Source organism: Ixodes scapularis, unplaced genomic scaffold (genome assembly GCF_016920785.2).
Source record: "Ixodes scapularis isolate PalLabHiFi unplaced genomic scaffold, ASM1692078v2 PGA_scaffold13__105_contigs__length_92229423, whole genome shotgun sequence".
Classification (NCBI taxonomy): domain Eukaryota; kingdom Metazoa; phylum Arthropoda; class Arachnida; order Ixodida; family Ixodidae; genus Ixodes; species Ixodes scapularis.
The window spans coordinates 68,473,105-68,545,193 of record NW_024609839.1 but is presented as its reverse complement, the minus strand read 5'-3'; the positions used below and the strand labels follow the sequence as shown (position 1 = coordinate 68,545,193).

Genomic DNA, 72,089 nt, shown 5'->3' with positions numbered 1-72,089 from the left:
CGCTATTCAATGCCGTGAAGTCAGTGGCAGGCAGGCTTGCCAGTCGAGCGGGCAGTAAGAAAAATTTACTACCCGAGCACTTGTTTCGTGCTGCTGCGGGGGTGCTGGAACGAGCTTCTAAAGCAGTCGTTTGACATTTTAAAACTGCTTTATTCAGTTGGGAAGAAAATCTACAGTACAAAGGGTGGACAAATGTCTGCCGCCAGCATCACTTTTTTATTGCTGCCAATAAAGACTTTTACTTTGAAAAACACAATGAGGACGAAGATTTTATATTCAATAGCTTCGGAAAAAAAAAACATAATATGTTGGCCTAATATTTGGGATATTATTTCAGCGTTGTTTGTTGGTGTGCTTAGCACATTTTCAGGCACATCGGTGATAATAAAGCAAACGCCGGAGTACCCCTGAAAGCACGACAGGTAGAAGACAAGGACAATGTTAAAGCACCCATGCCAATCTTGGTGTTGACCCTCGTCCAACTTGTATCAAAGTCGAAAAGCAAAAACACACATTGAGTTGGTACGAAAAGCAGCGTAATCCGATCGGCAGTGAGGCTAGCTTTGTTGTTCAGATATGGTTTGCATTCGTATTGAATGTCTACCACGTTATGATGTCACAAGCAGAAAGTCATACTTTTGCTGCATCAGATGCACGTGTAAATCAACTTAAAAAAAAAAAAAAAAAACTACAGCGAGGTACGCTGCGGTGATGCACGAGGTACAGGTCCGCGGGTGCGGTCGGCAGCGGTATGATGGAGGAAATCGAAACTCAGCTCAACCTCGACAGCCGTTTCCCAGAATACCACCCTGCCGCTATAGGGTCGCTCCAGTTTTTCACTTTGTCGATTAGCAATGCGGGGTGATCAGAGTGACTACTTTCCGGGATATGGTACTTATTCACCCACCAGTCGACGATCCCGTAATATTATTAAAAACACGCAAAGCCGTACCTCCTACAGTGTCACGCTACGGGCGACGTACCCCGCGGGAAATATGAGCCGAGGTCCCTAGGAATGTAATTCGGCATGAAACGTCCGCTCAAGAGTCGCTAGGAAAAATTCTGACTTAAGCACAGCCTGCGGAATGCGGAAATTAGTGCCTTTGTCGCAATTTTCAATCAATCAGTCAATCAATCAGACAGTCAATTTATATATCTTTCCCCAGGAAAGATAGTCGATAGGGCAAAAAGCAGCAACACGTGCAGCTTGGCAAGCTCCCAGCTCCAAGACAGCAGCGCGCGTACATGGCATAGTTTACAAAATCAAATCTAAAATGAAAACATCCTTCAAGGTCAGAAGAGAGAGAAAGAAAAAAAGTCACAAGACTCCAATGTAACATATGACATCAGTCGACAGAGTACACATAATACAGGAAGCCTGAAGTTCCCAATGTCGACAGTATTATCATTAAAGCTTCAAATGGTTAGCTATGGCTGAAATCTGTATTGACATTCAGATTGTTCAAAAAAAATCTCAGTATGTATGTAATCGATGTCAGTTCATAATATTTCCAGGAGGTGGGTACACTCCACTCTTCACTTCGCTGTGTGTTATAAACGCTACTATTTTTATTTGCATTTCCTATTTGTGAAAACAAGTATGTGTATTTTTTGTGCTCTTTTATAAGTTACTAGAAGCCGGTAGTAATGCAGGTGTGTTAATCTGGCAACATTAAATCAGGCAAAAATAGCATCTGCATGAGAAAAATAGGACACATTTGCTGCCACTCTTTGAGTTTTTTGTTGTAGACGTAGAACTTCGTTTATATTTCGAATGGTAGTCGTACCCCGTACGAGGTGGCAATATTAATAATATGACAGCACGAGGCATTGATTAATGTTTAACTTAGCAAATGGGGTGAAAACTGCACGGTATCGGGATAAAATATGAACAGCTTTTCTGGCTTTCTTATCCTCTGTATTGTATGTGCTCATTTCGTGATCAATTATCAAAAAAGACTACACCTAATATTTTCAATGAATATCCCGATTGCTTCCCCGGCTATGGTGATATTTGGGTTAGAATAAACAGTAGCGATTTAAATCAAAACAGCATGCACGCAGATGCTTTTTTTTGTTTTTTTGTTATGTTGATACGTAATCTATTTATTTCTGTCCAACTATGTCTCGCCCTTTTGCGAGATCGTCACGCGTAGTGCCTTTCAAAAATAATGTGGTGTCATCGGCGTAAGCTATGATTGTGCAATCTTGAACACTGTGTTTAATGTCATTGGAAAATAAGAGAAAGAACTGGGGGGCCTAAAACACTCCCTCGAAGTACCCCTTAACTTACTATTTTTATAGTGGAAACTGCATTGTTGATTTGAACAAATTATCTCTATTCTGCCAGATATGGCTAAAATAAATCGAGTACATTTCTCAGAGCACCATTGCACTGCAACTTTCGTAGAAGTATGCTGGCTTAACTAAGTCACAAGCCTTAGAAAAGTCGATATATATAGCTAATCTTAGAAGTTTATCCTCAATATTATTTATGATTACTTCTTTTTGTGGCAATAGAGCGGATTCAGTAGACCTTCCTTTTCTGAAGACATTCTGACCGTTCGTTAACAAGGAAAAATTATCCAAATATGCCGACAGTTCACTATACACCACTTTTTCGAATCCCCTAGGAAAATTAGAAAGTATTGGCATTGCCCTATAATTCCCCCAACAAGTTAATATCACCCCCTTAAATAACAAAACAACCTTAGCAATTTGCATACGTTTAAGGAATACACCCAAAGGCATTGAAAAATTGGATATAAACGTGAGTGGTGTAGCTAATAAGTGAATAACATATTTAATTGGTTCAATCATTAGGTCATTTACATCGCCTCCTCTGCAATTTTTTATGCTTCGAAATGCTAACATTATTTCATTTTCATCAGTTGGGCTTAAGAAAACAGAACGCGCGTGTTCCTTAATATAACAGCATGGGTCTTTTTTATTTGTTATATTTAATAAAAGTATTTGCTAGTGACGTGCCAGATAGCTTTTGCCCACAGTGTTCAATTTCTGCTTACGCGTCTTTGTGATCATGAAGGCGCGGTTAAGACTTTCTCAAAGTTTATATGGCTATTTTTTTGTTTAATGTTACCAAATAGATTGTTTTAATCGTCTTGTATAGCTTTTTCATTAACGTGCTTGGTTTGTTTCTGTAAGTCTTAAGTTTTACAAGATCAGGGTTGTCTTTAGATATTAGAAATTTATGATAAAAAATATTTTTATATGAATTGTTTAAATAATTCATGGGAAACCCATGCTTTCTTTGTTCTCTTGCTAGGCTTTATAAACTTATGAGAAAAGTATTTGTTATAAATATCTTGAAAAGTTTCCAAACATGTTCGTATACTGAATCAGATAAACCAATGGCATAGACAGGGCATCAATTAGCGGTACCAATAAAGTACCTAAATGACTGCATTATTTGCGACGTAATGTTACGTTTTCTATATCCTTCTGATTTCTGTTTGCAAGCTGAGAAGTGCGTGTTAATAAGAAGAAAGTTGAGTAAATGATCACTACTTGTGCTACAGCTAATTAAACCTCATGCATAAATATATTCCTGGTTGCCGTTTGTAATGTAATAGCTAAGTAATGTATATCAATTTTTTCGTTATTCTCGTTGCATTCCTAGTAACACATTCAAAATTATTTGATTCGACTAGAAAAAATAGTTAATCATGCATAGATGATGTTTTTAAGAGATCAGCATTAAAATCACCTCCAAAGAAAAGGGAAGAATTACTGTCATTAACATAAATTAATAGTTTACTAAGTGCAAAAATCAGGATGTTAACATTTTCAGAGTGAGGTCGATATAGCACACTGAAAACGTAGTCATCAAAGAGTACTGACAATAATTGAAGAGAGTCATTCAGCTTTGTAAAATCGGGAATAATACAACAATTCAAAGATGATTCCACAAGCATTGAAAAACCTCCCCTTTTTTTTAAATTTCGTCGTATAGAAAAATGTTTGTAATTCGGCAACACAAAGTTATTTGATTCGGAAGTATACCACGTTTCGGAGAACATCATTACGCTAAAAGAAAACACATAGTATCAAAACAAAATTTAATGTCATCAACTTTAGATAACATGGATCGTACATTCGCGTGAAAAAAAGGTTAACACAGATTGTTTTCGGTTACTTATAGTATTGATAAACTCTTTAATTTCAGGCTGAGCACATCGATTAGCTAACGGGGAACTTTCTATTCAAAAGAAAATAAGTGTGATGCTGAACGTTTCTTCCCACTTTTTGTCGAATCAGTTCAATGTCGTCTCCGCTTTCGATCTAAATGGTACGATCGCTCTCAAGTTTTCGCACGAATATTTTGTCCTCCTTGTGCCACACAAACCTGCATTCCTTTTCAACTTCTTTGTTTTTTATCTTCCAGAACAGTCTCCTGTTTTGCGCTGTCAGGTTCTCGTAGATACGCACAGTCGAGTTAAGTTCTTTCAGATTGGCATTCTTCTGCAACCATATGTTCCTTGTTACACGTGAAGAAAACCGGACCAGAACACTTGGCAGTTTTTCAGATTTGGGCGGCATTTATGCACCGATTCGATGCCTTGTTCGGTCAACTTGGACAGTTCCAGCAGATCGGAGAGCGTGTTTAGTTGGTTCATTAGGTTTTCGTTGGCGATTTGCGCTAATCCGAGCACTACAATATTTTGACGCCTGCTGTACTGTTCCAAGTCGTTTATTTACCGTTTGGGCTACTTCACTTCAACATCTTAACTAGAGTCCACTTATGTGGCACGTTTCTTCAGCTCTAGTGTTTCTTTTCTTTGTTCTTGAATTTGAGAAAGCAGCTAATCGTAGTTATCGGACATGAGCTGAACTGAGCGCTCCATAGGACCAGCGCATCAACAACATATGTGCCAAAGCTTTCAGAAAGCAATGCTTTCTTCGAAGAAAACTCAAAGAATGTCACTCGGCTGCGAAACTTAAAAGCTTATCGTTCTCTACTTCACCAAGTCCTAGAGTACGCCTCCATTGCGTGGGGCCCGCATTTTGTGAAAGACGTTGCCGGGGTGGAGCGGATCTAACGTCTTGCTGCACGATTCATCGTATCAGACTACCGCACTTCATCATCTGTAACTAACTTGTTAAAGCAGCTTGAGCTTGAACCGATACAGATTCGCCGACAAATCTCTAGGCTGAAGTTTCTTCTCTTACTTTATAACAAATTATTTGCTCTATCAAGTGACGCTTTTCTTCCCCCGTGCCACAAATATCAGCTAGCTCGACTCAATCACTCCAAAGTCAAATGCCCATACTTTGCCAGAACTACTCTAAATAACTGTTTCCTAATTCAATTGAACAATGGAAGTGATTGCCGTCATTGCTTGTGGAATGTACTGATGTCAACCAATTCGAACATCTTTTGACTAAACTCCTTTTGTAACCCTCCCCTGCCTGGGCAGCGCTGCTGCCTGCAGTATATGTAAATAAATAAATAAAATAGCATCAAAAGTGGCTTTCATTTCCATTAGTGTAACAACTTTGGCATGAGGAGTCAAAATAGCGCAGATTTTTTTTTGTTCAATTATGTTAGCGTACAGCCATAGTCTTGTACGTTCCTCGGCCCCTGCTCTTGTCTAGCTGGGTTAGTTCTCGTTTTTCCCTTTTTAGACGTTGGGCATTTCCACATTTTTTATATTCAGCATATTTGTTTTCTTGAGTTTTCACTGACACTTGAACAAGTTCAGAGATAACTCAAGTCGCATACGTTGCAACACAGAACTGTGTTGTTTTGGGGAAGGGTTTCATTGCACCAGACACATGCTATTTCTATCGTCAGACATATCACAAAAATATCTTATCAATCTACGAGAGCAGTTTTAGCAGCGAGAGCAGCGGCACAGAACTGCTATATGTATTCATTTTTAAGAAACATATTTAGCACCAACCTATAATTGTAAAAATGCTGAGTTGGCGTGAGACAGTGTCGTCGCTGCCATCGCTAAATGCCACTGGTGAACTCGACCCAAAGACGGCTTTAAAAGCATGATGATGGTGGCGACCCCTGGTGGACCAGTGGTATCGATTACGTTGCTTGCCGGACCAATGGCTGAGGACTTTCGCACTCGCACTTGTCAGAAGTGACCACCGACGATGCAGCCGCTGAGATCCTGACTGCAATCGTAAAAAAGCTAAGTTAGCATCGGACGATGCTGCCGCTACCGCCGCTAACTGCAGCGCCTCGCTCGAGAAAATGCTATGGCCTCCGGATGCTGCAGCTCTCGTTGCCTAATGTTATTAATAGTACATGTAAAGAGTTGGCACGGATGTGATGAGTTTGAGCAGAAAGAATATTCGTTGTCTGTTTCTCTACTTTTATTTGTGCTATTGTTGTTGGGACCTTCGACCTGTAAGAAATGTTCGTAATGTATCTCAGATCTGTTTTGGTTTAATTTTGTGTGCTATGCTTCTATGTAAACTTTGTTGTACGGATCTCTAGTACGTTAAAATAGTTCATATTGTTGCTGGTGGGGAGGAAAACCTCTGTCAAGCGACAACAGCCTGACTTTTTTCCCCTTCCCCCTCCTCTGGAAAGAAACAATGACGTTGAAGTTGAAGCTAAAATGAAAAGTATCCCATAACAATTTATTATTTTTTACAAATTAGCACACGCTTCGCAACAACGTGTGATGAGACATATAAGTGTGGAACCACCTTAGCATGATAAGCACTGTTACCTGAAGTTTTGCATTGCCCTTTACGTGAGCGCACATAAAAAGAACGAGAAGGATAGCCTGGATGTTTATCACTGTGGAGTTGTCACTTTGGTGAGATAACCACGGTGCATAGGCAGTGCATGGCGGCAGCGGCAACATCTCTCTACGCTAACTCAGCGTTTTTCGATTGTAGCCACTATCTCAGCTGCTGCATCGCTGCTGGCCACTTCCGACAAGTACGAGTGCGAAAGTCTTCAGCCATTGGTCCGAAAGCAACGTCTTTGTTACCACTGGTGCACTAGGAGTCGCAGCCATCATCGCACTTATAAAAGCCGCCTTCGGGTCGAGGTCACCAAAGGTATATGTCGAAATTGATAAATAATGACCAGAACTTTTCAAAGTCTGCCAACTATACATTGTACTTCGGTGTCCCAGCTCATGTATTCATTAAATATCAAACCGAGAACCTTCACACTTTGTACCAAGTCAATATTGCGTCCTCGGAGAGAGACAGCCCTTGAGTAGATGAAATCACTGTATTTTGGATCGAAAAATTATTGCTTTTGTCTTATCTGTATTAATTACTAAAAAGTTGAGGTTGTCCAATCATTAATCTTCTGCAGAACGCTACTTTCCGCACATGATACCTGGTGGACAATTTCACCCGAAAAGAATAAACTGGTGTCGTCTGCGCAAATTATAAAAAATCTGCACTGTCGTCTATATTTACTATATCATTTATGTACAAGTTAAAGGAAACATAAAACGATTTTAAAACTGAATTTCATCCACGGCACGTCATAAAAGGTGTGAAAGGAAAGTAAAAAAAAACAAAAATAAAAAGGAAAAAAATAACATTTTCGCTCTAGAACTGAAAAAAAAAAAACGGCCTCTTTTAGAACTTTTTTTTCTCGAAGGATCTCTGCCTTTTCACTGCGATGCATCCACGGTGCCAAAGCACGTCACCCAACTCCACGTGGCCTATTGGATAAGGGCCTACCTTACCAGCACCGCAATCATAAACAATAAACAGCGGGCGAATGTTTCTTAAAAGTTTTGTTAAAGAATATTCTGATCCACATTTCGTTGAATAATTAGCGATGTGACGGAAATTGCCGAATTGTATAATTCTCGGAGCTATGCGCCATCTACCGTGTGGTAAGCGAAGCAAGAGAAATACGACACAGCGACAACGTTACTTGCCCCAACCAGTTAGGAAACTGCCATAGAGCCTGCTCTAAATAAAGTGGCACCGATCCGTACTCGAGAACCGAGGTAATGGCGATCGCAACGCCACCATGTTTTCCGCAGCGCCACTCGGGGAACTGTACGGCTGCTCGTATTGGTTCAGGAAAATCGCATTTGATAGCGTCCACTCGGACTGTTCTGTTTTGGATTTAATCGGCAATTTAGACACCGAAATATATACGGTGGAAGGGATTTCAGGGATGCCAACCCCCGTCTCCCAAGAGGACGCGCCGCGAATTACTTCCGAAATTAGGACTCGCATAGATCGGAACGCGCAACCTGAAATCACCGGTGAGACATGGTTCTATAAAAACAATATTAATTGTGTAGCAAAACCTTGTAAACTAAATATTATAGAAAACATCACGCCCCTGTTATTTTTTTTTTTACTAATCTGCAACAAACGTTCCTACAAAAAAATTTTTTTTTACCGTTTGTTTTTACGCAAGAACATGCCTTTTAAAAGCTCAAGGTGATCACAGTAAAGAAAAAAAGATCAAGAGTGGCGCTGTTATCATTTTAGCTCGGTCTTGGTGGTCGCCAGCGGCCCAGGTTTCAACGGCGAGTTTCCCAACTGAGTGTTCTAGTAACGTTGGACTGCGCCTTCGCCGGTCGCGGTTTCTGCTCTGCTAGAAAATACGGCGTCGGTGGTGATCGTCGAAGTGGTCGGCGTGGTGAAAGCTCATCGTTTCGCGTAGAGCGCTATCCTTGACCGAAATTATGGTGTGTTTCGCGATGATAACCCAGCACGCCCTAGAAGGGAAGATTCACCTACTTGTGCGGTTGGGGCGGCACCCTCAAGACATCTACTTGTACGGTGATGTTGGGGCGGCACCCTCAAGACAGCAGAAATGCTCGTGCCGTCGTCTTCGTTTGCTTCGACTACAGTGGTGCTTTCTTTGCATTTTGTCTCCTCGAACGTCACCCGGACTTCTTATTTTGCGCATTCCATGCGTGTGCTCAAGTTCAAGAAATTTCTAGTGCGCACTGTATTTAAAGGCGTGTATAAAGGATGCAAATTTTGACGCGTTTTCATCACCAAGAAAAGTTATTTGTGGTAGCATTCCTGAACTCTCGCAGCGTCTATGTGATCACGAAATCAATTTCTGCGTTGCTATATAGGCCTCCTGCGTTGCCCAGGAGGCGCTGCGAAAAATGACTTTTTAGGACTTGTTTTGGGTAGTACAAATTTGAGCGACTCACACTACCACACATATAGAAGCGTGCCTGCTCTGGCGCGGAAGACGATAACGAGGAAAATAGAAAAAAAACGAAAAACGCTAACGCCGTCGAAGAACAGGCCAAAGCTAGGACGATAAGAGCGTGAACCAAGAAATGCCGTATCACGCGTGCCAAAGAAACATAAAGGAGAGAAGAAACAAAAAACGTCGGGACGCCAGATGTTCAAACTTCACCACTGTGAGATTCGAGACGGGTACCCTAGCGGTGGTGGCATGAATCCGGAACTTTTGATTGTCTTGCGGCGTTGAATGTAGCCGATTTCGGACGTCCAAAGGTATTTTTTCGTTCTTCTGTACTACACAGAAGGAAAAAAATCACGACGAAGGCGCCATAATAGTGGGAGTCCCAAACAGGTGAGCTTGTACTACTCAAAACGAGGGCGCCACAGTTTGTTCAAAGCTTCAGCGCTGGAGGCCCATCGCTGCTAAGATTACATCGTTTTTTGCAATCATAGAAAAGGCGTCTGTGCTAGATCAGTAAACTCATGTTTTAAAGCCGTGACCGTCCAAGACGGCGTGCTGCATCTTTCTCTTTCCTTTTTTCCTCCACTCCTCCCTGCGAGCCTATCCTGACAAAATAAAAGTTAATAAAGCTTGAACCTATAAAAAAACTCTGTGCATTTTCTGCTACGTCAGTGAGTGACAGCGCGTTCCCTTCTTTTGAGAGATACCACGGAAACGGCTGACGGCGGCGGAGAAGCGGCTGTCGTGCGGAATACCTGCTGCGCTTCGTACCGGCGTATGGGACCAGTCCTATGGTGTCGCTGTAGCGCAACAGATCCAATTGAATTTCGCTCAGCTGGATTTGTCCATGGCTATTGCGATGATGAGAAGCAACTATTCATAAAATATGTTGGTGGCATCGGCGCCATCAGCGCAGTAATACCCTGTGGTAAAGCCTACCGGTGCACCGCCAGCCCGTCACTAACTCTACCATTATCCTACTGCCCGGTGCCATAGTATGTCACGAACGTCAAAATTACGCCACACCTTGCTTTGCGGTGAGTCAGAGAAGACGAAAAACTCGGTATTTAATTTTTTTTTTTTTTTTTGTGCAGAAGTTAGAAAACCGAAACGAAAACGGATGCCTGTTCGGCATTCTGTGACGGCGAAGGTTTAATGTAAACGTGATTTCGAAAAAGTAAAAAGGTCATTTCATGGTCCCTTTAAACAGAAGGGGTTCAAGAATGCCCCCCAGCGCGCATCCCTGACGTTTTTTTTTTTGTTTTTTTTTTTTTAAACTAGATTGCTAATTGACTACCACAAAACGTAAATGCCAATTGAAAAAAAAAAAACTCGTAATCATTTTTGAGGTTACTCCTCGCACCCCGTGTGCACTTAAGTTTAAAAGTGAAATTTTATTGTTTAGGCGGTGAAAATCCTTTGAAAAATCAATGAAGACCCCCAAGGTAAACAATTTTCTTCTATATTAATTTAAAAAAAAAAAATTGTTTTTTTTTTTAATAGCGCGAGTTCCGTCGAATGCCCCTTTCTGAAACTAAACAGTCAAGATGATAGGAGAGAGTGTTTTTCGAGAAGGTGTATAATCTGGCGTGCGTTATTATCTCCTGCTCCTTCGAAAAGACTGTAAGAACTAACTCACTGCGATGTGAACATTCCTAAAATGTATTTGATTTTTGCTACCTCAATCATTTGTTTGATTAAAGCAGAGTTTGAATTACCGGGAGTTTGCTCCCATAAAGACGCATAGGATGAGACCTGCATGTTAGTTTGAATTATCCGCAACTTTGAATTAAGAGATCGAATTAATGAGAGTCGACTGTATACGCATAAGTATGCGCCGGGAGTTCGCAGACATCAAGGGTGTAGCTCACCATTAAGACGCAAGCCACACTTTGCGAAATTTACGAAGGCTGGAGCGGCAGGCGAAACGCTGCAAAACCCAAAGACATCACTCGTACAGCCATATCTCTAACGGACGGCCGTATTTTCGGAAAAGAAGTGCGCGATTAAACGCGGCCGACGAGGCGGACGGTATACGTGACGTCGCGATTCTCATTCTCTCTCGTCTTCACGTCGTACCCCGAGGTGGTGAACCGAAGCGAGGAGGAGAGAAGCGAGGCCGTTTCCCCTCATTCTCAACCGTTCGAGGAGTATCGTGACGGCGTAGACCTCGCTTGATCGCGCCCTTCTTTTCCAAAAATACGGCATCCGTTTGAGATATCGATGTACGAGTGATGTGTCGGAGTTACTATAGCATCCCGTTCACTGCTTCTGTGACCTTAATTTACGAAAATCCCAATTTCGGTTCGGCATCCCTTTAATATCAGAAACTCAAAAGGTCTGCAATCGGCTGGCAGTCACCGTTTACTCTCCGGGACACGCCACCGACCCCCTGCGCCAAATATGATCAGAGTGAAATTTTGAAAACATAATTGCTGTGAACGCAGTTCATTGAAATTTAGAAGGGCTCAGTGTCAGCAGTGTACAACAAATTCGCCGGCGAACGCGGCAGATCTCATATCACATCCGTACCCGCTTTACAGTGGCAACACCTCCAGCTGCACAAATACGCCAAAGCAGCGGCAGTTGCGGGTGAAGTACATTCTATGTACTTTTATAAAATAGAGGTACGCAGTCAGACGTGAGCAAGTACCTCAGATAGCAACCCCGTTTGAAAGAGACGTTAGTTGCAGGTGGTGAAAAATTCTTTCCTGTTAATAGCACGACACGTTGTGTAGATATCAAAGCATCAGGTTGTTCCGAGAGCAGGTGCAGAAAATAAAGGCCCTTACACACACTTGCGACTTCATAAGGCCGAGTGCCTAAGAACGTCTTAAAATCTTTCTTTTTTTGACGAGAGTAGAGTTCCTGTATAGGCCCCCTACAGGAGACTACACGGAAACTCTAGACGAGAGGAAACACTGGTGCCATCGCGGAAACTTGGCGGTCCGGCATGTTTTATATTTCTCCAGCACATCATCCTTTTTTTTTCTTGGCTTGAAAAGCTTTTGTCAAGGTATAAACGACGATTTCTCGTAGGTATTACGCACATTTGACCTCGGATATCCCGCAAAACCTTCGCTCTTGTGAAATGCAGTTCCAGGGTCACCGCATAGATGGCGCCAGCGTGCCAGAGTGTTCTCTCGTCCTAAGAAAGGTTAAGAGGTTTCAAGGCACTCGGTTCTAAGGAGTCGCTAGTGTGTAGGGATGCCGCGAACTTTTTTCGAATCGAAGTTTCGATGATCGAATCCAGCGGTTCGAAAGGTTCGAAAGATTTCGATTTTTCGAATTTTCTTTATCGTAAAATTCGACGGAGGTCGAATTTTCGAACTTGTTAAGCTAAGAAGTTCGACGCTTTTCGAACCGTCGAACTTATTACGCTAAAAAATTCGATCTTTTTCGAACTGTCGAACTTATTGCGCTGCAAGGTTCGATGCTTGTCGAACTTTCGAACTTGACTGACCAAAAAATTCGATGAATTTCGAACTTTCGAACTTATTTATCAAGAGAATTCGAAAAGTTTCGAACTTTCGAATTCTGAAAAGTCAGAGGTTCGACGAACTTCGAACTTTTAGGGTAAAAGTTCGACGCTCGTCGAACTTCGAAAGACCGGCGGACGGTTTCATTTGATTTCAGGTAGTGGTGTACATTCGTAATTTTTTTTTCTCGAACTTTTACACGCGGTGCTGCGTTCCTTACGAAAGACAATGTCGTTTATTTCAATGTTCTGGCATGCTTAGGTTTAAAGAAATAAATCCCCGAAGGGGCGAGGAAGGACGACGGGTTTTTGACGATTATCGTTTGTGCCAGATTTGAAGCACGCTGCAGCCGGAGCTATTTATGGTAGATATGTTATACTTTTTTAAGAATGATCTGTTTATAGCCTAGGTACCTTAAGATGTGATTACTGTTATTCAACGTGAGTTTCGAAGAAATGTCCAAACATGTATCTGCATGCAATTATGACCTAAACTTGATATTTATTTTCGTCTAAGTTGTTTGAGGTACCGCATTTAAATTAACACCACAGACAGTACATATCATTGCCATCTGCAGAATACAAAATAATATATTCATTGTTTTTTCACGTTAAGGAATAAATTAACTCATGGCAGAAGATTTCTAATAGTGTTCAAGTTCAGCACGTCATTAAAAGAAAACTTTTTTTTTTCGCTTCACGTTCCTGGGACGTGTTTCTTTTAGCCTGTACACATTTTGGTAAAAGAAACTTGTTTCGAAGTTCTGAACCTCTGAATATGCAAGAATAGAACACTTCCGACGAATTCTTGATAGTTTTTTTTTTCCTGCTTTTTATTCCCGCATTTATTCTTTTTTTTTTTTTTTTGTTACTATCGGCACAGGTGTTTAGGTCGAAAAGACAGCTTTGAACTTCCGAACCACTAAGCATGTGACGAGCAGTGCCTTCTGACAACGAGTTTCTAACAATGAACATCTACGCAACCTTTTATGCAGTGAAGAGCGACAGTAGCTATACATATGCATAAATAATTTCAGATTAAAATAAGCTCGACCACGCCCTCTTTCCCCGTATTGTTTTCTTTAACAGTCCGAAATACCTGCAAGGGGAAGAAGGAGGCCGAAGCACCCCCCCCCCCCTCCCCCTTCGCTACCCTCTTTCCCCCGTTTTTCCTCTTTCGACGCCACTTGTATGGTAGAACGCTCCTCGACCTCGAGTTGTGTCGGCTTTCGTGCTTTTTGCGAGGCGATTCCTCCGTCCCAGAAAATAAACCTCCAGGACAATTATAAACTTCACCGGATCGGATTACTACCAGCGTGCAAGGGGTGGCGAGCTAGTTTGCCAGGTCGCATCAAGGTTTTTCTGAGCCTCAACCTCCTGCTCGCCCCTGGCCGTTTCGAACTGGATGAGTCTCGTAAAACAGTGTGTTCGTGCAATCACTACTGCGTGATGCAGGTTGAAGACCCCCCCCCCCCCCCCCCCCCCCCCCCCGGGCTGGCGGTCACAATTCTGTACTGGCAAATATTCTAGCACGTCCGGCCGGGACACTCGTTGTCTCATTTAATTGCCTGACCAACTTCGCAGAATCTAGATATCACACCCTAACTTTTCTAAACTTGATTTTGTGAAAACCAGTGAGTCGTGAAAACGTTATCTGAAACTGAAACTGTGGAAAAACTTGAAAATCGGACTTCGAACTTTGAAAACTTGGATTAGAGAGAAATTCAAAATCTTCGAAGTTTTTTTTGTTTTTTTTTTTTATTTAACGTTAAAAAAGAATCGAAACCTTCGAACTTTTCGAACTTTATGCAAAAGAAATTCGAAATCTTCGAATTGTTCGAACTTCATGTCTATAAAAATTCGAAGCGTTCGAAGTTTTCGAATTTTTCTTACAAAGAATTTCGAAATCTTCGATTTATCGAACCTGAAGTAAAAAAATATTCGAAATATTCGAATTCGAAATTTTAGAAACCGTGAAAGCTTCGAAATTTTCGAATTCGAAACACCGCTGTGGTCAAAAGTTGCGAATTTTTCGAAATCGAACCTCGGTCGGTACGAAAATATCGAAATTTTTCGAAATCGAACCTCAGTTCGCTTCGCAAATATCGAAACCTTTCGAAATCGAACCTAGGGTGGTTCGCGACATCCCTACTAGTGTGTGAACCAACATTCTAGAAAAAAAGAAAAGGTGCAGTATTTCCTCCCTTAAAACAGGAATGAACTCGCGTGTCCTTAATGTTCCATTAGGAAGGGAGGAAAGTTGCTTCTACAAAGCGGGGAGGAAATGTGATCCCTTAAGAAGGGAGGAATGTTGCCACCTTTTTCCTCTGAATGGACGAAACTTTCTCCCCTTGTGTAAGAAATACAGCTTCCACCAAGTAATGCTCAAAATCGCCAAAAAGAAAAAGGATGTCGGAGAGGCGTCAATTTACTTTTCAATTTCCCCCGACTTTCAAACGTTATATGGTAGATACACATACAGCACTGAAAGCGCAGAACAGAAAGAACACTATCTGAGCAACACCCACAAAACAGGAACAACGCAGCGACATCGAACTTAGGAAGCCGAAACCAACCGAATAAGTTTGCTCATTGTTTGCAGGAAGTCAAGCTATTTTGTTTTGTGTCTTGCCAATGAACTAATTAATTAAGATTCATCAAATAAATGTTTGAAAGATTAAATTTAGAACACATGTTCCAGTGACACATTTGCAGAGCGTCCTCGAAACATCAAATCCAGTGGTCTTACAAAAACCTTAGCACATTTTCTTTTTTTGTGGTTGGGGGGGGGGGGGGGGGGGGGGGGGGGGGATTTAAAAAGGGGATTAAAAAATTTGCGATTTATGACAGAAAAAGAAAAAACGTGTGAACTTGCGCTTGTGCACCTTGTATTGCAGCGCTCTCAGCCGTGGCTTGAATAAACTATAGTCGGTGACAGGTCAAGAACGAAGTGGGAGTTCCGCCCACCTCTTTCCATATTGGCAGAGCGGACGCTGGAGAGGAGGTCGTCTCCTCCACAGTGTTCGTGCTGCTAAAGTGGAGAGAGGTGGGGGAGCTTCCACTTCGTTCTTGACCTGTCACCGACTGTAGGCCTGCATGCTGAATAGAGCACTGCTGGCTGGGCACTGTTGACTAATTCGTATTTTTTTTTGTGTTTTTGTTTTAGTAATATGGGCACATTTTTGAAGCCCGAAAAAAACAAACCATGTCAGAGGTTTCTTGATGAAAACTACTGAATTGGATGTTTCCGACAACGATCTACAAGTCTGCCTTTGAAACATTTGCTCTAAATTAAATATTTCAAAGTTAATTAATTGACCCTAATTAGTTAGTGAATTGGGAAAAATGAAAAATACCCTGACTTGCTCCAAATATTGAACAACCTTATTCGTTTGGTTTTGTCTTCCTAAAATGCACTAAAATATTTTTAAACCTTGGCTCAAGTTACGTGGAATACCTCGTATATATTTAAATAGTGGCTTGTGCACCCGCACTACAGCATTAGGAAAGCGTCCGCGTCTCGTTTCAACGCTGGCGCATGCAGCACGGGAGAATTCAGCATTCGGCTTCTCTCAAACATCATAGCTAGGCTCCGAGGAGCAGTTGCTCCCGTGGTGTTTGACTCTCCATCACGCGTGGGCACTTTAAATGCGCTCGGCGTAGACGCGTCGGAAATTAAACCTTCGCGCTGGTAAGGACGCGCAAGTACGGCTCACAAAGTTTACATCTGTCGATCTGCTGCGCATCGTCTTCTGATTATTTTACGACGCGCGCGAACAAGTTACAGCAGTAGTGCTACGAACAACACGGGACCGAGAATGAAGCCGGTGAGATACGTGACCACCCGCCCACTTCATTCTCCGCTACCTGCTCGTAGCGCTGGTAACCAATAAAACTGTAGCAATTACCCTAAGTTTCAGCGTTATTGCAGTTACACAGCGGCCAAAAAACAGTCGGAAAGCAGATGAAAAAAGTGGCACCTTCGCTTGGAGCTGTTTGTCATCAGCGTCGATGGAACCACGTATGACTCGACGCTGAAGGTCTAGCTTCGGTAGAAGCGGTTCTGTTGCGGAAAGGCTCGAATACAACTCCGCGATGCTCTCTTTACGTGACGAAGGAACGCTAGCAAGGTTATTTTCTCAGCCGGTGATGGGGAACAGAACCGGGTTAGTTGCATTGGCCATGCCACTTCATCACGCAGCGCCAGCAGGCCGAAGAAAAAACATTCCTTCACCATGGAGGACGCGCACACAGTTGTCAGTGGCGCACAGGGTTGTCGCGATTTTGAAAGCGGTTAATACCACTTATAGAGCAGCGATCTTGACAGCTACGTGATCACGCTAAAAAGTCCTAAGATCACGAAGATTCATTTTTCATGCACCCTACTTGTCATGTCGCAAGTAACGCGACGAAAGTGGCCGTACTTGGCATGCCACTGATAAATCGCCAGCTGCACTTCTCGCAGCAAGAAGGTTTCACCCAGCATGAACAAGCGCAATCTCGAAGTGGAATCATTCGGCGCGGTTCTCGCGAGACGCACGTCTCGCCATTTTGTTAAACTAGCGCACCTCCACTGGCCTCCGCATCTCCACTATTTCTCCGCCGGCAGAGCGCATGGGCAGTAGTGGGACCGCTCTAGCGTATAGCCTAGCGGGGGAACCAGAATTATCTCATTAAACTCTCTATTGTTGCTATGCACACGATAGCCTAGTTCATAGTTCAACAGCAAGGAAGACAATTATTATTAATGCGATCTAAATTCAACGCTAAGTATGTAAAAAGCAGCCAAGCTTTCCAGTTGCCGTCACCGTCATTGAACATGTTCATGGCGGCAGCGGCTGTTCGACCGCCGCTGCCGCCAAAAACGTAAAAAAAAAAAAAAAAAGAAAGTGTTTGCCTTTTTTTAAGTGCCACTATACGGTCCTTCATGGGAATCGTTGAAAATAGAGGAACGGGAGCAATTTACTCTCCTTCCATTGGCAACAGAAAGGAAGACTGTTTTTCGTTAGCTTTATTCCTCATTTATATGTATATATCTCTCTATATATATATATTTTTAGAGAAGCATACAGGTTGGTCTCCGCTTGTTGCTTCTAAGCTTATGGGACGACGGGAGCAACACGCAGCTCGGCGTGCCAATGGACCGTCTCTTTTTCATCACCTGACCTCGATCTCTCCACGTGGGTATGCTGCGTGGTCACGTGGCGAGATTGACGCACGACTGACCCAACGCTCTCGTAGACCCGCTTTTCTGGTCATCTATGAGGTCACGAAAAAGAACAGCAAAACAAAAATACTTAACACAAGGACAAAGTGCTCGAGAAAGCGATCCGAAGTCCCGAATCCAAACGCGGCAAAATTGCACCGTCAGTTAGCTCGTTGTTTTTTGTGGGTTCGATATTATCAACCAAACCAACCAAGCACCGAAAAAGAAACGCAGGAGCGAGCCGCATTTGTGCGCGTGACTTATTTAGATAGAGCCAGCAAGCGCGCAAAGTCGTTGAGTGCCGTGATGATGCGCCCTTGGCGAACTGCTTGACTGAATCAATCGCACCGTAGCGTCGGTTGAGTTCCGACGTAGAGCGGAACAAGGCATGGCCAGTCTCTTATCTCCAACGTATCCCGTCCTTCTCTGCTTGCTCCTCACTATATAATAAGTTTCGCCCTGCGAAGTACCGCAGAAGAGCCCACGAGCCATCGTAGCCATCCTCATGAATGCCATGTGAGCAGCAAATAACCGCAGCACAGTGTAGGAAAGTACTTTAAGTACATTGTACTTCAAGTACTACTTCGAGCAGGTTTAGAGAACTTGCACTCTACTTGAAATACTACACTCTCCGAGTATGTACTACTTGTACTTCACTCGAAGTATTTTTTATGATACTTTGCGAGGACAGTACAACTAACGACCTCAAAGTGTACATTCGCCAAATTTCACCTGGTTAAATTTGCATCGCAAAAAGAAGCTTTGTTAACTCGGAAGAAAATACAGGGAGTGACATGCTACTTTCACCAAGAGTGCGTGCAGGCGAAGTATCCCTCCATTCGTTCAGGTTGCGGCTTTCCCGTGGATTTTCAAGCTCGCGCATCTTGTCGCTCGTTCAGCGTAAGCGAGGAGGTTAAAAAATAACAGGAGAGGACGACTAACCATATTGTAACACCTGAGATAGGGGTGCCGAAAACTTTAAAAAGTTTCGAGTCATAGAAAAATAAAACAAAGGAAAACGTCTCAAAGTATTGAGAACTTTCCCTCTGTTGTCTTTACCTTCGACTTGGAAGTTCCTTATTCGTTCTGCACCACAGTCTCAGGTGTCACATTATGATCAATTATCACCAGCTCGCCTGCACACACTGTTGTTGTTGTTGTTGTTTTGTTTTTTTTTGTGGTTAAGGAGAGGACACTCCTCTACGAGAGGATTGCTTGCCAAGGATACAGGGTTGACGTCATGCTCTGTCCTAGTACGTTTAACAACCTTGGGTGCGAGCCATCAGTGGAAGCTGCGCCAAATTCAGAAGTCGGAGAGACTGATGAATGTGGTGCCATTTAAGAAAATAACTATTCTGTGGCCACTTAACTTAATCAAATATTCACCGATGTTTCCGAAAATAGGTCATGAACTCCCAATTATGTGGGGCATTGCGTACCAGTTAAAAATAATTGTGCAGGGGACTAAAAGGGCATTGTGAAATATTGAGTGAGAAAGTACTTTTACTTTACTTTGAAGGTACGTTCTATTTATAATACTTTACTTGAAGTACATTGCACCCGGTGTACTTACTACTTTACTTGAAGTACATCACCTCTCATTTACTGTGTAATTTACTTAAAGTACTTTTTAGATATTCTTCACCCAACACTGGCGAAAGAAGGTGCTAACGACGCACGGGGTGCGGGATCACGTGATATATTCACAGCGCCAGATTGGCTAGGTTGGCTCCTAAAATCAGCTGCGATTCATCGCAAGGATCAACGGAGCGTATACTGTTGGTGAAGATACGATGCCTGATGATGGGATCAATACACGGTGTTATTTACCAAGGCTTAGCCACGCGTATCCTGCGAAGTGTACTCAGCCTCCAAATGATGTAGCCAGAGCTTCGGGCTTAGGGAGCAGTGAAACCCGCAGAAGTGGAGAGCCAGTCGTGGAGGTCACGGGGTTTTTATGCCCGGTGGCGAAGCCAGGCTGCACTCTCGCTCCTCGGCTATAGATAGTACCAAACTGTTCATCGGGTTCCCTCACCTCGTCGCTGCCAGCGGCGATCTTGTCTTGCAGCCGACAATTCTTCAACGACTGCTTTGCACGGAGATCGGGCACAAACACTAAAATCAGAAATAGCAAAACCAGATGGGATCGCGACGCGGCCTCGCAGCTGCGTCTGCTGAACGCTGCCTTTAAATATGATAGACGTTATAAAGTGCCGGTACTTGGGTTTTATTTTCGTAAAAACAAAAAAACCGGGGTTGATTTTCCAACCCGTACAGTATAACTGCGTAGCATGAACATTCTAGGAGGGAGGGCATAATGCTCCTTTTGTAACGAAAGATTCATAAAAAAAAAAAAAAAAAAAAAAAACATTGAATGCCGCCGGAAGCACATTAGACAACAGAAAAATGTACTACATAGTTGGTGAGCGTTTAAGAACCTAGTAAATGCTTGTCTCAAGCGCGCACTCATTAGACAGTTTTAGTGGACCTTACGGTATAGCTTTGCGTACGCAAGGAAATTGCGGGCCGTGAGTGCGCACGCGCAGAACGCAATAAAAGGGCTAGCGCATTGCGTACGCACGTAACGCTGAGGATTTTGCGTTGCTGGCTAGGCGGCCTTGCGGGACGCTCTCGGGAGATCTCGGACCCAACGAGAGCGCCAGTTTCAAGATGGTGGTTGCCTCGACTGGCGCAACAAGGGCGACGTGGTGTTTTCGAAGTTCTGTGTTACGTGAAATTGCGTGGTGTTCAGCTCGGCGATTCTTTCTGAGACCTACAACGGTCGAATCAGATCGCCGTGCAGCTGAAGGAGTGCACAGTGAAAATGTTCGCCGCTCGGAATGTGCGTCGACGCTGCGATCTGCTCAACGCAAAGCCTATTCCCACAGTTCATCGCCGACGGACGAACGACTCTAAAACAAATCGCCGAAGTTCTCGCTATGCACTGGACATCAGGGTCATGAATTTCATTCCGCGATAGCATTGATAAATGGTGCCGTTTCCACGGGACGAGTGACGAAGGCTCCGTGATCGAATTTGGCTACGCTCTCGTACTCGTAGCCTCTGTACCCCGCAGAAAAGCGCGCTTGACGAGGCAGCTGTGGCTTGGTTTAATTTGAAATAAAATGATCGGACACGTTTTCATTTTCAATATTTCTTTCCAGGAGCATGGTTGCGCTATAAGCACGCAGAAGTCTACGGCTCGCGCAAATTTAACCAAGATCACGCGAGGTGTTCACTCGAGAACGTAACGCACAACTAAAATTTGTTCGAGCAGGTCGTTTTTAGCGTACGCTATACTGTTGCGTATTGCGTACGTAAGAGCCAGCAACGCTATACTAAAACTGTCTATTGTCTTTTACCGCGCTTTGGGTGCAAGTTCAACGAGGGGTTATGAAAGGCAGAAAGCTCTCGCTGGAAGTAGAACATCTAAAGGGCCCTCAACCTGTTATCGATTACAGAAGATATGCTAAGTGTCTCGGGAACGAAGCATGAAAAGGAGGCTCGGGGAAAAAAAAGAGGGCAAATCACAGATTAAAGGAGACGACGTACCGCGCTGCGGTAGCGACGCCGTTGCTCAGTCCCAAGCACGGTGGAAGAAATAAATTTAGGTTGTGACTCTGGCCGCTCATCCCGCGGGGAGCGAGCGATCGGATTGTGTTCGGAGCGAGCTTCGAACAAGGAGTATATTCTGTTTCACCTTATGATGTACCGCAGGAAAGGCTACAAGCCGAGCTCCTTGCTCTAGGGCACATCTCGGCGGCACAAGCTCTCGTGACTTTAGAGCAGCTGCCAACGCTATGAGCTCAAGCTTCTAGCCTTCGCTGCGGTAGAAACGAAGTGTAGTTGCTCCGCGCCGGCCGCGGAGGGCGCTGAGGTGTGAGCACCGTGGGCATGAGGTCTCTCCTCGGCGGCCACGGTGTCGGGGGCGTAGCTTGCTTGCCTTTTTCGCGGTGTGGTGGTGGTGTGCGGTCAGTGGCTGGCCTCATGTTTCGCTTTGGTGCTGTGCCAATCACCGGTGCCACCATCGTGCACGAAGATGAGCATTAAGCCGAAGAAGAAATTATCCTAGAAGGATGGGAAAGACGTGCTTCGTTCAAAAATTCGGGGTACCGGAACTGCGCAGAGCGAGTGTCCTTGTTTAAAGCTCCATCGAATGACGCTCGCCTGGAGCAGTGGCGTCGTGCAATCCCGAGGGCCGATCGCAAGTTACTACTTAGTCTCCTCATCTCGTTGACCAAGTGAAGAACAAGCTTGACAGTCTAATTTCTGTCGAAGGCTGGGAATGCGAAGATGTCTGGACAGAAAATACTCAAGAAACCAAGGCTGTGGACTGCATGCTTTATTATGTAACTGGGTTTTTGAGCATGAAAATAAAAAAAAAGCTACACGCTGCCCTGCATGCCGATCCGCTTTCAGCATCGACAAGAACACTTCTACTGAAGCAGCACTGACAAACGTGAAGAACAGAGGAGGCCTTATACACTCCAACAATAACCTTTTCCAGCTACTGAAGAAAGCGGAACAGTTCTTCGTGGAAAATAAAAGCCACCAAACTGTTTACTGGGACACAATCGACAGTGTTCTTGACACATGCACAATAACGTTTCCATGCGCTGAACACAAAGAAGAAACCATTGCCCAGTTGCTCTACTACTACTTCAGCATGCGAATGAGACAACACTAAGCATATTACGATGAGTAGGAACAAACAAGCTCAAGAAATAAAGAAATACGCAAAGCAGCGGCCGTCTTAGTTTAAGGGCATTTTTTTTTTTACCTGTAAGACGGGGTGACACCATATTGTGAGAGTTTAGATGAAAAGTGATTTGTGTATTATAACCGCTACTATTGTTTGACTTTCAGTCACTGTGTCATCATGTCAGTCAGTATGTCATCATACTGTGTCATCGTTTCAATCACTATGTCATCATAAATAGGAACTTTTTCTGCTCACAAGGTTTGTATGTTCCACAGTACAAGTTGACATTGTATGTATAAACCATTTGTAATGCTAAAACCTTTATGCGCATGTAAAGAATTATTTAGGCCCCACTATGTAACATCAGAATTTTTTTTTTCCATAAGGCAGGAGCAGGATGAAAAAAATCACCCGACCTCATATAAAGCCATGCAGTGTGTGTAAACAATTTACGGAACTGCTATCAAACATGTTTGACAAAACATGCGAGCACGACCCAGGTGTTTACTCTAAATTGCTCTAAATTATTGAAGGCCCAGTAGATTATTCCTTTAAGTTTTATATTTATACGAGTATTTTTGTCACGTTGAGTCATCATCGGAATGTTCTGGTTAAAAAAAAAAAAAAAAAAAAACAAGAACCGCATGAAGGAAAAGGCAATCAGTGCCAGTGCGCCAACATAAATTCATCATTTCACTACACAGTACACAGGGACCGAGTGAGGAATGCATAATTTCCTCCACAAGCCCTGTATACAAGCCTTCACCAGCCCCTCTATACGTGGGCGCCATCTATCCCCGTGCGAGTGAAGCGCGCTCGGTGCGCCGAACATAATGTGGTCGCCGCGCGAGACAGAGGGTCATCACCTAAATGTATTTCTTCCATCGTGGTCCCAAGCTATGAGGAGAGCAAGTCCGCTTGTTGCGTTGGGGTTGCGGTGACGTCAGAACAACACCGAGTTCTGGTTGGTCTTTATTTCAAAGATAGTGAGTAGACCTCAATGCTGGAGGCCTCGAGTACTACCCACAATTTATTTTAATCAGCCTATAAGAGCTCGGCGTTCTGACATCATCGCAACTCATGTGCAAGAAGCAGACGAACTTGCACTCCGTATAGCCCCCAGTCAGCGATTGGGCCCGAGCCTGACGCCGAGCGTCCTTCGAGGCGTTGATTGGATACGAGGTCCAGCCGAGCGCTGACGCAGCACTCGTGTCCAATCAACGGGCCTTCACTCGACCTCGCCGTGATGACGCCGAAATTCTAGTGAGCAGGCCTTGACTATTCCATACGCTCAGCGACAGCCTTCTGTGGCTTTTCCGACGCAGAGAGAACAGCTTTTAGCGACGCTCAAGGGCACTCGCTCCCGTACCTGCAACTAGTAGGTTATGAATCAACCTAGATATGTAGTTTGAAAAAAGTTCGAAAACACTCGCACTCGAAGAAGATTCTTGCTTTAGCTGCGTGAGGCAAAGGGGTTCGTTGATATTCTCCGGCAAGAGTGACCTCCTTCGAATGTTCACAATAGTTTCTGCAGCACTAAAAGAACACTCGCACGGCGTTGACGTGGCCGGTACGCGTGGAACCTTCTACACATCTATGGAGTCTGAAATCTCGCCCCAGCAGTCTACTTAATGATAAAATGTAAACTAATATGTGCCCTTCATAAAGGGTCTTTGTCTTCGTGATGAAAGCGTTTAGTTTTTAATTTAGTTTGGTTCGTTAAAAGTTTACCGATTAACCGGTTAAGAAAATCATCGCGATGAAAGAATTCACCGATTAATTGGTCGGTTAATCGATCAGTGGTCCGGTATTAATAGGCAGATCAAGTTGTCCTGGAGTTTACGGGGTGTTACCGGGCAGCGCGTGCTCTGCAGGCAGGATTAAGGCGCCGAGCTTTGTCAGCCTTTGCTACGCTCGCACCTGAAGCGATGCTAATTTTAATCAGTACTCGTGGTGCAAAGTCCTTACGAAAGTTTTGTTTCACACGCATATATTTGTAAATAAAAAAAAAAAACAGAAAAATATTTGCAAGATCGTCGCATGGCGGATCACAATGCTAATTGCAACCGGACACGTTACCTGGTTCTTCGCCATAACAATCATCTTCTCCAACTTAAGGCTTAAAGGGACACTGACACCCCCGAAAAATCTGTATTATTTTTTGCCGGGCAATTTATTACGGTATCAGAAGACTACCCAATCAATATTTTGCAACAGCGTGACGCACGAGGGGTGATCAGAAAGTTTTGCAACTCGCATATAACAAAAACTACCAGGACTTTAAAAAAAATATTTTAACATAATCCCTCCTAACACTAATGCACTTCTCCCATTTGCCTTTAAAACTATTAATACCTCGCAAAAAGAAAAAAAATTCTTGCTTGTCAAGTTACTATACTCCATGGCGGTTCTCAGTGCACTCAAGTCATCGAACTTGTTCCTTTTAGGAGCTTTGTACAGATTCGGGAATTAAAAAAGTCATTAGGGGGCCAGATCAGGACAGTAGGGTGAGTGGTCAAGCTCTTCGAAAGCACACTCTCGATTGACAGCCTGGGCAACGCGAGACTTGTGAACGGGGGCGTTGTCATGCAGGAGGAGAGCGCCTCTTGTCACCAAACCTTGTCCTTTTTCTACGATGGCCTCACGCAGTTTGCGGAGAGCGTTGGTATAGTAATCGCCTCTTATTTTCCTGCTGTTTTCCAGATAATCAATCAGCAGAACCCCTTTTGCGTCCCAAAGAACTGTCTCCATCACTTTTTTCCTTGAGCGTTGCGTCTTGAATTTCTCCCGAGAGAGAGAGAGAGAGAGAGAGAGGGGGGGGGGGGGTGGGACCTTTGACCCCGAATGCTGCCGCGGCATAGGCTTGTTTTGTTTCTTGGGTCCCACTGGTAGAGCCACGTCTCATCCCCAGTCACAAGGCGGGCGAAAAAATCTGGGTCGCTTTCATAGATGCTCAAATTCTGCATTGACAAATGCAAGCGGTGCTGTCGATCCTGTGTAGAGAGGTTCCGTGGCACCGATCGTGCCGAGACCGACACACCCAAAACGTCATGGATGATTGTGAAAGCACTTCCATACGGAATGTTCGATTCTGTAGCAAGTTCGGCCACCTTAATTCGGCGATTCTTCATGATGAAGCTCACAGCTTGGGCTGAAAGATCCAAATTGATCGAAGTGCTGGGCCGTCCTGACCTTGAGTTGTCTTGCACGTCCACGCTAACCGCGTTTAAACTCGTTGAACCAACTATTTACTGCAGCATCTGAGGGGCATGCATCGCCATACACACTAACCATTCTGGTGTAAATTTCCTTAGTGGAACTCCCTTCTTTGCACAAAAAGCGTTATCACGCTCCGATACTCAAGCTTGAAATCGGACAGGACGCCGTGTTGAACTGACTGGTGGAGACCAAAAGCAGAACCAAATTTTATATTACGAAAATGTATGGCTAGACAGAAGACCTAACCAACGGTTTTGGAGACATCACTTTGGGTTATAGCAGTGCTGCAATGTTTTCCTTCATATGTTTATATGATACTCCCCAATATATGGAGGGAACGAAATCAAAAATGTTTTCTAAAAAAAAAAAACACAATGTCTCCAAAGAAAAAAAACACATAACTCCACAATGATGGCAGCGCCGTTTTAGGGCTTTTGTCGGTTCTGCAAGTTATACTGCATGTAATGAGCAAACTAAAAATACCAGAAAACTGAATATTTTTGAAGAAGCGGTGAATTATAGTTACTACATTCTTGAAAGCTTACAGAATTTTAAAAATTATATATCGTGCGTAAAAAATTCACAAGCGTGGCTGCTTTAACATTTTGACCCCATTTATGTGACTCGTTATATCGTTATGTGTTAAAGATATTAAACTGAAACATTTGTCGTATGTCCTTTATAAGCGTGTCTCTTATCGCAAATCGCTACTCTAGTTTATAATTCAAATTATTTACAGCGCTTCAAACGTATCCGAAATCGAAAAGTTCCACGTGCATGAAAGCGGCTCGCTGCGGGCGCGGCGTAACCGGTGTGCGAAGAGAGCACGCAGCCGGTGGTAATTTTTAACGGTAATATTACTATTCAAAAGGCTTAACCCAAGTGTTTCGTATATTTGGTAGGGTTTCACTATTGATATCAAAAACGCTGGACAGGTGGCCACCCGATTTAATGGGTTAAACCATATACTATCGGGGAAAAATTAAATGCGAACAGAGGAGCGCGTGGCTCGCGGTACAGGCTGCGCCACCTGGAAGTGAGCCCAGGAGCGAGGGTGCGTGGCCTACTCCAACGTGTTCACGCCCCTCCCTCTGCGCTCCCCGAGCTTCAGCAGTGCGCCTCTTGGTGTGCTGAAAGCTATCACCGCTATCTTTGCTGGCTCAGCGCGTGCGGCGCAAAGAAGCTCGCCGCATTTGCCGAGCAGGCAAAGATAGCGGTGACAGCTTTCAGCGCACTGAGAGGCGCACTGCTGAAGCTTGGGGAGCGCCAATCGAGGGGCGTGAACACATCGAAGTAGGCCACGAACCCTCGCCCCTAGGCTCACTTCCAGGCGGCGCAGCCTGTACCACGAGCCACGCGCTCCTCTGTTCGCATTTCATTTTTCCCCGATGGTACATGCATCAACCCATCGTGAACCCCCGACAGATTGCACCACCTTTCAGGAAGAGCGACATTTCGCAGGAGTTAGAAAACGTTTTAGTGATACCTTAAGGTAGCCAAGCGTCAGCCGACATCTCGAGTGGTACGATGATTCATTTTTCCGCACCATCTACCATTACCTCGGTGCTTGGTTTTGTTAGAGTCATATTAAGGACGGAGAAAACATTAGGTTCAGAAAACATGGTGTCTCTTTGGAATCTTACTTGTCTTGCGCAAGAGCAGTCAGATCGCTCTGCAGACTCCAGCTTTTGTGCGTGTGCATTTGACGGAGATGCAGAATACAATTGTAAGAAACTGTAGCAAAAAAAAAATCGTTTAGGGCGTTGTTTGCGCGTTTCCGAGAGAAAGCAAAAAGTACAGGTGTAGGTTGTCTTGGGTTTCCACGAAGTACAAGAACTCACCTGTTTGACGCAGACGAACGAGACCTGTGCCCCGGCTACGAGTGTCAAGAAGCCAGCCCACAACGAATGCATTTCAACCACGTTTGAAGACATCCGCATAATCAGCGATATTGAGGCTTCAAGTCGTCCTCGGCGCCTATTCACCGGTGGAGCCGTTTTCTCCGGAGATATGAGGGTAAACGAGTGACAGCTCTCAATGGACGCTTGTCTGCTTGCACGGGCACAAAAATATATATAAAATCGATATAAGTAAGAAAGCAAAATGGTGGCGATGTCCGAGATCAATAGCGCCGCTTCAATTGGCAACTCATTGGCCAGGTGCTTGCTACGACGTCTTCAGTCGGGTACGTGTCTCGCACCGACGTATCCACATGAGCGGCCATTGCGGTGTACTCGCTGGTGAGCACATAGTACCTTTTCCGGCAAAAATACTTCGCACGACCGACTTTGTTTTTCACTAGCATGACGCGGTGAAGTCACGAGCGAGCTATTTAATAATCACGCTTTCATCGACGAAAAAAAGGCTAATAATGTCAAAGTGTCAACAGTGATGGCGTTGGCTTCGGAATCCCATGCGCGCAAGCTTTGACCGTGCTTTTTGCGCACGCTAAGTAACGGACTCCGAGATGTCATAAAGAACAGTTTTTTTAATATTATAAGTGGCCGCCTACGTCATTTGACTGCTTCGCACGTATGTGCGACGCAACTGAAGCATTTAGAACGTCGTTGATGATACCTACAGAAGGAGGCGATTGTTCGGTCGTGCGAAGTGCTCGGCCCAGCTCTTCCTCGGCCGACAGTGCAAAGCAGCCGAAGGCTACGGTCACGCGGAGCCAATCCCGCAGCACCAAAAGTGCACCGTCACGGCGCTCGTCGTTTTCGTATACCGTCGGCTGGGGTTGGAATTAATTCGAAAACGGAGTACGGGCAAGCGTAAACCTTCAGTCAGTCGTGGGCCACTTGAACCAGGCGAGAACGACGTAGATCGCGATCTGCATGAACCATGCATTCGTCCTTTTCGCCAAATAGGGTGGTCTTTTTTTTTTTTTTCCTTAGGATGCCCGAAGCAGTTGCGCTTACCTCAACCGGCCAGTTCCACGGTTTGAGCTCACTAAGAGTGTACCATTTTTCCTGCAAACGTATCGTGGATATCTCGCATACCACGCACTCCGAGCGGATCACACACTCCACGGCTGGAGGATTACTAGGGCAATACAAACAATCTTGGTTTGGCGGCGAATCAAACCGTCTTTTACAATTGATTTTTTTTTTTTAATTCTGATATTTGGTGTGAGAAGTAGAAACAGATCGATTCGTCCGCTGTGGTGTCAGGTTGGGAAACGTTAATTTCAGACTGCTAACTGCGACACCCACCCCACCGTCACCTTACCCGTGCGAACGACGAAGGTAAGCAAGAAGTTATGCGTACGCCACGCGCGTCCCTCTGCATGCGTATTTTTTTGTCTTCCGTAAATTCCGCTTACAAAACAAGAGGGACTGCATTTGATGCAGAATGCTGGGCTAGCTGGTATTGGGATGTCAAGGGAATGGTATATAGCTCATTTTGGGACGAGGGCGAAGAAGAGACTAGACACACAAGATGGCTGGCTGCAACTGTTGAATCAAACGTGGAAATAGAATATATATGCAAGCTACGGTACTATGACAATCAGCCAACCCCAGGACTTAACTCCTTATCACACAGTTCAATGGACGCAACGCTAAACACAACATACACCATGGGCCCTAAACTCGTGAAACACAAAGTTGGAGCCAAAAGTTCATTGAGCGCCGGTTGGACGTCGGCGAAAAAAAGCGCGAAGTCATCGTCGTGATAAGCCAATCGGTGCGCTCCGTCAACTTCGGACCTAACTTTGGATTTGACGAGTTTAAGGTCCCAGATCTCTTTATCTCGTCCTCTTCGATTATCTCCCCAACAGTTTTGTTTTTATGTTTGGCCTGTATTGAGCGCGTGTCGAACAACGGAGTGCATCCGCAGTCCTGACAATGCGCTGATAGGTGGCCAGCCCGATACTTGTTGACGTTAAGATTAAATTCCTGGAGTCTATCGTTCAGGCATCAGCCCGTTTGTCCTGCGTATTTCTTTCCGCATGTTAACGGAATATGATAAACAACACCCTCCGCACAAGCGACAAACGGACTTCTGTGCTTTTTCACAGAGTCCAGCGGGGCTTTGCGGACAGGGTACGTAAAATCACTCAACCTGGTGAGCTTCTACAACGCAGAAAAAGACAACCTTAATATTTATGCGGCTTGCCATTTTCTCTAGTTTTATCCGCTGTCTTGTGCACATAAGGCACAGCTGCAATCTTTTGTTTTCTTCTGGCCTCATCTGGACAGGAGTTAACCTCTTCTCGAAGCCTTTGAAAGGATCACCTCCGCTACCGAAACGCTAGCGGAGGTAATCCTCTGGCGGGCGTTCATCAAATATAAAGCTCGGCGCTATAGAGAGATGACGTCCGCCGTCGCTGGAGACGTTCAAAACGCGCAGGGACACAGAACCTGCTCGAATGACTCGTGATTCGTTGACGATCAAAGCCACTGCCGCCGGTCGCTGCTCTACACGGAGACAAATTTCTGTAAGAGTGAAGCCAATTTTATGGGCGCCCGTGGACTCGCGCCTGTTGAGCGCTTACCTAAGCTAGCAAGTGCAGTCTTCGTTTCTTCCGATATGAAAGTTGTCACGCGTTCTTGTCCTACCTCATTAAGGTGTGTGTTTTACTTTTCTCGTAATGTTTTACGCCATCCGAGGTGGATCTCAACGAAGATATACGAGCACCGCCCGTAAGGGTGTCGACTAAGGATCCGGGAACTTCGTAACCGGGCTTGCCTTCTCAGATTACAAGAAACATTACAATATTCTTTTTCGTCGATCGCCGCTGATGTATAAAGTTGTAAAACTCCTCGCAAACTGCCGTATTTGCTTGTGCGGCCGTCAGTCAAGTCACGGAGTATTTTTTTTTTTAATAACAGCCTAGATTGGACATATACTTGAGGCCAATTGAAGGGCAGCAAACCGGCACGTTCAGAATTTATGCCTTGGTTCCAAAAGATTTGATAAAACCCGCCTAATTTCACTTGTCGCTAAAATTTGAAACAATAGTCTGAAACATTTAATCTCTAATTTGTTTTCGGAAGCTTTCCATTTCCAGTTCGATGACCATCATAATGATACGCGATCGTGTAAGTAATGCTGCGAGATGCACGACAAAGCCCCCTGGTTAGGAAAGGTTCAAATAGAAGACAATGCATGTCGTGCATGAGAAAACAAAAATAAAAGAACGTGCACACTTTTAAAACAAAATTAACGTTGCGGCGCGCGAAAAACGTTCTCAGTGAGGACATAAACCACAAAAAAACGCTCTTTCCAAAAACGGAAACAGAGAAGCTTTACCCTTGGCAAAAAGAAGAAAAAAAAAAGTCTCAAGGCGAGCCGGAACCGGAAGAAAACCTTCACTTTCGGTACAACAAACGTTGGGAGATGCAGAAAACGTGCCCTCTTTAAGACAGCTCTTTAGCAGCGTCATGGCACCGGTAGTAGGGTTCGTTGGACCTGCAGTTTGTGGTCGTTTCTAAAGCAATCTGTAGTGTAGACACAAGGTACCGTTTCAAGGCAGACAATCTTTCTGCTGTTCAAACCGATGAGAGAAAATTTCACATTAGAAAGATTTACATTTTTTACCTTCCAGTGCCTGATGAGAAGTTTTGTAAAATTTTACAGAGAACTTTCGGGTCTTAAATAAAACATAATTTTAACTGTACAAAAACCCTTATCGCAAATAGACTGGTCCTGTAATGGTTTCAAAATCAACTACTATATTCAATTTTAGCATTTCTTCATTAGTGTGATATTCTCTTGTTAAAGATGTTGCTTATTAACTGTTCAATGGCTTCTAGGTTGATTACTTTTAAGTTGTTTTCCTTTGTATCGCAAAGTCTGTAGATATAGCAGCTTTTTGCTGTGTTGTTAATAAATTGAAGTGTGCACCTTCCTATCTTCTTTTTTTTGTTTTGTTATTTATACACGTACCGTCACGTACCGTCCTGTTTGGTCCACATTTTGTTCCCTGTCTTACGGTACTGGAATGCAATAAAGAGTCCGCCTTTGGCCATACAGATAAAAAAAAGAAAGGAAATGGTAGCTTTGTATCTCAGGAAATAAATATTATCAGATACTTGTCATCGGTGCCTCTTAACTGGCCCCCTAAGTTTTATTTTTCTCGCATTGTCCTCAGACGGCACGTTAATCCCAAGTGCAACCCCCCTCGCCCTTTTCCAGAATACGACAATATGTGAGTAATTAACTGTTCTCATGTTTTACGACCGTCGCCTTTTCCCAATTTTAAGCCTTACATCACCGCGCAGAAAACAAACTTATTATTATAAACTGTACTACAGTAGGAGTTAAATTTGCAGCTCCTGCTGTTCAACCAGAAAACGCTTTCTTTTTGGCTGCTTTCCTCTTTTGTTGAAGTTAAATTTTATCTCCTCTGCCTGTTGTTGTCTCCCTTCAGCCTGCACCCGCACTTTCTCGACTAGCGCCTTTCCGCGCTTCTGCACTGGACTGTGCAGCTTCCCGATACCAAATTTTTTTAACGGCGCCTGCTAACTCGTCCACCGCCCGGCGTTGTAAAAACTCAATCTAAGCCGACTGATGTCTTCTTATGACTGCACTCAAAAGTAGTGAATAATGAACATGGTACATTGCTGCATTTTACTTTTGTATAACTCGCTGTTTTATACAGCGACTTAAAGGGGTACGGAAACGAAATGACGTGAGCGCGAGCTCTCTACACCTCGCTTCGAAATCGGCCATCGAGAAGCGCAATGCGTATCGCGCTCGTAACGTCAATTGTTCTTGCATGGTCAAGGGTACTGCAGTTGCGAGCTTTGCTGTTTGGCGGCGTCAACGCGTGACAGTCGCGCCTAGTAGTAGTCATATCCAAAGGTGAGAGCTCGAAGTCCCTGCTTTGAAGCGTTCTTCTGCAAAACGAGCGCTGGCGCTAGAAATGCCTGTCTCAAAGTCAGAAGCGCGGGCTAGTGCGCGCTTGCAGCTTTGACTGAGGTCTCAGCTTATGGGTGAGCGCAGTGTAAACCCGTGAGCGTTCTCCGACAAGTCACGTTCAGGACTAAGTAACTCCGCCAGCGAGCCATACTGCCGCAAACTGACGCTGCTTCTGACGAACTCATGACGTCGCCGCATTGCAACGGAGCTTTAGAGGCCGCCACCACACGCAATTTTGAAATCTCTTTATCCGTTTTAACATTAGCTTTCTTCCTTTTTCTGCCTCCCGCCAAGGAACATAATTATAGGCTAGTGTTTCTTGGCTACCGGCCCAACACCGACCACATTCATAAACAAAGAAATTAGTGCAAAACATTTCGTTTCCGTACCCCTTTAAGGCTTCTTGATGTGCTTGCGTTTGTCTTGCAAGCAACGTCAAATTAATGCGCCAGTGCACGAAGTCGTGCCCAGTGCAGCTCTTGGAGGCAAATTGTGGAGAAGCACTGAAATGAGCGGGTTTTGAAAGCGAATGCTGGCGGAGGACTCGCTCGCGGCACGTGTTTTTCGCAATTGCGCAACAATGGTTGGCGGTACTTGTGAGGAACACGATGCGGGAATTTTATCGAGGCGGCTTTCCAGTGGTCGTGGAAGATGAGTGCGAGCTGATAGCGGGCTTCGACGGCGCCTTCGTAACGTGCATCCTATACCTTCAAACTTCCCGCTCAGAGCAGATGATAAATGTGTCCTCGTCATGAGCACGCACTTTGAACCTTTTCACGGCGTACTCAAATATGGCGTCCCGGGAATACCCTCGCATCATGGGAAACACGAGCTGTAACTCCGGCTAATCGACGTCAGTTGCTAACGACAATGTAGATGGTGCTTGTAAAAAGTAAAGTTGAAGCTTGGGGGGAAGGAATCGCGTTCTTAAACCAACCCTGTCAATAGCGACAGACTAACATTACCCTTATTTCTGTACATGAAAGAAAAAAATTATCCACCTGAAGACGTCATAGACTACATCTGTCCAGTAGACCGATTTCACCAGCCAGTTCAACTACGCCAACGCTGCCGTGATGCACCGAGGGAACTTTAGTTTTTCTGCACGTGCAATAACCTTGCTGGAGCTCTGCGCTTGCGGAGCACGAGACGGCACGAGCCCTCGCATGCACGGCCGTCTGCCTTCCTTGAACTAAAGTTATGGCGGTATCACGCACGCGCCGAACGCTTAGTGAGATTGGTCTATTGTGGAAAGCCAACCACGACGACGCTTTCTGGTCGCGCAAATCGCCACTATTTCTTCTTTTTTTTTCACATTTAAGTCAGTATTTTATTTTGCTCCGGGTTCACTAGTACTATACCCGTTTTCACCTGAAGAAAAAAGGAAGTTTTGCTCAATGTTCATACACCGCGCAAAATAATTCTTACAACATTTGGTTCTAGGAGGCAGGAGCGATGCTTTTGGCGTTTGAAGCATGTACGTCTTGATAAGGTAACATGTATCAAATTTAAATTGCATCAACATATGTCTTAATTCTAAGCATAAAGAGAAAAATTAGTAGTGCTCCGCGACAAGCCGTACTTTTTTTTTTTTTTTTTTTTACTGCGGTCCTTGATGAGAAAACGAGTGTAGAATCCATTGAGTGTTGGCGCTAGTCTATCCTCCTATCTCCAGAGATACGGACGCCCCGGGGGAATATGAGCTGAGGACGACTCGATAGCTCAATATCGCTGATTGTACAGAGCTCTTCAAACATGGCTGGAGGGCTTTCGTCGTGGGCTGGCTTGTTTATACTTGTAGCGGCGACTCATGTCTTGCTCACCTACGGTCAACAGGTGAGTGCTTGGAGTTTGCTGAAATGACATACCCTGTACCTTTTTCTGAACGTGTACAATGAGCCCCTAAACGCTTCTTCTGTTTGCTAGAGTTCGTCGGACCACTTTTTCTAGCACCATCAACGATACGGAACCGAGAGCTCGAGTTCGCGAGGCGATTCGATTGCGCGTGCGCTTGAGAAGGAAAGGAACATTCTAAAGAGGCACCGTGTTCTCGGAAACGCGTGTTCTTTCCGTAAAATGTACACGACTTTCACGTGACCTCATTGCACCGTACCAATAGTAATTCCTAATCATTATTGTCGAGAAAAAGAAACTTGGTGGTGCGAAATATATGCGACTCCTGTCAGACGACGCCCCAAAGCTCATTCTCATTAACTATCCTTTCCACTAGAGGATCGATATTCTGCTAAAGGAGCTGCTGTTACATGGCCGGCAAAATACTATTTACCACCGATATTGATCCATCTGGGATTCTTCACATAAAGCTAAAACCGAAACTAAGGATATCATTCTAAAATTTAATAGTTGTCTGAAACATTACAAACTGATGCTTCTTTTACGGGCTAGTTCTTGGAACGGACCTAATTCAAATAATAATGAAAGAAAACCTTCGCAAGAAGCTTTGGTGTCACAGCGGGACACCGACAACCACGATAGTCTAATAAATAAGCAGCGCACTAAATTATTTCCTGCTAACTGAAGCCTATAAACCATTGAAAACAACCATCTTCCTGTAGGTAAAATCTGAAGATTGTTTATATCAGGGTTTAATGCTTTATTGCAGCAATACATAGCTTGCAAGCGTCGCCATTGCTGGGTAACGACGGTTGTTTCCACTTACTGGTTTCTTCGAAATACAACTTGTGCGGTGGGAAACTAACACGGTGAACCGAACACTCGCGGTGCATAAAATACTGGCAGGGCCACAAATGACGTCACGTAAAAGCAACGTATAACCGAAAGAGGAGTGAGCGCGCGGGCGAGCTGTGGAAAAGTCGGAGGCGCGTGAGGAAAAAGAAAAAGCAGATCTCCTCTGAAACCGTTAAGATTCTCATTTTCAACCAAATCCTTTTTAAGGGTACCGTACCGTCAGACAAAGCCTAAAAACACAATAGGGAGTTTTAGAATAGCGCACGCTAAAGCTTTGCGCACGCAAAGAATAGCGTCGTCGCCACTGCGCATGCTCCGAACGCAAACCAGGTTTTGCGCTTTGCGTGCGCAATTTTAGCGCGCGCTATTTCTCGGAAATAGCGTGCGTACGCAAAGATTCTTTTCGCTTCTCCAAGGAGGATTCGTGATGAGAAGTTGGCTAAAGCCAAGACGAGCACAGTTAAAAAAATGGCGGCTTCCAGGATTATGTCGGCGGCTGTTTTGGCGGCGTCGTGAGTTCGACGTCGGCGGCATCCTCGCGACTGAAATTTTCAATACGGGATGACATTGTACTCGATTGGGCAGCGATCACCGGCAACTTGATGCTTGCGACGCGCGAACATTTCACGGCGAACGAACGATGTGCGAAGGTCAGTACACGAGACCTCTCTTGCCGAGGCGACGCAAGCGGACACGACCGGTCAACCGCTCGCGTCGCGTTCTCATGTTTAAACAAATTAAAATGTTACTCTGGACCAAAAAACTCGTTTTTTTTATAGTTACACCATTTCGTGTGTGAAATAAAATTTTTTACTGTATCTTGGTGGCGTCGCAAGCGCGAGATGCTTGGGCTTTTGCGTCGCGGCGGAGAAACGCTATTCTAAAACTCTCCTGCGTCGCGTGCGCTAATACAAGCGCTAAATATAGCGCTAGCGTGCGCTAAAATTGCGTACGTTATTCTAAAACTCCCTAATATTACTGTCAGTCTTTCAAAGTTCGAACCCCAGGGAGACGAAATGATGCGCCAGACTACCTCCAATGCCGATAGCGCCTACTGTCGAAAGTGCTTGCTTTGTACTAAAGGACCTCCTTTCCCGAAGGGGATGCTCTAGGGGAAGCAGCATTTGCGGTGCAGCGTGGCACGACCTCCTTCTCCTTTTAGGAGGTTGTCCTTTCTACTAAAGTAGCTAAAGCGGTCTGTCTGACAGGAGTATTATATAGTCTGTTCACCATTAAGCTTATATTGGAGCCAAAGCTACAAGCGCAAGCTAGCCGGCGCTCCTGGCTTTGAGACGAGCGTTTTTGACGCGAGTGCTCGTTCTGCGGAAGAACGCTTCAAAGCAGCAACCTCGAGCTCTCGTGCTTGTGGCATTAAGTGCAGTCTAAGCTTAAGGGTGAACGGAGTATTGGCGACGAGATGTTTCGGTGGCGCCCTCTTAAGGTTCCTATCGCTGACGTCACGACCGAGATAATTAGTAGCGAGCGACAAGTTTGATGGCGAGCAGAACTCATTCTACCGAAGACGTCATAGTAAGCGTTTGACCAATTGTAGAAGGCCGATCACAGCGACGCGTTTGGTCGCGCACGTCGCCAATAGTCGGTGTCATTTTCAGCGTTCGTGCGTGTATGGCGCGTGATACGCTCGCTTTGCGAGGCGACGAACACGCGTGTGCTGAGCTGCGGAAATCGCACGCTGGGCTGTGCATTCGTAAACATTGGAATGATATGTAGATAGAAGGTATTCGCGGCGAGAAGTTTGGGTATTGCCGTCTGGTTTAATTTTTCCACAACCCAGGGCGAGGATACTTCAAATTCCTCTGCTGGTGCAAGCACGTCGTTCCAATGCACCATGAAAATAAAAACATAAACGCGTGGGTCGCACGTGCACTACCCATAGTGAGAAAAACAGAAGCGCCCATAGCGGGCTTCCCACCTCAAATATAAATTTAAAAAAGTACAAACAAGGTGCCGTGTAACCGAGCTTTAGGTTGCACGTCAAAAAATCCCCAGGTGGTCAAAATTAACCCTCAGTCCTCCGCCGGGGCGTGACAGATGCCCGTCGTTTGCCTGGCACGTTAAACCCGAAATTTGACTTTTTTGATGGATAAAGAAGGATACAAGTGTCCGCAGTGCTAACAAAGACACAAGCGCGTGATGCTAGCTTAAAGGGATACTGAACTTAAATTTCGAGCTCACTAAAGAAGGCCGGGCGGATAGGCGGGAAGCTGCAAAACCGAAAACTATCACTTATACGGCGATATATTTAACGGATCGCCGTATTTTTTGGAAAAGTGCGCGATTGAACCCGACCGACGAGGCCGACGAGACAAGGCACGTCACGATTCCCATTCTCTCTTGTCCTCGCTACGTCCCGTCAAGCTGGTGAACCGAAACGAGAAGGAGAGAAGCGAGGCCGCTTCTCCTCATCCTCAAATTCTCCCGGAGGACAGTTACGTCAAAGAACTCGCTTGATCGCGCCCTTCTTTTCCAAAAGTACGGCCATCCGTTTGAGATATCGCTGTACGAGTGATGTTTTGAAGTTCGTAGCGTCCCGTTCAACACTTCTGCAGCCTTACTTTGCGAAATCCAAATTTCGGTTCTGTATCCCTTTAAAGGAATTGTCCAATCACTCCAGTGAAATGTTATCTTCCAGAAAACAATTGAATCATATCGTGATTTCATTTAGGAACATCAGCCGCACAATACCCAAATGTTTAATCCTCCGTCGCACAAGTAATTAAATTTTAAACATAACCCCACTGCTCAGATGGCGCCCGCAAAACAAACAACATTTTCGTCGGCAAGAGCGGAAGCTCTGATGTAACATCAGGGAAAGAAAGCCGCCTTAGCTTTTGAATGCTCTCTCAGTAAAACAGCTTTGTTCTAAGAAAGACAAGATTTACGGCATTGAAGGAAGCTCAGTTCTTCGACGATGATCTTCATACGCACCATCGACCATGTTGATCAAAACCGAGAATAAGTCAAAGCGCGCGGTTCTGACCTTACCATTCCTGATGTGACGTCACGACACGGCCAGCCATGCATACTTGCGAAATTTGGCGTGCAGTTTCGTATTGATATTCATAATTGGTTTAATAAATATAGTGGCGTCCTTTAATAAAATAAATATCACATGACTATATTTAGGCCTCCTTTACGCGACCAGCGCAAAAACGCAGTAACTTCCGGATATCACTGAACAATCCCTTTAACAAAATGCTTTGTTTGCACGGAAACTCGCACATGGGGGGGGGGGGGTCAGTTTTTAAAACCACGAGTTTGAGCCCGTGCCTCCATCCGCACGACAGATGCGTAATAAATGGAGTGCAGAACATATTAACCATAAGGTTGAACCGTCGTCTTGTTAGATGTAAGCGCGATGAAACTTCTATAACATTCTTTGGACTACGCATTTGAGGCTATCATGTGATTCCTTGAAATGCTCGCTTTTGGCACGTGCCAGCCAGCGCATTCCCGCAAACCTTTCGATAAACTTACGTCAATAAATTGATCCCTGAACTGTCACTATTGCTATTACACTCTGTACTATAGCGCTTTTTTATCGTGGGAAGCACGTGTTTTGGCCTTTCCACAACGACTTTTTTGGTGCGCACCCTTTTCCCCCTCGCACTGTCTTCCTTATGTTGTACCAGACTAATGACCTGCATAAAGACAAAGGCATAATTATTCCGTAATTATGTTTCTTTTCTCGTGTGCAGCACCGGCGGTCCTTCGTCATCGATTACGAAAACAACCGCTTCCTGAAGGATGGCGAGCCGTTTCAGATTATTTCCGGTTCTATGCACTACTACAGAACACTTCCGGAGCAATGGGAGGAAAGACTTGCCACAATGAAGACCGCGGGCCTCAACACCGTTCAAACGTAAATATCATTATTGCACGGCGGTCCTTAATTACCGAATCCGCAGGAACGTTGAAGTTTATCATCGCCTGGGCTAGTTTTGATTTCTTGTGTCTCCATTGCTTGATGAAAAACAGCCCCAGATAAACAGGGATGAAGAACGGGTCAAGAACACTAGAGGACAACGGCTGTTGTCCTGACGTGTTTTTTACCCGTCCTTCGTCCCTGTTTATCTCAGGCTGTTTTTCATCATGTTTAACTGTTACCAACTGGCCCAAATCACCACCCTACATCAATTTCTTCATGTTCTCCGACCTGCGAAACGTTTTTTTCTTTGAATTGTCACGAAATTCGGCATCATATCTTGTCCCTCTTAGAAAGCATTGGAATTCACAAATATCGTGTCAGTTTCCTTTTATTTTCCGGGGACAGAACTTGGAAATCTTAGAACACCGAGCTTTCTTTTTTTTTTTAGGTAACGGATGGTCTTGAGCAAACTAAATAAGCTACGCTTCAGAGTAACGACCTTTCAGCGATCTTGGGACATGGTTCACAGTTATATCCTAACCCTCAGCTGAAATCGCAGGAAGCGCTATTCCGTTCTCCAGAAATGTCAAAACATTCCGCGACAGATAGAAACGCCAAAACGAAACGCTTCTCCGTACTCCTAGAACAGAGGTCGGCAACCTTTTGCAGCGGCGGGCAGAGTCGTCACGAAGCCGACACAGAGGGGGCCGGACGGCAAGTCGCGAAGGTGGGAGGGAGGGGGGCACGCGAAGAAAAGGCGAGAGGGTGGTGAAGTCACTCTCTGCTCAAATTAAAGATGTCGGACAATGCCAATTTGAAGTGCTCCTTGTACTTGTCTAACCCCATTTTAGGTCAAAACTGCCGTGCGGTACTTGAGTCTGTGGGAGGAAGCGGCGCCGGGTGGGATGCTTTTCCGATGTATTGCAGGGGGCCGCATGAAACTGCCTCGCGGGCCGCAGGTTGCCGACCCCTGTTTTAAAAGTTCGTGTTTACTCCTACCCCGAGTGTAATAGGTAAGGAAGACAACATAAGCTTGCCGAGTCCGACTCCCGAGTGTTCGATGCTCGGACATTCTCGACCGAATGTTCGAATGACTGATTGTAATAGATAGGCAGACCGTGTGGACTTCCCGACTGACTATCGCACTCTCCGGCGAGCCAGCTGTTACGCCGATGCCTCGACGCTCGCTGCTGCTTTCTCGATGCTCGTTCTCTCTTTTGTTTGTGCCGCAAGTTCGCCGATAAACCTTTATTTTCACTTTATGCTCGTCGATCCGTTTCCACTCGCAACGATATCGTCCCAGTTTTCTAGCATGCTATCTAAAATATCAGAGAGTTGCATTCCTGAAACGCAACTATCGGCAATGGCGCCCCCTCCATATCAGTCACCAAAATGGCAGCGCCCACAAAATAATCGAGCTTATTTAGTCTTTGTAGGGCGGTCGATCAAAGCGCTATTAAATTTTGGCATTTCTGTGATCTTCATAAAAAAAAACGATGAGCTGGTTTTTTTTTTCTGTTTAAGCTGCTTTTGAAAATACGTTTAAACGGCCAAATCCTTGCTGAGGCTCGCCATAATATAGACAGGCAAAACCAGCGTCTGCGTATAACGAGTATTTTAATCGAAACTGCATTTCAGTGGAAGGTTTCACACCACAGGAGTTTCTAAAGCGTAATTACACCCATAACTAAAAAAAAATAAAAAAACATACTTCGGAATTTTAGCAACGACGCAGGCTGAGCATAGCCGACGGTAACATTTGGTCTTCCTTTGGAGAGATGGCAAATAAGGTGCCATTTTTTAAAAAAATTAAGTGAATCTAGAAAGACACGGCCATTATGGCGAGTGTCGTAACAACCGTGAGTGCCTACAAGTGTGAGTAGAGTAACTTGAGAAATCCTCATCTGGCAACTTTTGTTTTTCAAACTCCAAATAGAACATATTCATTCAACGACAAAATCCACAGCAGCATGCAATGTAGCAAGGAGGTTCATGTCCCCTATGCCTCTAATGGCGAATTCCACTCGTCGTTTCGGATCACTACCCTGAATCCGCTACGGAGCACGCAATTCATGCGCAGCCAGCGCCTCCTACTCCACCGGCGGAAGACGACCAGCTTTTACGGGAGTGGCCGACTGTCCTCTCGGCATTCCCCATAGCGCTGGTCCCTCGTCATTTGCGGGAACCGCCTGGGTGCTCCTTAGCCGTCGTCGGTCGCCCGCCGTTCCCGTCATGCTCGGCGAGGCAGGAAGACACGTGCGCCCAGAGACCGGCTTCCGCTCGGTACGGGAAAATCTGCAGACCACAATCTCGGCGCTCCGAACCGAGATCCGGAGTCGGCGCTGCGTCAAAACGACGAGTAAAGGACATCGAGGTTGACCCCAAACGACCAGCGGCGGAAAGCGCGCCAGTCACTCCCGGATCGCGCCGAAAAGACGAGTGGAGTTCGCATTAATTTTGTAGGCAATGTGAAAATGAAAACACTTGTACTCAACATGCACCCACCAAACTCGAAGTGAGGATTAAGTGTCCCCGGTCTGTTCCCCCGCTGCCGAGGTTTTCTACATGTCGCATTGTCATTGACAAGATGAGGACGGCACGGCGACTGTTTTGACTACCCGCGCCTCCAGCACGCGCCCGTTGCATTCCGCTGCGCTTGTGCTCCGCGTGTACGCTGGAAGCTCAGGAAACGACCGAGTGTTACCGAAGGTAAGATGCTTGTGATGGAAGTCGGACAACCGAAGGACCACCTTGCCGTGGTCATCTTGTTCGCATAGCGTCAATATAGTATTCTAGAGAGAAAGTTCCCATGCATTCGGGCCGCTTCGTAAGGGCGGGGCATAGACGCAGATTTTGCCGGTCCCAGTTGGTGGACCCGATGGGCCCATGTCGCTAGCGACGTCTCAATATGAATAAAAAGTACAAAATCACCTTTAGAGTTTGCACCTTGTTAAACTCTAACTTACTTTGCAAGGAAACACCGGAATCGCGCGCTGATTAAAAATAAATAAAGATGGCAAGCGCTCGAGCAACTTCAACTCGTCGCGTCAAAACAAACACGCCTAGTCTTTAGTCTGCTTCCTTTCTCCGCTCTTCTATCGCTCTCTTTTTCGTTCTTTTTCTCGAAATCGCCAATGTAAGCGCCTAGAATTTTCCACGTTCTGATCCCGTTTTTACCCTCCCTGCATGTCAGCGTCCACAGTGTAATTGGTCTCAATCACTTAGAGCCCAACCGGAGCAAAATATTCTAGACTAAATCAAAGATGCTTACAAAAGAGAATGTCAGTCCACCAAGATGACCACGCTTGAGTCTTCTGAAACTAAAGTCGCTGACAGGATGAGAACAGTATGGCGAATATTTCGAACGCATGACCTGCGGCCCGCGCGCGCTGCCTCCCACCATGCATAGCCTGCACTTGCACACTCGAAGCTCACGAGACGCAGAAGTGCTATGGAAGGTATAAAAACCAGCGCTGGGCGCGGTGCAATAGAACAAACTCCCTGCCGTTTTCATCCCGTGAGTTACTATTATTCCAACACCTATCGCAGCAAGTGTCAGTACACGCGTTGTGCAAGCGCTCGTGTGTTTAAGCACAGAGGCCGACTAGGAGCTGTCTGCTTCAATTAGTTCCAGTAGTAGCGTCCCTACGCTTATACTGTTCTGTCCTTGTCTACACTTCATTCCAGCTACATCGAATGGAGCAGCCACGAGCCCGAGAATGACCATTTGGACTTCGAGGGCCGACAAGACCTTATCAGATTCATTAAAATTGCCGAACGTCTCGGGTTCTTCGTAATCCTAAGGCCGGGTCCTTTCATCGACTCCGAGCGAGACATGGTGAGTTGGAGAAATGAGACGCCGTCGTCTACGTTTTTACCCGCCTCGTTTTTGTCAAGTCACGTTTGATATATTAAGTTTTCAACAGCGGAACATTATGCCACACTAACGCTGCGCAGATGCATCCTGCAAAAGGCACGGTGTTTGCTGCATGCATAACGACCGAATCATGTGTGAACACGCCTCAAGCAAGTTCGAGGCATCTTTGTGAAGGATCTATACTCCGTTTCACCTTATATCGTACCGCAGACAAGGCTAGAAGCGCGAGCTAATAGCGTTGGGAGCTACTCTTAACGCACGAGAGCTTGTGCCGCCTTGATGTGCCCTAGAGCAAAGAGCTCGCGCTTGTAGCCTTTTCTGCGGTACATCATAAGGTGGAGCAGAGTGTAGAGATCCGTCACAAAGACAGCATGGTACTAATAACATGGGAAGGAAAGAGAACATAGCCACTAGAGATAAAACGAGGTCTTAGAGTGGGACGCCCTTTGTCGCCATTGTTCTTCCTGTTGTATCTCCGAGGATTGGAGGAAAAATTGGAAAAAAGCAATCTTAGGTTTCGAACCTTTGATACGACAGGCAAGATCAAAAGATCAAAGAGTCATTACAAGGTCTCATTTATGCGGATGGCATAGAGCTAATGGCCGATATCAACATAGAGCTTAAGTCCTTAATGAATATATGTGGCGCAGAGGGCCACACGTGAGGCTCTGTAGTGACAAAGCAACGATCACTGTGTTCAATGATGACGGGATGGCAGAGCTAAAGGTTCAAGGATTAGAGGTTGAGCGAGTCAATAAATTTAAGTATCTAGGAGTACGGATAAACTGGGGTATAGAATACGCAATGAACATGCAAAGCTTGTAACTGGTAAGGGTAACAGAAATGCAGCTGTAATTAAAAATAGAGTTTTGAGGAACTACAACAGGTATGAGGTGGTGAGGGAAATCCGGGATGAACTATGGTTTTGAGCCTGACCCTTACAAATGCAGTTTTGTACATTAAACTGGACGTCCAGACAAGGCTAGAAATAAAGCAACGTGGAATAGGTAGATTGGCTCTGGGAGCACATGGCAAAACACCGAACCAAGGTGTACAGCGCAATTCGAGATGGTCCTCATTCGAGGGCAGGGAGGATAGGCTAAGAGAAATAGATGCAGAACGATGGTCACGAATAGTTCTTAGCTATTTACATATGAGAGGCGTCGATAGAAAAGGGAGGAAGCGGACGAGAAAACATAGATCTAAATATACGGGAAAAAGCAGGGAGTCGGATGAGAAAATAAAAGTTAGGAAGAGAGTTAAAAAAACTCAGATGGTGCCAGGTGACATCTTGAGTTAGCAGACCGTTTAGTCAAGGAAGTACACCTAAAGCCCCTTGAATTGCTTGCGTTAAGTACACCTGCAAGCCAGGCCTTCTTTTATCGCACATCACATGGCAGTTATAAAATAATACATAATAGTGGTAGAAGCTAGTAAGAAAAAGATGAAAAAAAGTGTATGGGGTGCCTCGATCAAAGTAGCAGCCTTGATTCGCTGCGGCCTCCCGCGAGATTTTTTTGCAAGCAATATTGGTCACACGACTGCACGCCAATGCGATGCTGATTCATATCTAAGTGGGCCGGTGTGGCTGTGTCGCTAAGGTAATTTAATAACCTGCTGGAAGGAAGGACGACCCAAAGGGTGATGCCGTATTTCTTTTTGTGGAGCTCTTATCTTCGTGCAGCCCAGTTACGATCGGACGCAAGAAGCTCGAGCATGCATCCTTTGCGGACAGTCCATGTTAGGTAAGACAAAGGTTAGGGCCATCACATAAAGCCTTTGTCTTCTTGCAGGGAGGCCTGCCCTATTGGCTGCTGAGCGAGACCAACACGGTCAGACTTCGATCCAGTGATGAAAGTAATCAAACTGTTCTCACCTTGGCGAAATTGGGTCTCAACACTTTAAGGGGATACTGAACGAAACATTTTAATGCCCATAATAAGTGGCGCACAATTTTTCCACGAGCCAGCAGCCCCCTTTGTGCGTCAGCACAAGTAACGAAAGTGTCGCCATAGTACTTTATTGAGCCTTAACATATCAGTAAAAGGTGATTCGGGCAAAAGAAGAATAAAGACAAGATTTTCATCTGCACAAGTGAAAGCTACGTACTTTGTTGGACAAATTAATCGCCCACCTTTTACACTAGGCCCCACTGTGGAGATGAAAAGTCTGTCCTTATTCTTGTTTTCCCCAGAGACCATACATTTCTCCGTCTAAGCGTGAAGGGAAGCCTTATGACGTCAATTTTGTTGCCTGTGCGGGCACACTGGCGGCTGCTGGCTCGTGGAAAGATCGTGCACCACCTGATTATGGACATTGAAATGTTTGGTTGGGCATCCCTTTAATCGTTGAACTAAAAGAATTTCACAGTAGTCCGGATAGACTAAAGATCGGGAAGCACGCGTCCTTGTTAAATTAAACATTCGACTATTTTTTTTTTTTCGATAGTTGACTTTAAAAGGCTTTTAAAACAAAACTGCATGCCGGTTCTGGAGATGATCACGTCATTGACGAGGGCAGTCACCCAATTAATCACGTTTTTTTACGCTTGGATCTATATTTTTGTACACTCGTTAACTTAAGCCGACTCCTATTTGAAAAGTCAAACGTTAACGAGAAACTATCTGTTGGGGTCTGTCGAAAGATAGCACCAACCTTTGATACTAGTTTTTCAGTTCGAATAATTGCAACAGAAGCGACCTAAAACAGGGCTTGAATCGAACACAATAATTTTGGTCCAATAAAACTCGAAGTGGTACGCACCTTAATATTACAACCATATTCTTTAGTACGAATGGCCGGTATCTCGCATGAAATTACGAAGGGAAAAAATGTCCGCTTGTTTTTCATTTTCCTTTGAACCCGGAAGAGAACCACGAAGCTGTAGCAGTTGTTGAGGTCGAACGTTGGAACTAATTATTCGCCACAGATTACTGCAGGCATTTCAGTTAACTCTAAAGTGCACGTGTAAAACAAATGGACTATATTTGTTTTTTTCCTGTCTTTATATCTTTAGGGTACCTGAAGTATGTGGACCGCTACTTCTTTAAGCTGCTGCCGCCTCTGAAGCCGCTTCTCTATTCCAACGGAGGACCTATTTTGATGCTCCAGGTGATCTATTAGGTTCAACACTAGTTTGCATGATAGGTAAAAAGCGTATTTGGCCGTGTGATACTTAAAAAGCCCTGAAGAGAAAAAAAAAAGTTTTTTAAAGGAGCTGTGCAACAATATTTAATTGGAATGTTTTTCTCTCTAAACGAGCTTACTGGCACACCTGGGACTCAAGGATACTCACACGCAACGCCATTGGCCAAGAAACTTCTTTGTTGCGGTGTAATTTCAGGGACAAAAGCGATCATTTTCAGTCAATCTCTCCTTTGCAAAATTTGATGACGTAACTCGGGGATCGCAGTACACCCAAGTGACGATATTTGAATGCGGTTCATAGATTGGACCCGAGCATTGCGTGGGCACTCGACTTGGGCTCGTGACAATTGCTAGCTCGAGAAGCATTCGGGTTGTGACCCGTGTCCAATCGCTGCAACCACGACAACAGCCGAGCCATAACAATGTGTGGAACTCAGCGCGTGTCCTGCGCTTTGCCAACCCCAGCGCATGGCTACGATCAACACTGGCGGCATATAATCGGCTCCAGATCACGTGGCCGCTTGCTCTGGCTGCGAGTTGAGGGGGTGAACGCTGCTCGTTTTTCTTTAATTTTTTTCTGGGACTTCTATTGCGTTAGGTGAAAAACGAACGCGTGTTTCATAGGTCATTAACATTAGGGATCCGTTTTAAGCGATATTTGTGCACAGTACAAAAATTGTTGCATCGCTCCTTTAAGCAGTCCGGGGGAGGGGGACACGCGTGTCAAAACATTAATTTTAAGCGAAATATTTTTTTTAGAGCAAGTGTACTAAAATAACGGGTAGTGTTTGGACCGGCGCGATTTGACAATCGGAACTTGTCAAATTGCGCATGTAGACCACAATCACGGCGCTGCAGTCGACAGGGTAGCAGAAATTCGCTGCAGTCCGAACGTGCAGCTATGGTCCCAACACTAACCCGTATTATAGTAGACGGTAGTAGTAGTATACTCCGTTTAACCTTAAACTGAGGCTACAGCCAAAGCTACAAGCGAGAGCTAGCCCGCAACGCGCTCATGGGTATGAGCATAGGCTCCTCTATACTCACGAAGCCTGGCAGTGCGAAGACGGAGCCATAGAGTGCCCAGTCGCAGATTTGGAGCGCGAGGATCTGGTAGCACAGAGCGTCAAAGAGCCATTTCTCGGGGAACCTGGATGTCAGCGCACAGTTTTTGCAGCGGCGAGGGCCAGAAACACACTTGTTCGCTCGGGAGAAGTGTGTTTCGGCGTCTCGCCGCAGCGGGGCGCCAGTCACGTGGCTCTCCTCGTCTCTGATGTCCGCCGCTCCACTTTTTCCATTTTGGCGGCCGCTTCGCGTGGCGATCTACCAGGCTTTGTCAGTATATAGGCGGCTATGAATACATCCTTAACCAAATCTTCACGTTATGTGATTGCGTTGTCTTTGTCATCCGCTACAAATCAGATACCTACTTTGTTCCGAGCGCTTTTGTTCACGCACTCTACGGTGCGTGAACGCGACGCCGATGCCCAACGACCTCGGCGTGACCTGTCGCAGCTGTCGCTGTGACTGCACTCTGAATTAACGCAGGCCTGCTCAATTTTCGTTCACATCACGCCCACTGAAAAACACGGTGAAAGAACCCAAGTGTACTCACCTGATCTCGCTACACACACGTGTTCTTTCGCACCATAAAGTCAGTCTGCTATGATCACTGAATCTCAATGCGGAGCGCAAGTTCGTCTGCTTTTTGCGCAGGGGTTGCGATGATGTCAGAACGCCGAGCTCTTATTGGCCGATTGAAACAATAGTGGGTAGACCTCAAGGCAGCTAACCTTGATGTCTGCCCACTATCTTTTCAGTCAAAGCCAATCAGAGCTCGGCCTCGTTCTGACGTCATCGTGACCCCAGCGCAAGAAGCAGACGACTGGCTCTCCGCATAGATGCACACGCGAACGCGGCGTCGGTCGCCAGCTACAGCCGCGTCGTCTTCCGAATGCAGTCTGCCAGCGCGGCAACGTTATTGCAAATTGGCTATAGCTTCGGCTCAAAGCTAGGCAGCCACACTCTTAAGGGAAAAAGAGTATATAGTCTTACACCCTTTGTCCCATATAATATACCCAAAAATGTTCAGTCCCACGTACACCGCACGGACGTGGGACCGACGATACCAACTTTCACGAGCAGCTTGATAGCCGAATGGTAGAACGTATTAAAACAGCTAATGTACGTGCTATTGACTACAAAAATATTATTTTTTTAAATAATCCGCGTTTCCTCGGCTTTACTGCAAAACCTCAGTTTTACCTTTTCTGTAGTTTGTTATACGTACTTCAGCGGTTTAATAAGTTATATCCGACCGTTATCAAGCTTCTCGTAAAAGTTGGGGCCAGCATTTCGACGTCGGTGCGCTGAACGTCAAACTGATGTTTTGGGGTGTTTCATATGGGACAAAAGGGTGTAAGACTTACGAGCGGACACCCCTCGCTTCGCTCGGGGAAGCTTTCATATAATTTCGGGCCCGAGCGTACAACATGCATCGTTGCCTCGTCGCCTGGCAAACAGCCAAATGTTTGCCAGGCGACCGACTTGGGTGCGGCTCTCCGCGTCCACCTCCCCAACGGCGCGTCCCACCTTCCGTTGCAGCGTTCGTGTTAGCAGACGACCTTCAAAAGTTGGCGTCTCCCGTCACCATGGTGATGCTTACCATAGCAGACGGACTTGTCGTACTGAAGGAGACGGCGGGATGGTGAGATCAGGTGCGCGCATGCTTGGGCTCGTTCGCCAAGCTTTTCAATGGGCGGAGCGCGAACAAAGAGAGTTCGAAATAAGGACTTAACGTATATAGGGTATTTTGTCCAGCGTCTAATATTTTGACGACCCTTACAGGTAAAGCAAGTTTTTAGTTCACAATTAAGATGCAGTTAGCGTCAGTTCGTGTTGTATGTGTCTCTTCATCGTCCGTGTTTTTTTTGTTGTTTTTTTTGCGCTTTTAGCCCAATCCAGTTTTAGTTCAGTTTCTTGCGCTGCAACATGGGGCTAAACTACCGATGTGCCGCGTATTCTACCCTACCAGATACAACCAGCGAATCATTCGTACAACGTTCACGAACTGCTTAAACACAGCTTAAGCGTGAAGAACGTAAAAAAAAATACATAGTAACTTCTTCCATTCAAATAATGACGTCATTTTCAACTAGCTCCGCAGCAGGAGGCAACAGCACTACTGTTGATGAAAGTCCTCCGACCATGTGCCCAATCGGCATAATTAGCAATTTTGTTTTGTTTTGTTATGGATACGCTACGCTTCTGGAGAGGTAACGCCGACGTGTCCGGGGTTTGTCGAGTCTCCCAAAACTTGTATGCACACTAAAAACCTCCCCGCCTACCACGTGTTTCTGTGTCGTTCGAGATCATTGAGGCCGGAACACCCTGACGCCACCTTTCGGGTAGCCACGGAACACATCCCATCTGCACATATCTTATGCATGCTTCTTCCACCACTTTTTCTTAATAACAGCGAGTATATTTGATGCCAGAAATACTGCAGAACCTCGAGTCTTGTTACACGCAGATCGTTGAGTGGTCCAGTCCTACTCGATGGATGGCGCCAGTGCGCCAGTCGTGTGTTCTTCCGTTGTGAGCAGTTTCAAGTGGTTGAGACTGTCCATCACACTCAAACGGAAATGTGTGAACCAGATTGCAACCGTACACAGATTATCCGGAGTATGCCGCAATCAGCAGACGTGTTCAACAGCCTCATTGTACGCCTGCAAAACACAGGTTGAGAACGAGTATGGGAGCTACGAAGCCTGCGACTTTGTGTACACGACCCACCTGAAAAATGCTATGCGTCGCTACCTGGGCCCAGACGCCCTACTGTACACCACCGACGGCGGCGGAGACGACTTCTTCAAGTGCGGCAAGAACGACGGCGCTTACAGCACCGTCGACTTCGGCGCCGGTACGTCGTACGAACAGATGCTTCCGGAGAATGTTACATGGGTTCCGAATAGTGTTGCCACTGACGGGAATTGAGTCTTTGCCTACACTGCACTCGTCAAACGCCTTAAAACGCGGAACGCCGGCGTTTGCATTCGAACGCGTTCGACGACTGCAGTGGAGACAAAGGCTGCTAGCTTTAAGTCTACCCTCTAATCGGTCCAATCAGAGCACGGTATCCTGACGTCCCCTTTCATCTCCTCCTCTCCCTCACTTTCTTGGCGCAAGGCATTATATATGAAAACTCTCCATGAACCTTTCTTGCTTGTGTTTGTCTAACCGCATGACGTCACGCTGTCATATGACGTCACAATGCGCTGTTACATCGAAGCATTATTGGACGCCACGGTGTCGCGTGACACCACAGCGTCACTTGATGCCGTGACGTTACGTGACGTCGACTGCCATACGACGCCACAATATCACGTGACGTCATGGTATCAGGTGACGTTGCGTGATGTCACGTTGTTACGTGACGTCGCAGTGTCAGGCGACCTGATGTCACAATTTGCCTGCTCCTTAAACACCTCATAAAATACAGTGACCCCTTCAAAGCCTTTGACAGAAGGTCAAAGCCAGGAGCTTTTCAAAAAGAGTTCTACTCACGCGCGGAGGGTCCTCACGCAGTGGCGAAAACTCGAACTACGGTTGCCTTCCAGAATTGCGATATCTTTCCCTCCTCTTGCGTCATCTGTCTATCTCACTTAAAAAGAGCGCTACGTCGCTACACTATAACGTCACTTCGTAGAACGCAGGCTCCTCTAAAAGAAGCGCTCGTCCCACTTGACTGGGAACAGATGAGTCGCCGAAGCTGGAGAGCTATAGCGATTCCGAAAGCAATGTTTGAGCTTTGGCCTCTGGGCGAAACCTCGAACTTTATGTGAAAACGTTTCATGGCCTAGACGAGAACAGGGCAGGTTCGATATTCCTTGCCTCCTGGATCTTAGTGTTTAGCATGTCTGTACGTCTTGGGCCTTATTGTTTTAGTGAATTGTTTTCGAACGTTCGGTACCGGTTCCCTGTGCCGTCTATACAGATCCCTGCTAATTGATTACGCTCAACTCATGGAAAAGTATATATATATGAAAATAATTTCCTAGTTTTGTTGCGGCAGTCACGCGTCCCCAGAATGTGACCGGAAGTAGCTTCCATTCTCGATGCGGGATCGCGTATGCTGCAATTGAAATGTGCGTAGTTTCGTGGATTTATTAGCCTGATAAATAAATTAAAAATATATATATATCTAAGCGGGCTAAGAGAAGCGAACTGCCACGCGATTCAAAGGCTTCGAGGCTTCGATGCATGTGATGTTTTAATCGTCAAGCCGTGACGCCAGAAACATAAATTAGCGTAAAACAAATGTGAGTTTGGTACGTAGTCAAGTACCATTCCTCAACAGTAGACTTAGTAGAGCCAGGTGAAAGACTTCCTTTTTTAACTAGCCAACACGTATGGAAAACCACCTTTCGCAAGAACAAAAAGGCGTCTTTAAGTTAATTCTGCCACTATGACCCATCATTTTCTTTCTAAAACCTGCACCACCCAGCAATCGACGCTTCAAAGAATGGCACTACTTGCAAGAAACGCTAAGCCCGCGCGCCTTCTATCCTTAAGGAGCGCAAGTTTGTCTGCTTGTTGCGCAGAAGTTGAGGTGACGTCAGAGAGCCAAGCTTTGATTGGCTCCCATTAAAAGGATAGTGAGTATACCCTGAGGCAGTTAGCATTGAGGTCTACTCGCGCTATCCACGTCCAATCGAGCCAATCAGAGCCCGGCGTTCTGACGTCACCGCAACCCGTACGCAAGAAGCAGACAAACTTGCGCTCCGTATAGTCACCGCAGAAACGCTGAGCGTGGCAAGTTCCGGGAAGCTTATTACTGCTCCGCAGCCAATCACATTGCGGCATCGGATGATTAGAACGCCGAAGCACCGATCACAAATCAAGAAGCATGTGATCATTATAGATGACACCCTGAGACTTTTTTAACTGTCAGCGACACAACTTTTTGATGTCGGCACTGCGCTTGCGCCGACGCTTCATCTCACTCGAATCTGGCTCCCTGCACGCGTGCAGTGCCCTCCACCTGTGCACAGCCTGTTCTTACAAATATCTGCTCGTGTTTACGCTGGTCCCTCCCGACGCAGGTGCGGACGTGGTGGCGTCCTTCGCCGCCCAGCGGCGTCACCAGGAGCGCGGTCCGCTGATGAACTCCGAGTTCTACCCCGGCTGGATCGACCACTGGGGCGAGAAGCACGCACACGTCAACGCTTCTAGCGTCGCTAAGACGCTCCGGCAGATGTTGAGCATGAACGCCTCCGTCAATATGTGAGCCCTTTTTTTAACTGCGATTGGCGGAATAGACCGCTTTTTAAAAGTCTACCGAGCAACACTGGCGGTCGCCATTTCTTGCGCAAGAAAGCGTGTGACTGGATCCAAGCGTCCGCCGAACGCTGACGACAACCACGTGTAATATACGTGTTTAGAGTGCCTGATGAAATTGTGGCGAACTTGGCTAATTGGCGAAGCGGCTGCTAGATGGCGCGCCCTCCTGAAAAAAGGTCTATTGGCGAGGTCTTCAAACGAATCTAGGGGTCTGTTTCGTGTTAGTGGTGACCTGACGTTCCATGACGCGTGAGGTCGTAAAAGATGCATCCACTAAATTTAACATAAAACGTTTTCTGCTAATTTTAGCGGAGAAAGTTTTCATGTTATCACGAGACACCATGACGTCACCTGAAACCCTGAAGTTACGTGACACCATCACGTGATGTCACGAATCGTTATATAGTGGCGTCACATGACGTCCTCCTGTCATTGCGTGATTGTATGCGTGCGTAGTAGGGTGTGCCGCGCCTCGGCTTTCGCTGCAGTCCATTTTCAGCACGTGGCGTGGAACCGGTCATTTTGTTAGGCTTTTCATACGATGGAGTTAAAGCCAACACACGTGACATGTGTTTTGCTACGTAGTTCAGCCGACTCGTTACAAGCCGCTGGTATTTGCGTACGCGTATTTAGTCGTAAATTTTTTCTTTCTAGCTGACGAAGGCTCATAAACGACAAATAGTTGGAAAAGAATAGGGAAGTACGAAAGTATCAGACTGGCGTTTAATGCGTTTCCTATGCGAATACTGCATTATATGCAGTGCCCAAACGAATAAACTGGGCTCTGCCGGTTAATTGTGTAAAACTTTACTAATCGTAATTAATTGTCTGAAAAAAAAAAGTTGATCATTTTGCATCATCTTTTGGGCAATGTTAAAATATTGTTTAAAAGGAAATCTAATAAATCGCCAGCAATATATATATATATATATATATATATATATATATATAAAAGTAGAAGCCACCGAGGGTCAAGCAAACTTTGAAGGTTTAATTCAACATGAATAAGTCATACATAAACCGCGACGTTTCGAAGGGGGACCCTTCTTCCTCAAGCGGGACTTTTCAAGTCCCGCTTGAAACCGCGACGCTTCGAAGGGTCCCCCTTCGAAACGTCGCGGTTTATGTATGGCTTATACATGTTGAATTAAACGTTCAAAGTTTGTTTGACCCTCTGTTGCTTCTACTTTTATAAAAATACGCCTACAGCCTACTTAGCCCCAAGATGTTATATATATATATATATATATATGAAAACGCTTGTCAATTGCATTTTGCTATCACTAAACGTTACACCACAATCGTATACCGCTAAGGCTTTATTTCAAAGTTCCGTCAAAGTAAAAAAAAAATCCCACACGAGCACATCGAATTTTTTAATGGGGCACTGATACATTATATAGTTTTTGTTTTGTTTTTTTGTGCAGATACATGTTCCATGGAGGAACCTCCTTCGGATGCAAATCTGGCGGTAAATACTCTCTCGTTGTATCTTCCATGCCGTGAATTGTAAGCCTAAGACACAAACACGTTTGTCACATCAAAAAGCGGAGTAGATATGAAAAAGGACCCAGAAGCCAAAGTTGTTGCTTCTAAAACACAACTTCTTTTTTTTAAGTGTTATAAAACATTTTTAGCATATAAAACAATCTGCGATTTCCGCCGTAAATCTAAATTGCTAAGCTTCTTCTTTTTTTCACTGTATCTATTTTTCAACACTAGCCAACATTATCAACGGGGTCTACGCTCCCAATCCGACCAGCTACGACTTCGACGCCCCCATGAACGAGGCCGGCGATCCCACAGAAAAATTCGAGGTTTTGCGCAACGTCATCTCTGAGGTAAGATTACACTAAGTTGGAACTTGTATTTCTTTCTACAGGACAGTGAATGAATACATGTATGATCCAAAAGCGCGTAAATGACGAAACACACAACATACCACTTCCAACAAACGCCTTCTTTGCGCTGACATTTTTGTCTACCGTATTTACTCCCGAAAAATTGACGCATTTCGGGGGGGGGGGGGGGGGGGGGGGGGGGTGAAGGGTCATTAGGAGGGTTAAAATTTTTCCATTTATACGTTTCGTGCTAATGTTATATTATATGCCAATATGACACGGCAAAGTACTGTGGCACGTCCCCCCTGATGGAGACGCATCCACGGCTGGTCGGGGTATGGTGGCTAGAGAGTAGTCGGGGGCGCGCTACAGCGACCGTGCTTTATAAATCGCGAACCTTTTTTGGGCGCTTTCGGCGTGCCTTTTGCCGAAGGAAAAGCGCCCTACGGAGCTCACTCAGCATGGAGAGCAACGCGACCGTTCTTAGGCCTAACCACTTTCACGATTTCACTGTCCGAAAGCAGACCACTGACGACGGCGTGTTTGTTGACATCAATGCATCAGATAAGCGAAGAATGTCCAGGGCCTGGCAATTCCTCGACCCAAGCTTCGTCTAGTGTGCGCGCCGCTCGGTTGCACGATTAATCATTTCCGCACTTTCGCCACTACGCACTTGTAGCCATTACGAGTGCGGCTTGTTCAATTCCCACCCCTGCCCGTTTCGATCTCAATGAGCATCGTACCGGCGTACGGTCACGGATCACTACTGCGTGGTGCACGTTAGACCCCAGGTTAGCGGTTGTACCGCACTGGCTAAATTGCTCATCTACACCTGGGACACCAGACGCCCATTGAGGCAGACTAACTTCTGGCTGTTTAAACATGCACACAACAATTTGCTTTGAGAGCGGCTTGGCTTGGCTTGGCTTAGCCTGACCGCTTGGCGCCAGAAAGAAATTGGCTTAGTGGCTAGCTAAATTGAACGCATGGAGACTTGGGGAGCCGAAAATTGAAAGCAGCGTTTATTGCGCTAGGAAAAAAAAGAAAAAATATTGGTACCCATTTGAGGGGGGGTGCGTTCATTATGCGAATGCGCTCAATATGCGAGTAAATACATACTGCAGGCTGCGGAACACCCCACGCAAGCGCCCTCAAGACTGGGTTTACTTTGTGTGTGTATTTTTGCCTCCACGCCAAACGTTGAAAAAATATTCCTGCACAACTTAGAAGCGCTCCTCACCCAGGTAACAGGTGCCGAGTCACTAGGATGCGGACGCACGCGCGGCGTCTAACATTCAGCAGAAGAGAGCTGCTGCGCATGTTCCGACCGCGTTCCACAGCTCAGTAAACAAAGATAGCGACCCACAGAAGACGATTGTTGGAATTGTAACTAAGCCCGTTTCTCTGCGCCAGGGGGCGCTGTAGCATCCACGAGACGATTAAGTGAATGGTGGCAGAAATCGAGAAAAAAACCAGGTATTTTCTTATTCACTGATGGCAAGGGGGTTTCATAGCCTCACTTTCTTTGCACTGCGGAGTGAATATAGATTTCACATTTAAATATTCTAAGCTTAAATGGTAAAACAAAATGGCTAGGTGGCGTAAGCTACCGCCCGATCTAAAGGGCTCAGCCGTATTCATCCATCCATCCATCCGACGCGGACACGAAAGAGGCGCCTTCGCTAGAGTTGCCTGAAACGTGTCTCCGATTGGTGCGTCTACTGTCTTTGAAAGAAGTGGACCCTCGATTTCCGCTCGATGACGTCATGTACAAGTGTGCCACGCTGCCGCCGGGCGCGATCCTGGCGGCGTCCCAGCAGCAACGGTGGATGTGACAGACACCTAATCTGCCTAGAGTCGCTCTGCAGTCCTCGGAAGCTTCATCAGACAGGCGTTGGCGAACACCGCGACGACAGCGACACTCGCGTTTGCTCGTGCTTCTTGCCGGAACCTCTTCGACCATCCGATAGCATAATGACTCCGGCTTTTCTGGCGTCCTTCCTTGCCACTTTAGGATAATTTTTGATGTGTGGGCGGAATAGGGTGCTATACACACCAGTCGGAGACGCCTTCCAGGCCACTTTAGTCCACCCAAACTACCTTTCTGCGGGGCTTAACAAAAACTGGCCGTGTTCCAACGTCTATTCGACCACACTCTAGGGTAAAGGTTCTGTACCTTGGCGTTCAAAAGCCTACCCGCGTCCAGCGTTGCTCTGTCTCGTCACGCGACGTGATCCGCCGGAGTAACTCGGATTTATTCGAGTAAGGTGTCGAACGCAGTCCATATGACGATACATCCTTTTTTTCTTTGTAGTTTCTTCCCGGACCTCCTCCCGGCCCGGTGCCGTCCCCTAAAGAAAAGATGGCGCTGGGACCGTTCACGATGAGGCGTGTAAGTGAAATGGCGCTGTGTGAATTCACCCAGGAGCGTAAAAAAGGGTAACTGACAGTCTAAGAAACGCGGGGCGTGGTTTAGTGTGTTCGGCTTTCTTTTATGCTTCTAGATTGGTATGGCGAGCGTCATTGCGCCCACCATAGGTTGGAGAAGTTGCGAATTGTACGTCTAAACCTGTTCGGAGAACATATGTGGCCTGAGTAATTTTGACAACACGTCGTAGACCAGTCATTTAAATAATAAAAGAAATAGGTAAAAGAGACGCCACAAAACCTATTCATCAAATTTCAAGCGTGCTTTCGTTCCTCTAGCTCCCTCATAACACTATAGTGATTAAACTCAAATCTACAAGAAAGGTCGCTGATGATTATTTTCTTGCGATTAACCCAGTGGCAACAGTATATGCACACCTTTGCAAGAAAAGCAGCGAGCGCTGGCGATAATCGCCGATTCTCATCACAAACCAGGTCTAGGTACTTTTTTTTAATAACGGTGCTTCTTTCGTAGATGATTTTTTTAATGTACCAGTTGCTGGCGTTATCAATGAGCGTCGATTGATCTATCGTGTTCACGCTATGCATGAGCTTTGACTACACTTTCTTGTTTCAGGTTTTGGGTTTGGAAGACATTATGGCGGCAGGATCCATCAAGACATCCAAGTTTCCTCTATCATTCGAACAAGTTGGTCACGTACGGGAACCAACTTAATATTCTTTACACTTAAAAAGAAAAACGAACCAAGAAAGCACAAACCACTCAAAGTTGAAAGTGAACGAACTTCATCTTGTGGCCAGCGTTCTAGACATTAATACAACTTCAACCAGCAATCATTCAAGCACGTTGGTGGGATTAGATCACGATACCTATTTGTGTGTTCGGCAATACTGCCCCTGTCAAAGCACAACCCCATTCTCCAATACTGTGTTCACAGTAACGTCATGATGACGTGTTTCGAATTTCGGGGGGATGTCACGTATGTCCGTCGCCAAATCTCTGCTTTTTTACGCTTCTTTCAGTTGTTAAAAGTACTAAAGAAATTGATCTTTCTTTTTTTTACCGCAAGGTACTTATTCCACACTCGAGGAGCTGCTGTTGCCCTGCGTTTGTTACGCTTCTTTCGCAGAAGCGGAAATTTATTCGTATTTTCAGTAATCTGTGCTCCATGAATTTCTAACAATTAACATTAAAAAAAACACTCAAGAGTTACTACAGTTTCCTCTTATGCATGGTTATGACAGTCAAAACAAACACAGCCTATTGGTATTGCAGGGTCACGGCTTGATGATCTACTACACCAAGATCTCTTTTCGGCCTCGTGACCCGGCGCTTCTGCGGATTCCCGGACTTCGAGACCGTGGCTACGTCTACGTCGAAAATGTGAGCTGACAAAGTATTATCCTGATCTTCGATACAACGATTTTTTTTTTTTTATACGGCACAGCTATATTTTAATTTTCCTTATCTGACGTTCATTTTACTGACAAGTTGGTCATGTCAAAACATGTTCCTCAACGCTAGGCCAGTGTCATGGGTTTCTACGTCTGGGAACAACGTATTCACAACTTGGAAGGAGCTGACGAAAGAGAGAAACGGAGAGCTACCGCCCATCCAAGTGGATAGATGGATGGCTGCAGCTGATTCCCTTGAATCGGGCGGCGACCTGCGCCATCTAGCCAGTGCATTTTTTTCTTACCATTTTTGAAGATCGTTGTGTATCTAGAGATTTATTTTTAAAAGCTACATACTATCCGTACGACGGAAGCACCTCTATGCAACCACGTGCCCACAGCTTCCACCCTACGGGTCGCCCGGAAGGGAAAAAAGATCATCCTTCTCCCGACCTGTGACACCAGTCAGATAACCTCTTCTTGGTTATCTCCAACCTCCAATTGTTTATTTGTGCCTCAGTATCCCTAAATCCCGGTGCATTTGTTAAATTAGTCGCCTCTTCAGCTTATACAGCAAGAACTGACGGCGAAAAAATGAAACAAAGAAAATGGTATTAAATGCACTGACTTAAAGTTGCCAATAACGCCATGTCTCGTAAAACACACGTTAAAAAATATTTATGAAGATCCCGATTTTTTTTTAGAGACTGGTTTTCGCATCACTTGCATATTTATTCATCAACAAACAGGCCCACAGCGCTTGTTGTGTGGCGTTATTCACGTGTTGGCTATTCATGGCCCATTTTTTTCAATTTCAAATATCTTCCGAACCTTACGCACACTCTGTGCAAACTACGCTTGGGGATTCTGTTTAGTTTCCTCCAGCAACGTAGCATCGACTAGCTCCCAACGCAATCTAGGAGATGGAAGCTTACAAATGCTACAAAATCACAAGTGTATCGGTGGCCGAGTGTGTTAGCGCACCGCTAGCACAGCACCTCGGTTCACGTAGTGCGAAACCTCGCGATGCAGAAACGAGGAATCGTCTGTTCAATTCCCACCCCCACCAGTTTTGATCTAAACGAGTGTCGTACCGGTGTTCATTACTACTGTGTAATGCACGTGAAATACTACAAGCTATAGATATCGCACAGCAGTGACTAAACCTCTTATATACAGCGTAAGTCAGTGTCGCCACATCTCAAATGCATACCAAGCTTATAAAAACAGTACAAAAAACTTTTTTTTTACACGCCATTAACGGGCGAGTTAGCGTGATCGGGTGTACGCACTATTTATTTTGTACGCGTAACTTTTTCGGTTGTAGCCTCATCGAACCATCGTTGTTTGGTTTCTTCAGGAGTACAGGGGTCTGCTATCCCGAATGGACAATGTGTACGATATTCTAGTTCCCATCAAGAAAGGTCAGACCCTGGCCATCGTGGTCGAGAATCAGGGACGGGTCGCAGATGCAAACGGGAACAACGACACGAAGGTGAGCATTGTGCACAACGGAAGAAACAAATATCGTGTATTTTGGTTTCCGATGTTAATCGGCTTCGGTAATGTTCCAAGGTAAACTTAGCACAGAAAATGCATGGCGAATTGCTAGGCAATGGTGTCGTATGCATGAAACGTTCCAGCCTAACAAACGTTTATGTCATCGCTGAACAGCAGGTCTAGTCTGTTTAGTCAGACGCCTAGGTTCACGGCACTCTTCATTAGAAAATTCAACTACGTGTACACTAGAAATGATAGACCTGCTGATCTTCCAAAACCTTCTAATCCACTCCTCCCCCACTTCGCCTCCTCGTTTACCCCTCCTCCTTACACCACCCCTGGTCACATGACCTTGTTAATGTTAACCAATCAGCGTTGAGCACCTATCTCCTCCTCCCCTACCCGTCAACCAATGTGCCAAGGCTCGCGGCCACACTTTAATCCAGGCCTCATTTTTGGCCTTCACAAAATGCCGAACAGATAGCCAAAGAACTGTTCCCGTTAAAATAAAAAAACAATCACAAGCAAGAAATTAAAAAAAAAAAATCTACCTCGGATAGTTCCTTTCTTATGACGCTCACTACGACCGAACAGTGACTGAAAGGAAAAATATTCTCTGACATTTCTAAACTGAAATACCAGCCCCTTCTCTTTTCAGTGAGTTTTCTTTTTTTTTTCTGATTGTAGTATTTTCGACTTAGATTTCATTTATACCGTTATTACATTTACGCGCACAATGGCGCACAAATCCTATTTAGCACATTGGGCGTTTTGACATAACTGTGTGATCATACCTTATTCAAAGCCTGTAGCTTCGTCAGCTCTACCCACTTCGTGTAACTATCATCCATCAATATTTTATTACTTTAGTCTTTGTTTTAATTACCATTTCTACTTACTTCATATTACCGTGCGCAGGGTCGAACAAATAACGTTCGCTTACGGAAAAAATTCGAGTTTATTCTTAGTCGAGACGTAAATTTATCATTTCGTTCTAGTTTCTTGTCCTCTAAAGTGCCTGTTCATTCTCATCCCGAATGCTCGATGCTCGAACCTTCTAGGCCAAATTTTCGCGACGCCGACGCACACTAGACAAGGAGCTGCGCCCGTACTTGTCGAGTCAGTCTCGCTCTCACTTCCTGTTACGCCGCGAAATCGCCGCCCGCTTTTCTGCTGTCTCGACACTCGCTCTTTATTTTGTTTGGCACAAGTTCGCCAATTAAACCTTTACTTTCAGTTCATATTTGTTAAGCTATTTTCCATCCGTGACAATATTTAGTTTTAGAAAAAAATACCTTATTTAGAAAACGAAAAGAAAGCAAGAAAAACGAGCTCACAAACCTAATTAATCGAGGGCGACAAAGAAGCAAAGAAGTAATATCACATGTTTACCTAGACCTTGAGACATCGTGCTAAAAGTTATGCTTGGGCTAGTTGGTAAATGAACCTCTTGATTTAAAAAAGCGCGACAAGACAAGGAAGAAGTAAAGGTGAGACGGACGACAGCGCTATCAACTGAAACTTTATTTCCACCGTTCCCAGTATACATATACAGGGTGTTTCACGAAAAGAGGGCAAATTCGGTATTGCGGAAACTACTGGTCGCAACGAAAAAAGGCTTTTTTCAGTTAAGTCCTGATCCAGGGGCCTCTTTAGTAAAATTATTAAAGTTGGGGTAATTAGATTTTTACTTAATTTTGCGTAATTAACTTTTTTTAATATTGCGTTTAAGGACATATGGTTTCAATTAGAACATTGCTCAGCATCATCAAAAAACACTAAATCAACAAACTCCAGAACGATAGAAGGCATATATACAGCATTTTAGGGCTTTCTTAAAAGCCACACAAATTCGACGGGTTTTTAAGTTTCGGTTTGCAATCGGAGCGCTTCTCGACCCCGACGGCACCGCGCCCCGGGGAGAAATAGTGCAACCAACATCTGCTGCGCTGTCCTCGCCGGTTACAGTATAATATAACAAAACAAGTCTCCGGTCATCTCAGAAGCCACGGGCTTGATTTTGGATGCACCACTGACCACCGAAAAAGCAAAATACTCAAAAGGAACAGTGACATACTAACTCGAGAGATAATAGAAGTTTACGAAATAAACGAACTAAAAGACAAACGTGTCAGCACAGCATCCATTGGTCTGCGCGATGAAGAAATTTGTTTGCTTACTGGTGCATGATAGGGCCCGAATATGACACAGCGCTCTATAATCCAACAAACTAATAAGATGCTGCGATTGGGTGTATTTTTGTGTCTTTCGCGCCCTGTTCATTTCGCGGTTGCCTATGTGTATATATACTGAGAGCGGTGGAAATAAACTTTCAGTTAAACAATTAGCGCTCTCGTCTATCTTTTCTTTCTCCTTGACTTGTCGCGCAGTTTTGATTTGCTTGGGACATCCTTAAATAATTCTTATATGTTTATAAAAGACGGTGATTTCCCTCTGGCAGCAAAACAACACAAACAATTATTTTCTTTCCTTTTCTTTTCTAGGGCATTATATCGAACGTAACATTGTCAGGAATGATTTTGACTCCGTGGGCGATGATGCCCATTCCGCTGGAGGAAATACCCGGCCTTCGAAACATCGACTCTAGCATCAACTTTCAGCTTGAGCATACGGAAGGCATAGGCGCCTACCCAAGCAGCACATTACGACCGGCTCAAGCTTGAGCCAGACTGGGTAGCCAGGGAAGTTTCAGTGGGCCTAGATTGTTTTGCACCATGGCGCTAGGCAGCCCCATCCTGGTATGCCAGTCTGGCGACCACCGGCAGTTGCCTGTGCAGCCATTGACTGACTCACCGCTGGAATTATGGCCTGGGCCAGGCGGGAAGCTCAGTGGTACCCCAAGCTTGGCTCTTTATTGTACATACAGCATGGGCCAGGTTAGTGGCCGGGTGGTCAGCCAAGCTTGGCTAGACAATAGAAATTCACCATGCAGTTAAACCAGTTTAACTGGTCATATTGACAACACACGTGGTAAATTAATAAAATTCAATTTATACCCACTAAAATACATACTGCAGGCTGCAAAAATAAACATAAAAGCATATGTACAATGCAAAAAAATTTGCATTATATTATTCATGTGTCCCAGGCGGTTGGCGAGATTCTCCAGATCTTCTGGAGTGTCGGGGTTCCGGTGGTGGCTAACATAGTGCCGCAAGGCATCTGAAAAAAGAATAAACATCACTAATTAGAATCATGGCAGATTTATTTGCACCCGTCTGTCTAAAACGGTTAATAACTAATGCCACTAACAAAAAAATATGCTCTATCATAAACAGTAGGAGAGGGAAATGGAAGCCTGTGCCAGTCGTACATGTGGTGCCAGTCACGCGACAATTAAGTAGGAACCGCATGTAAGAGATTTGACGAGCCACGAGACAAGCGACGACGATCCGCTTCACTGTCGTTCGGTCACTCGCGCGACGCGGCAAACCGCATGAAAGAGCGACGGGAGCAAGCGACCAAGGCGATGAGCGACGATTTCTAGAAATCCAAAAACCGAGCGATGCGACAAGCGACCGTGGGATATCTCCGCCGCTCGTCGCCGACTCGTCGCTCGCTTAATCGCTTAGATGCGGTTCAGTCTTTGCGTTGCATAGCGGACGACAGACTAGGAAGGCAGGAAGGGGCAACAACAGCAGGATCCTCTACCACAGTGGTTAACCACTGCGGTAGAGGATCTCTGAAGCTGAATGTATACACTGGCAGTTGTATTACTAGCATGGCTGTTCCAAATGGGGTTGCAAAAACGTTCGGATTCACTTGGCCCTGATTATGAAAATGAATACAAATGGTAGAGCCTGCTTACCTGGCTCGCTGGCGCCGAGACAGAGACAGCCAGTGCCCGCGCTGCAACGAGGACGGAGCGAATTCCGAACACGCCGTTGTGGGATGCAGCCATTTCGCCCGCGAGTGAGTGGAACTCAGGCAAAGTCAGGCGGAGGACGTCATCAGCCACATGAACCATCGGCAGAGGCAGCACTCAAGGCACCGGCGAACTATCTTATTCAAACACAGCAACTTGCAACCTCCCCAAGCAGAACAGCAGCGTGAACGAAGACCCAAGTTCGCGTTACTAACGCCAGATCCGGTTTTTTTTTTCTTTCTTTTTTTGGTTTTCAGAACTTCGCCGGCCGCCGTCTCAAAACTGGCGCTTCCAGCGGACGCGAGAGCCGCGCTGATTGGCCCGCGCGCTCCTTGTCCTTGCACGTGAGGAGCCCTTCTCTTTCCCGCGCTACGCGCGTGGAGACTGCATCGTCCCCGGTCCCGGGGCACTGGCACATTCCAGGCGCATGATTCATCTGGAGGGTGCGGGATCTTTCCCGCGCTTTTCCAGGCACCCCGCCTCGGGCACTTGCGCTTGAAGCGGCTTCTCCGTGCAAGCCAGGGTAGATAAAGGCCGCGGTAAAAAGCGGGAAAATGATAAAATTCGAGTGGGACCAATTTCGATAGTTTAATTTACAATTTCTCCGGTGCAATTCCACTACAACCAGTTCATTTCGGGTTTGGCCTGTTCATATCCAAACTGTTTTCAAAGAGTTTTTTTTTTCTTTTTCAATTGGGAAAGCGTGTTCTTTTTTATGTCTCATGGCACTCAAACGTCACTTTCTAGTTCGAGGGCTCTTGCCACAAAGCACCAAAAATATGTTAAGAGAACGCTCATACGAATTAAAAAAAAATGGAAAAAGTTAAACGAACTACAGAGTAACAGTGGCTTTCAGGTGGGCATTCTGTGTCCGATAAAATACGAGCTTGAGCCACGGAACGTTGCACAGTGACAGTTTCCTGACATTCCTTGGCTCACCCTATCTTTGAACTGGCAACATGCCCGAATATTGGCTGTTGCTTGTGTTGAGCGGACCAGGGAATTCCTGCGAACTACCATGGAACCCCAAAGCTTGGCAGAGGCATTGCTACCCTGGCCATCTCTGACCGAGGAAAATCAATAGACAGCCAGGGTACATCAAATACTGGCAGCGGCCTGTTTACACTGGCCATCAATGACCAAGGAAATTGATCGGTCAACCAGGGAAAGCGTTCCCTGGCATTTCCGTGGCTTTCTGGAGCAAGGAAAGACTATGAAACGCCAGGCTGGCATACAGACGTAAATTGCTGGGCAGTCGTGGCCTAGCTATCACAACTAAGTGCCAACCCTGGCCCCAGCTAAACCAAGCAAGTGTGCTACCTGGGTACTTCGTAGATTTTCCAGCACCCGAAGACGAAGTCCTGGACACATTTCTTCAAGTAGACGGATGGAAAAAAGTAAGCATTTTTTTAATGTGCTCGTTCTTTTTTTTTTTTTTTGTTGAATTTGAATTCGCTACTGATGTTGATTGTTTTCGCACATCCCCATACCATTTCTAGAGTTCCTGTATAGGCTCCCTATGGGAGCCAGAGTTGCGCGTTTACCCCCGGAGCGCCGGTTTTCCTGCACGGCAGGGCGAGTCTGGTCCTCACGTGACTGAATTCAGCGAATAGCGGCGCAGCGCGTTCGAGGCGCGCGGAGCGCTCAACCCCCCACCATCTTTCACAACGCTTAGAAGAAGAAGAAAGCGGCGGAACGTACGCCGGGGCGCGCGCGACATCGTCTTTTCTGCACGACACTTGATCCGGCTCCTCACGTAATCGGATCTCGGCGAATAGCGGCGCGGCGGCGCGTGGAAAACAGACCCGCAACTCTGGCTTCCGTGGGAAGCCTATACAGGAACTCTAACCATATCCACAACTCCCCTCAAGACAAAAAAGAAGTTTTGCGCAATGTTCGTACGCCGTGCGAGGCAGTTCTTACAAGACTTGGTTGTCGGAGGAAGGAGCAATGCTCTTGGAGTCTGAGACGGGTTCGTATTGATAAGGTAACCTATCTAATCTAAAATTCCCCTACACGCATATCGATTCTCTACATAAAAAAGGAAATTAGTAATGATCCGCGACATGCCGGACTTTTTTATACTACGGTTCTTGAAGGGAAAAAGAGTATAGTAGCTGCTTCTCCATAGTTTTATAACGCACCCCGGGCGTATATTGTACGGGAGCCTTACGTCAGCGTTCGGCAATAACTCAGCTCAACATATATATATATATATATATATATATATATATATATATATAAAGCGCTGCGTCATTGTTCGGCGATGACTCGGATCCAACCACACGCTTGCGTGCAGAACGAAAACGGCGACCACCGAACGTCGCCCGGTGGGATTTCGAAAATCGTCTGTTGGAAGATAGGTTAAGGCGGCCGACATGAACCATAACACGACAACATTCCTATCGCTGTAATGCCTGTCTAATGCCGCAAAACGATCGAAGCGACCTCACGACATGTGCGCCTATGGCAGAAGATTTCACATCTGTGTCTTCTGCTTGCAAACATGATCTCTATTTGGTATAGTCGGCTGCTCGCTGTTGAAAGTTTACTCGACTGTTGCTAGTTGAAAGATGTGGTTGTGTTGTTTCTGTTTGTTTTATTCTTTCTTCATCCATCACTTAAACCAACACGCTGTTCTCCCAAGCATGATCTCTATTCGATCATTCGCTGCTCTCATCCTAAGCCCGCTACAGCCACCGTGATATAAAATATTCTGGGCGTGGCCCCCAATACGCACGCGCTTCTGTCTTTGTGACTCGTCCTTCGGCGTTCTTATCGGCTGACGACGCAATCTTTTTCGCTGCGGAGCGATCATTTGAAGCTCGGCACTTGCTACACACCGAAGTTCCTGTGCCGTCACTAGGAAGTTTTAGGGAACAGTTCTTGGATTCAAAACGCGCACCAAAACGAGGTCCTCTTGGATTCAGTCCGATCGCCGACATGTGACTGTCGTCAACACTCTAGTGCTGTGTTGAGATCTTTCTCAAATAAATACTTTTTTCGGATAACGCTACACCGTCTGGTACGTATAATACATGGTTCGAATGTTAACACTCGCTCAATTTCATGTTCGAGTCCTCTGGCGTACGCCGGTAAACGTTATTTGTGCGCGCGAAATATGCACTTCTTTCGGCTATGTCCTGTAGTAAAATTATTTTCGATAGGTAAGCAATTTTTTGATTGACACGGCTGAGCGGACGGCGCCGTCAAAACTCATCGTAAAATAAAGCAAACATTCCAGCCGCATTTGTTCTGTCGCGCGCGTATCCAACAAAAATATATTGAGACGTTTTTGTTCTGTCTATTTGTTATCGTACCGTGCCTCCGGTTATTATGGAAGTTGGTACTCAGTGAGTGCGGCAATCTGGCGCTCGTTAATTTGAATCTTCCTTTCGTTTCAGGGCTTCGCCTTTTTGAACAATTTCAACTTGGGTCGCTACTGGCCGGTGATGGGGCCTCAGATGACCCTGTACGTACCCTCGGTTCTTTTTCGGGAGCACAACCGTCTCATCCTCCTGGAATTGGAACGCGCGCCCTGTAGCCTCTTCGAGGATTGCAGCGTCGAGTTTGTGAAGACACACGTGATCAATGGCACAGTGCCGATGAATGGTGGGAATGAATCGGTTAGGATGTGATCGAATATTTCAACAAAAAAATGTAGATATTACGCGCGAAAATCATTTCCGCAAAGAATTACAAGGTCGTGCAGCCTGTTTTGGCATGGCTGACAATTAGGAATCAATGGTTAATGATTAGTTACATACTCAGACATCAAGAAATTTTGAAAGGCCTCAGTATTAAGACCATCCAGGTCTCAACAATTTCTTCGTGAATCACTCGGTATCACATCGCTAGCAGTTGATCACTGGTTTGTGATTAATCTTAAATATATAGCTAAGGTTGTTTCTTTCTTCGAGCCACACTATCTTACACTTTTGAAACACGCTGATAGTTTGATTTAATATATGTTGAATTGAAAGAGAATTAAAAAAAAACTTTAAAAATATCGAGTTTGTCGTTCTTGTTCCCGAAAAAAATACTGTCTGTTATTTGATTATTTTTGAATGGATACAACTCTCTATTTCAGCAAACCGGCAACCATAAAAGAAAAAAAGTTAACTTCATAAGAACTGCCAACAAATGCAAACAAAAAACAAAAAAAACGCGGGTCGATTGGTATGGATTGAGTGTTTGACGACAACTTATATGAGGAAATTGCGACACTGTCCACGTGTCACGTTTTTTATAACTGTGCCGCACAATCGTACCTGAAACGCTCTTGTCACGAGATCAAAATTTCGGAATAAAATGACCGCGGTTTTCGGTTGCTCACATTTTACCGGTATCGATCCCACTGATCTCTACGACAATTGCTGGATCGCGCTTCCCCGCTTGTTCGCTGCAGCGCAAGTGAAGCCACCCGACTTCACTCGCTTGGGATACGATTTGCCGTTTTTGCTAGCCTTTGCTGCGGTTTTCCAGCGTGCTGTCGACACGTTTTCTACTCGTTCGTCGTCATTCGCCGAAGACGTTTTTTGAGGACTCTGTGTATTGTTGAGACTTGCCGTTGTGAACACGTGGAAAATTTTACGAAAGTGCAGTGTCGCAGGAAAAAGGCACAACGCGTCGAAAGGAAGGGCTGGCGGCGTGTTCAAAGCTTCCTTGGCACGCCGAAGTGCCGTGTCTCTGTGCCTTCGCACGTTTGGATACCGACCAAGAACCGACGCCGTGTGTATGTGTTTAGCGAGTGCAATGTGCGTGAAGCTGTTCGTGCCTCTAGATCAGAGTCTTTTCCCCTCGCGGTTTAGGAACGAGCTTAATCCAGCGTCCACTAGCGACGGAAGATGGGGGGAAGGTACGTCTTTTTTTCGTCAGACGATTTACACAATACCGTGCACAACAGCTCCTCATCACTGATCAGTGCTGGCTTATTATCAACCTACTTAATTGCACTTGACGTTTGAGCGCGGCTCGCCTAATTGTAATTGGTCAACAAATTGCACACGACCATATCGGCCGCGCTTCAAAGATTTTCATTCTCGCCGTCTTGTACTTTTGCTTCCGAAAACCCCCCTGGCTCCACAACGTTGCCCTATTCGTGCTCCCACGGAATCTATTAGAGTAGATTTGGGACATAGCCATGGTTAATATAGAACATAAGAACACGTACAGATCTCCCCCTTTTATTGATAGCAACTCACCGGAACAGCTGGACGATCCAGAACTGCGTGGCCGATATATATAAATGATCTAAAGGCATCTACGCGCGACACACGTTCAGAACTTTGGCGCGGCGTCAATTCTTGCCCGGTATCCAAGCGTGCGAAGGCACAAAGATGCATCACTCGGCGTGCCAAGGAAGCTTTGATCACGCCGCGACACCGGCGACACGTTTTCGACGAGTTGTACCTTTTGATACGGCTTCACGCACATTGCACTCGCTAAACACATTCACACTGCGTCGGTTCTTGGTAGGTATCCAAGCGTGCGAAGGCACAGAGACACGGCACTTCGGCGTGCCAAGGAAGCTTTGAACACGCCGCCAGCCCTTCCTTTCGACGCGTTTTGCCTTTTTCCTGCGACACTGCACTTTCGTAAAATTTTCCACGTGTTCACAACGGCAAGTCTCAACAATACACAGAGTCTCAAAAAACTTCCTCGGCGAATGACGACGAACGAGTAGAAAACGTGTCTACAGCACGCTGGAAAACCGCAGCAAAAGGCTAGCAAAACGGGAAATCGTATCCCAGCGGGGTTGCGTCCGGTGGCTTCACTTGCGGGAGCGGCAAGCGCGATCCAGCAATTGTCATTGAGATCAGTGATCGATCCGGTAAGTGTCGCGGTGATTGGAAGAAACGTAAACTGTCGAAGTTGACATTGGCTAGGTGACGCTAGCAGTCTCCCCATTTCAAACGGTTCAACCGTATATGCACTCATGTATATATTTACAGTGTCCTGTTGTGGTACGAGGGCAGATTGAAAAGTTTCCGAAGTGAAAATGAGAACAATATATATATGATTTAAGTCATACTTTATTTTTCGACATAATCAATCCGAAGCTCGGCACACATGGTCCAGTGTTTCTTAAGCTTTTCGATTCCCTCCCGGAAGTGACGTTCTTAGAGATCCGAAACATAACTGCTCATAGCCTCCATCGCCTCTTTAATCGAGTAAAATTTATTTTCAGTCAGAAGGTCTTGAGCTTCGGCAATAGGTTGAAGTTCGAGGGTGCCAAATCAGGTTAATACGGTGGATGGAGGAGGGGTTTGAACTTATTCTCTCAGTTTTTGCTCAGCGACTGCCCCTGACTGGGCGGGTGCATCGTCGTCGTGAAAAACCACCCGTTTCTTGACCATTCCCGATAATCTTTTTTTTTTTTTAATTACTTGTTTTACCTTGTGCAGAAGTGTTTGTGTGGTATTGACCAGTGACATTTCTACCCTTTTAAAGATAATCAATGAGCAAAATATCTTTGGCGTACCAAAAGACTGATGCCATCAACTTACCAGCCGATTGAATGGTTTTTGGCTTCTTCGGAGCAAATCCACCGGGACGTCCATTTTTTCATCGAATTTTTGTTTCTGGCGTGTAATGGTCTACCCAGGTATCGTCCGTAGTTACGAAACGTCCCTTGAAATCTGTTGAGTTTGCCTGAAATACTTGCCAACCGTCGGCTGACGTTCGGGCTCGAATGCGTTTTTGCTGCGGATTGAAGCAGTGCCGCTCCCATCTTGCACAAAGTTTCTTTAATCCCCAATTCTTGTGTAAAATATGAACAACTCCTTCAGAAGATATGCCCACTGCTTGCTTAATTTCACGCACTTTTATTCAGCGGTCTTCCAAAGCCAAGTCATAAATTTTATTCAGAATTTCTGGTCTGGTAGTCGTTTTGGTACGTCCTGAACGTGGTTCATCATTTGTGTCCGTACAACCACGCATGAGTTCGGAAACCCAAAACCTCAGGGTGGAAAAAGATTGGTGATGAGTCCCCAAGAACACCATCCAACCTGGATTTGATTTCCGTCGATGCTTTTCTCTCCAAGCAAAAAATTTCGATGACCCCTTGAATTTCACTATTATCCATCATACAAAATGTTCATCGTTGCTCGACTTGAATTCTTGTGAAAGCCAGACTTCTTAAGATATCAATCTGACATTTGTGGTCATTTCATACGAAAGGGTGGCCAACACAGCGACATAATAATATCTTGCAAAAAAAAGTCCCCTAAAGGCGATTCCGGAAACTTTTCAATCAAGCCTCGTATTCGCTGCATTGTGTAGCCTTGCTAATCCTCCGTTCGTTTCACGGCGATGAATTCCATGGGGCGCCTGAAAATATTATTATAGTGTGCGTGAGTGTCAAATACCATTGCTCAAAGCAGGAAAAATTACGAGTGTACTCGGCGTCAACTATCTCGTTCTAGATTGTCAAGGATCGAGTTGCCTCCACAGCGCTCGCGTCTCCTTCGGACGACAGCAAGTGCGAATGAGACGCAAGCCAAGATAAAGCCGCGTTCCCTCGCAGCAGTGCGGGGCTACGGCTCTGTGGAAGCTGAGCTAGCATTGACAATGTAGCACAAAATAGTTGATGTCGAGTGCTGAAGTGCGCGCAGCGAGGAGCAAGTGTTTGAAAACGTTTTATCTATCGTTGCGTCTCGTCACGAGCGGCTACGAGCAATGAATAACGAATGGGAATTTGTTGTATCTTTAAAATATCTTAGGTTGGAATGGCATTCGTTCAATTAAACTTGGGGCGAATTTTCAGAGCTCACTATTAAGCTTGATTGCCAAATAATGCTTCCGCAATAAACACCGACACTTTTTAAAGAGCATAGTTGTAGAGTTCCGCGATATAAACTATGATGCGTAAATGCCCATGGCATAAATAGAGCGAGTTGATAGATTACACGTCCTAAAGTTTAAGATGGGAATAAAAAAAAAACACGACATCAAACTAATTTCTCCGGTATATAAAACCCGAAAGGGAAGACTAAAATAAGAGAAATGGAAGCCATCTACTCTTTGTACGCATGCGCCGGGGGGATTAGCTTTGAACATCATTATCGCAAGCTATAGTAGCACGCACTTTATCCTAAAGCATTCGCTTAGAAAACTGCATAAATTAAGCCAAACATTTAGTCTTATTTCAAGAAGCACATTGAGTACATGTAGAAACACAGACAATTGTCACAGACATTGCTAAACTCATCGAATTAAAACTAAAACCTGCGCGCGAAGGATGGCTACAGATACTATTAAAACAATCTTCAAGGACACATTTATGGTTCGCTTTATAGGAGCGAGTGCCTTCCACAATCCACTTGAACAACTAGCGCCATGGAGTTCTAGCTGACTTTGCCTCCAACTGTGTCAAAGAAGCACCTAAAGAAATAAAACATAACTACTTAACACACTATATACTCAGTAATCTAAACGCTGTCTTGTAGATATCGCTCTGGTGGAATTGTAACGTACCCTTGGTGACTTGACCGGAG

General features: G+C 45.4%; 2 protein-coding genes across 2 annotated transcripts in view; one reads left to right on the top strand and one right to left on the bottom strand.

Annotated features, from left to right (window-relative positions):
- Window positions 1-34,284: 34,284 nt before the first annotated feature.
- On the top strand, window positions 34,285-67,598 carry LOC8024244 (beta-galactosidase). Its single transcript, XM_042289943.1, has 16 exons — window positions 34,285-34,453; window positions 39,046-39,209; window positions 42,903-43,053; window positions 44,886-44,949; window positions 46,109-46,203; window positions 49,981-50,161; window positions 52,344-52,524; window positions 54,009-54,052; window positions 54,304-54,422; window positions 56,737-56,814; window positions 57,427-57,507; window positions 58,087-58,194; window positions 59,566-59,700; window positions 62,210-62,353; window positions 64,917-64,988; window positions 66,996-67,598. Exons 1-16 carry the CDS (start codon window positions 34,373-34,375, stop codon window positions 67,227-67,229), a joined length of 1,932 nt encoding a protein of 643 aa, XP_042145877.1. The 5' UTR covers window positions 34,285-34,372; the 3' UTR covers window positions 67,230-67,598.
- Window positions 67,599-69,610: 2,012 nt separating this feature from the next.
- Window positions 69,611-72,089, bottom strand: part of LOC115332803 (cystinosin homolog) — a 26,535-nt gene continuing 24,056 nt past the window's right edge. The window contains exon 11 of the mRNA XM_040213822.3: window positions 69,611-70,923. Within this exon, the coding sequence (XP_040069756.2) occupies window positions 70,881-70,923 (43 nt within the window). The 3' untranslated portion in view covers window positions 69,611-70,880. The remainder of the gene's footprint in view (window positions 70,924-72,089) is intronic.

Bases quoted from the DNA above. Each gene is read 5' to 3' on its own strand.
- LOC8024244 (XM_042289943.1), top strand. From the start codon at position 34,373: ATGGCTGGAGGGCTTTCGTCGTGGGCTGGCTTGTTTATACTTGTAGCG. The intron at 52,525-54,008 runs GTGAGCCCTTTT...TTTTTTGTGCAG, and splicing joins ATGAACGCCTCCGTCAATAT to ATACATGTTCCATGGAGGAA. The intron at 58,195-59,565 runs GTGAGCTGACAA...TGGTTTCTTCAG, and splicing joins GCTACGTCTACGTCGAAAAT to GAGTACAGGGGTCTGCTATC.